The 64,664-nt window shown below is 41.5% G+C and overlaps 4 protein-coding genes across 5 annotated transcripts; 1 reads left to right on the top strand and 3 right to left on the bottom strand.

Moving 5' to 3' along the window:
- Nucleotides 1–15,742: 15,742 nt before the first annotated feature.
- Nucleotides 15,743–33,963, bottom strand: LOC310872730 (long-chain-fatty-acid--CoA ligase ACSBG2-like). The gene is made up of 15 exons (XM_083784787.1): nucleotides 33,824–33,963; nucleotides 29,824–29,891; nucleotides 28,839–28,933; nucleotides 26,977–27,218; nucleotides 25,845–25,933; nucleotides 25,421–25,541; nucleotides 24,059–24,139; nucleotides 23,424–23,573; nucleotides 22,106–22,273; nucleotides 20,937–21,118; nucleotides 19,756–19,989; nucleotides 18,150–18,367; nucleotides 17,491–17,630; nucleotides 17,153–17,396; nucleotides 15,743–16,565 (listed from the first exon to the last, which is right to left on the bottom strand). The coding sequence occupies exons 2-15, from the start codon at nucleotides 29,880–29,882 to the stop codon at nucleotides 16,480–16,482; spliced, it is 2,109 nt and encodes a 702-aa protein (XP_083640913.1). The 5' UTR covers nucleotides 29,883–29,891; nucleotides 33,824–33,963; the 3' UTR covers nucleotides 15,743–16,479.
- Nucleotides 33,964–34,828: 865 nt separating this feature from the next.
- On the bottom strand, nucleotides 34,829–39,999 carry hint2 (histidine triad nucleotide binding protein 2). The gene is made up of 5 exons (XM_083785062.1): nucleotides 39,882–39,999; nucleotides 38,357–38,494; nucleotides 38,107–38,211; nucleotides 37,593–37,665; nucleotides 34,829–36,188 (listed from the first exon to the last, which is right to left on the bottom strand). Exons 1-5 carry the CDS (start codon nucleotides 39,975–39,977, stop codon nucleotides 36,097–36,099), a joined length of 504 nt encoding a protein of 167 aa, XP_083641188.1. The 5' UTR covers nucleotides 39,978–39,999; the 3' UTR covers nucleotides 34,829–36,096.
- Nucleotides 40,000–42,725: 2,726 nt separating this feature from the next.
- On the top strand, nucleotides 42,726–53,911 carry mrps30 (mitochondrial ribosomal protein S30). 2 transcript variants are annotated; one of them, XM_083784419.1, is made up of 7 exons: nucleotides 42,726–43,229; nucleotides 43,938–44,079; nucleotides 44,697–44,842; nucleotides 45,191–45,296; nucleotides 51,680–51,856; nucleotides 52,363–52,634; nucleotides 52,978–53,911. In XM_083784419.1, exons 1-6 carry the CDS (start codon nucleotides 42,732–42,734, stop codon nucleotides 52,620–52,622), a joined length of 1,329 nt encoding a protein of 442 aa, XP_083640545.1. In that variant the 5' UTR covers nucleotides 42,726–42,731; the 3' UTR covers nucleotides 52,623–52,634; nucleotides 52,978–53,911. The 2 variants fall into 2 exon arrangements, with proteins under 2 accessions (XP_083640545.1, XP_083640544.1); XM_083784418.1 differs by having other exon boundaries at nucleotides 52,363–53,911.
- Nucleotides 53,912–54,065: 154 nt separating this feature from the next.
- emb (embigin) lies at nucleotides 54,066–58,904 on the bottom strand. The gene is made up of 8 exons (XM_083784420.1): nucleotides 58,628–58,904; nucleotides 57,557–57,628; nucleotides 57,074–57,257; nucleotides 56,753–56,835; nucleotides 56,104–56,240; nucleotides 55,406–55,682; nucleotides 55,261–55,294; nucleotides 54,066–55,146 (listed from the first exon to the last, which is right to left on the bottom strand). The coding sequence occupies exons 1-8, from the start codon at nucleotides 58,698–58,700 to the stop codon at nucleotides 55,098–55,100; spliced, it is 909 nt and encodes a 302-aa protein (XP_083640546.1). The 5' UTR covers nucleotides 58,701–58,904; the 3' UTR covers nucleotides 54,066–55,097.
- Nucleotides 58,905–64,664: the final 5,760 nt, after the last annotated feature.

The following is a 64,664-nucleotide window of genomic DNA, read 5'->3' as shown; positions in this document are numbered from 1 at the left end:
TTGTATGATTTTGATTGCATTTATGCCCACTGGAAAAGCAGAGCAAAAAGAACAAAACAAGGTGTAATCAACAAGGCTCCAATTGGTAACCTCCAAGACAATGTTATCGCTGTTGAAATAGATCTAGGAAATTTAAAGGACATTTATGATGCACTTGATACCCCTACCAGTTACCTGTGTCACAAGTTTGCCAAGTGTGTCCAGGTCACAACAAGGGTTGTCAATTATGCAAATGCTCAGATTGCAAAAATGATGGAAGAGTTAAACTGTCAGAATGAAACAGCAGTTGAATTTGCAGTCACACAAATAAATACACCTATAAATACCGCAAGGCAACAGTCTAAGGTGGAAATCAAGAGAGGACTTGGGTGTTTGGAGGAGCTTAAAAAGCTACATGCCACACACACTCTGTTGCCTAAACCAACTCTGCAGCTTGTTGAGCAGCCTGAACCCAGCGCTAAAAGCACACTGGTTCGGCTTAAGGGCACTGGTGCTGCTGACTCCTTTGAGGTGAGCAAGGAGATGGAAGTGGTGAAGAAGCATTTTGCACAGAAAGCAATTAAAGCAAAGAAACATGCATTGGTTAAGAAAGCCAAGAAGGTGATGGCAAAGAAGCCTGCAGCCACCAAGAAATCACCTAAAAAAGCCAAGAAGCCTGCTGCCAAGAAAGTAGCAGCTAAAGAAGGCCAGAAGAAGTCCACCGAGAAACCAAGCCCCATGAAACGAGAGGGTAACAAGAAGGACAAAGGGCCCACAAATGCAAGGATTCCAAAAATGAAGGAGCACAGAAATAAGTCAAGGAACTGCAGAGGAAAGAGGAAATCAAAAAGGAAGGAAAGAAAGTACAGGAGAAAAGGGGTGCTTTTACAATGTGCTACGGTGGGAGGAAAAAGTGGTAGACCACCTGACCAAGAACTGATCACCCACTGCTCCTTTTAGTTTAACAAGGTCAAATTACACATCCTCTTTTGTTTGACAGAAAAAGGTCTTGTACTACTTTTGAAAGGTTATTGTACATTTGAAAGGGTTCTTGTTTTGAAGTAACATGTGTTTAAAATTTTGGTCGATTTTGCTTTCGAACATGTAGCCTATAGAGACCAGAAGGCCTCCTCTGACGTAGCCTGTCTGATGACAAACTTTGCCTATAATTTAGATGGACATTGAAGAATAATGATCCAACGGAAACAGAAGGAGAGATGCAATGTCGATTTAATTAAAGCAAATTCAGATCACATTTTGTTCAAATAGTGATGGTACTTTACATTTACGTTCAAGTTATATGGTGCTCTACAATTGTTGCATATGAATTAAGAAACAAAGTAGGAAGTTAAAACTGGGCAAATGTACAAATATTTTAAGACTAGTAGTTAAATATGCCATGATCATTTGTTAAATTGATTGTTACATGATTGCGTTTGAACACTTTGCATTTTGGTTAATTTGGAAAGTCTAGTCCAATCCAATTCATCCATGAGCTATTAACTGTAAATTGATGGTCAACATTGACTCTCGTTTCACACTTATGAATGCTTCAAACATTTATGCAGCTTGCAAAGAAAGGAAATGGTTACACCAGTTTGAAAGAAGGTTAAAGGGAAAGTTCAAATGTTGGGAGCCACAAATTGGCATATTTTGCTATGCATTATTTATTGTACATAATTGAACATGGTTTTATTTTGTTCATGTTACAAAAGGTTTCATTTGTTTTCATAAGATTTGTTTGTAAAACAACCGGTTGAGCTAAAGGTTGAAGTATCAAAGGTCAAGGGTATTGGATCCATGATTTTACGTTTATTTTCAATGAGGAGGGTTAATGCTTAAATCTGGAGGTATTGATGATTTTTCAAATGTGAAAGATAAGTTGAAAGTTGATTGGTAATCCCAAGTCAAGGTGGGAGTATGACTGCCATAATTATGTTTTTGTCATTATTTTGTTTGATATTTTACTTATTTGATGGTTTGGGTAAAATGTGTGTTCCGGAAGTTTGTTTGTGTCATTTCCGGTAACATGACCATATAGTTTGGAATAGGCTCAGGATCGCACAGTTATTGCATCTTCCGTCCATGCTGAGCAGACGGGAGCTTGTCACATGGAGCGTACAAAGTTAAAGTCCTGGTTATGATGATGTGTTCATGGGTTCCTCTCACTACTTCATGCTCTTTGAATTACGTGCAGTCAGTGAGGTAAAGACTTGTTTTGTACATGAGCATAGGCGGCGGGTGCATAAGGCTAGGGAAGGCTTAGCCTTCCCAAAAATTATGCTGGGTATTTTTTTTATATATATAATATATGTGCGCAGCATTATAGAAGGTGTCAGAACTCAGCAGCGCCAGTGCCCGCACGGTTCACACCACTGCAGCAACACTGGCACGTTCAGTGGAGTGACTGCTGTCTCTGTGCCGTCTGTGGAGAGCCATGAGCCGCGACTCCCGGAGGGGCAGCAACACGCCAACACCGCCGGGTAATCTACACTGTCACTGACTGACTGACTCGAGACTTGAGAAAAAGACGTCCAAAAGTCGTTGTCTGTGTATAGGCTAATTCATTGGTAAAAGTATGCTAAATAACTCATTTTTAGACCATCTGGGAAATAAATAAATAAATAAATCCGCGGCGGCGGCCTCGCTCCGCTCGGCCGCGAGAATCCCCCCCCCAACGCAATTCTATAGCCTACCCAAAGGTAAAACGCACCCGCCGCCTATGTACATGAGTAATTTCTTTATATTATATTATGTGCTTTATTTCATGTTGCTCATTCTGATCATGATTTATTTGTGTTTTATGTCAGTTTTGACGTGGGCTTTGGAAGCGATGCCATGCTACAATAAAGCCGTCAGTACACACAGAACAACTGCCTCATTCGTTCTTCAAGTTCATCAAAGGGCGTGACATATAGATTCAAGGCAACGGGATTAAAAGCATACATTCGTCCACAGTATAGAGTAGGAGAGTGGCGACACGCTTTGTATAGTTCCAACATTGTTCCTTTGGCTGGAAGTTGGAACTATCCCTTGAGATAGAACGAGCACTTCCGCATTCCATTGTTGCCAAGTGAGTCAACACTAATGTCGCCACTATTACTAGATTACTCGGGAGTATGTCCGCATCGCGTCTGTCAGGCATGTTGCCACGTCTGCACATTATAACAGTCAACGTTGTTTAAACCCGCGGTTCATTTGAGGCACCCTCAATTTTATATGATGATAAACTTATTTGACGTTGTTGGATTGTTTTCATAATGATTCAAGATAGTTTGTGGCTTGTTTTCGTTGACCCAGCTGCTTGTCTCCTCCATATTGAAGGGTCTGCCGTCCACTAGGGGCAGTATATCTTTAGCTTTCCTGTTCTGTAGAGTGTAGAAGAGAGCCGTCTTGTTTGTTGTCAGTTTCATGTTCACATTCAGAGATGCATGTTGTGTTTGGAGGTTCTTCACCTAATACTTGTAAGTTTGTTTGTGTTATGCATATATATGGAACTATGATATAGTTTTGCCTCTTTCTTTTATTTACATTATGTGAGTAAATGTTTGCTTGTACATTTTCTTATGTTAATTAGCCTGCTTATTTTAGTTAATGTTTTTCTATTATTGTTTGTTTGTACTGCAGTGTATTTTTCTTCACATATGGCAACACAAGTTCTCTGATCAGAATGAAACGTCCAATGCAGCATCAGTTAGAAGTAAATGTAGTTGACCAGAGCAACTGAGAGAGCAGTGAGGTTGCTCTTGGTTGCATAGGCCCACATGGCACCTGGGTTCCAAGGAATATGTCAGTGTGAATTGTACCGTATCATGCACCTAGTGTTGGGCAGAGCCATGCTGGATATTATTATTTTCATTTTGGCTGGAGGAATCAATATCATGCCATTGATTCATGCTAACTACCTATAAACTAATTGATCCTGCTGTTCAAATAAATGATTTACCTGGCTATAAGGTGGATGCTTGCACATTCAGGGATCTCATTTTTTTTAGTAGGCCTATTATGAGGTATTTAGGATGCTAATTGATAGTGGGTGCCCCCCCGCCCCACTGGCCCCAGTGCGGGAGCGCACTCGTCCATTTGTTTGCATTGCACAGTGCGCTATTTCCGAACGCGCCCATTGTGTCAGTGGGCGCTTCAGGCCTCAAGCACCCACGACTCGATGCCTATGCTTGGAGAAATAGGCGGCATGGGTTGCAGCAGAGCCATCTAATAGAAGAGTTACGATGAGCGGGCAGAAACCGAGCACTGTTCATGCAGCCTGAAAGGCGGACAAATGGAGTTTCGAATACATTGTTTTCAACGACGGCAGTGCAAATAAGAAGCCATTTAGGGATGTGTGCAACATGACATGTTTTAAAAGTATTATTCAGGACGACTAAAGTCTCTGTAATGTGTTTGTCATACGATTACTACAAACAATCTAAAATAAGGGATTTAAGAATACTAAAGCTGGGCTGTTGCTTCTGTACCCTTCTACCCATTTGTGGAAGAAGAGCCACGCCATTGAACTGGCCCCATGAAGTGAACTGAGTTTCGTAACTCCGTCTTACTCTATGGGTCTGTTTTACAGGTAAGTACTTATGGTGCGCCAGGGAAGTGTTTAACATTAAATTAAACGCACAGTCTGTCTTTAAAGACAGGAATTGGCTCATTGCTAACATTTCTGCTATGCTTAGCCCAGGAACAGAGGCGTGGTGTTTTTCCTATGCTCAGCCAGGAAAAGAGGTATGGCGTTACCACGCTGCTAACACTGCTGCTAAATGATTGATTTGAATTCTATCAGTGTTACGGCTTAGATGATACTACACCGTGACTGAAGCTAATTTGCCTTAAAGTCAACTTTAGCTATATCCATGTCATTTTAAAGCGATTCATAGCTGTTCTCATGCTGCTTCTGTCTCCATTTCCTGAGCGACAGCCCTTTATACTGATGAGATGAACCTTGGATGCTGGGAAGGTCCTCCCCATGGGTTGCTGCATACAGTCTTCATCGCAGCTGCAGCCATTATCGGATAGGCTCACATTGGTGGTATACGTGGATCTGCTGCTACTGAAACCATGAGGCAGGTCATCAGTTAATCAATCCGCATCTTCACCTAGGCTGCTTTTGTTCTATTAATTCTATATTCACATGCAGTCGCTCAGCCACCTAAGTAGTGTTTCGGTTGAAACATCTGTATCCTTGATATGTTGACATGGACGCAGCTCCTTCTACGGTCTTGGGGGAAGAGTATGAAGGGAGATGGGTTGCAGATAAATGGCTGAATTTAATACTTGCCGGCAGATGCAAGTCTTCCGTGTTATTTGAGCTACCTTATAAGCAGCGGTAGCATGCTTTTGGTCGGATAAAAACCTGGAATGGGAAACGGATCAGTCATAATGAAGGAATCAGCATCACCCATCAATAAGGACCATCGCTCAGTGGTATAACTTGGACCTGTGTTATGGATTATTTCATTCTAAGAGCTGTTCTAATTCCAGGTTTGTCAACATAGAGATGCTTGTCCTGTTTAATTTCATGTTCTAGCTCAGAGGCCATGCTGATGGTTTCGAAGCTGCCTGGTAACCTTAAATCAAACCATGGTAAATTATTCCTGCCTTCTCTTAATGCAGCTGCAAGCTCATGAGGTTACAGTATGTTGCAGGGTCCTATTCATCTTTCCAAGTTGCTTTCTGTGTATCCTATCATAGTAGTGCTTTTAGTTAATTGTTTAAATCTCAAAGGCATTATAACTGGCGTTCAGCTTTACTCCAGATCTTCAGTGAGTTATCTACTGGCATTCTATAATATATATATATATATATTATTTTTTATACCTTCTATGTGGTGAATCCTATGCATGATATTTCCACTTCTGACTTTGCTTGGATGCCCACCATTAAATCATTCAAAACAACTAATTTCATTAAGGTATATCTGTGACAGCAACTAACACTGGTCTTTGTCCTTTCTCTTCCATGCCTCGTTTTCTGCCATGATGTCCATCCGCAATGTCATGAGCCCCTATTCATGATGGATTCCGGGAAGCCATGGCCGGTCCTGCAAAAGCTGCTTCTTCTGTGTCAAGGCTGTGGGCTGCCTCCTAATCGCTACACGTCACACTCTTTAGGATCGGCAGCAGCACCAAATGCTACAAGCTTTGGGCTGGTGGTCTTCTGCAGCTGATGAAAGCTATGCTCTGCTAAACTCGGATGCTTTTTTCAGGCTCAGACTAATGAGCTCTGAATTATGTTGGTTACGTTGCTGCTGCTACATATTTTCATTATTTTGCTCCTTATGCTGCAGGATATTATTAATACTCTTAACTGTTTTTCTGCATGATCTTTCTGTTTCTTAGGCCGGTGGTCTCTGCTGCTTACGAAAGCTATGTTAGACTAGTCTTGAAAGATATTTTACAGGCTCAAATACTAACTAGTCGTGAATAGTGTGTAATTTGCTGCTGTTTTTTCTTACTTACTACATAAGTACAATTCATTCTTAAAACTGTATTTTGCGTATAACTGTTGCAGAACTTGCCGCATTGCAGCGTTGCCGCATCATGATCATGCATGCGATCATGTTGCAAGCTAAAATTTGAAGCTCCAGGTGGTAGACTACTGGGTACTGATTTCAGATATTAATGATAATGATAGAATGTCCCTTTCGGTGATCCTGGTTGGGTTGGGTTATTTGCGCAGTGGGTCATGTTGGTTTTGCAGCGCGCAGCAAACCAGGACACCGTTTAGGACTCCTGAATTTCAGGGATCAACAGGCGCTGTACTGTTGAACACATTGACCTAGTCATCACATAATGCTAGAACAGGCGCTGTACTGTCGAACAGGCGCTGTACTGTCCAACACATTGACTAGTCATCACATAATGCTAGCATGACCTATGTCTGATCCATGTCCTATGACCCTTGTCGCTGCGCGGAATGGATATCGGTATGGTCTTCCTGTTACAGGAAACAACAGGTGCTCTGTTGTACACATGTATAGCTTAGGGTTGGTGATGATCTGCTTTTTGGGGGTTTCGGATGTTTTGCGCTGTTGGGGGATTCAGAGTCCCTATGGTTGGGACTGATGCGCTTGACCTGAGTACCTAAAAGCAGATCCAATACATCGCCAAACCATAATAAATATATTGCATTGATTATCTTATATTCAATAAATATATATTACATCCTCCTTGAGTTGTCTGACTGAAATGAGCATTTGCGCCTGTCGTAGACATGCGCAGAGCAAGTTCAGTCAGGGAACCTCAGTCAGCGCGCCGGCCGTTAATTGGGCCACCGCAGCATCAAGCTCTCATCCACATGATTCACTCAGCCAATCACACGCTCACCCAATCTCTCATACCGGCTACTTGAACCAGAGGGGTTGCAGTCCTCTGCCTTCTTGCTTGCTTACACTGCTGTTGTATCAACGTGCTGTTGTCATACAACCTGCGCTCAACTCTGCTTGCTTTAGCCTACTGCCGTTGTATCAGCGTGCTGCTGTCATACAACTTGCGCTCATTCTGCTTGCTTACTGCTGTTGTATCAGCGTGCTGCTGTCATACATCCTGCGCTCAATTCTGCTGCTGCTGCCTTTTTGTATACTGCGTGCTGCTGTATACAAAGTGCTCACCCACCTCCACCCCAGCTACCACCTGTCGTTTTGGATCTACTGTTTAGGTACGGGGGATTCAGAGTCCCTATGGTTGGGACTGATGCGCTTGACCTGAGTACCTAAAAGCAGATCCAATACATCGCCAAACCATAATAAATATATTGCATTGATTATCTTATATTCAATAAATATATATTACATCCTCCTTGAGTTGTCTGACTGAAATGAAATAATCGAATAAATAGAAAAACGGTTGCTCCCCTAATTCACAGACCCACTCTACAGTTTCATGGGCCCCAAACTGATTTGGTCACAGTCTGCTAGTATTTCATTGACTTTAAAGGTCATCCACAATACATGCCTGCAATTTTTCAGTGAATGAATTGGTGTTCTGAAGACCAACCTTTCCTTGAGGGGTTCAAACAGTCTTAGCTTATTTACAACGTAAAATCCGGAGTGTTCTTCTAACCCAGAGTGTACAAATTGTCAATTTTTACGCTCCCAGAGTTAAATGGACACTCTGGATTACGCTGTGATCTTGCATGTGTTTCTCATGCATCAGAGGAACATAACAACTGAGGAGAATATCGACTCCATTTGACTGATAAAATGGTCATGTTGAGTTTGCCAGTGTTGGCAAGTTACTCAGGAAGAGGAATACGTTACTACTGTAGTTACTTATTAGTTATTTCAAAAGTAATGATGCGCAGCCTGCATAGCTAGTTCAGGCAGACGACACAAGAGAGCCTACCTAGTCACATGCACTCTTTGCCTGCAGGTCAGAGCGGCTATTTAAACTTCTCTGCCTACGTGCTCATTCCTGGATTATTATCTCCTGCTGTGCTGACGTGCGTCGCTCCTGCCTCCCTGCCTCGCTTGCTGCTATAACCTGTTGCCCATGAAGTTTTGCAAATCCCACCGCCTCCCCAGCATCCACCTGTAGGCTCTCTTTCTAGATCCCTCTGTTCATGCTACAGGGACAGCCTGGATCCAGCCCATAGACCCTGCCCACTCTCTGAGTGGACTGCATCTCTTGATGAGGCTCCAGTCTGATAATCAGGCTAAGAGACAGACGCCAAACTATGCTTCATATATCTATGCTCAATTATGCTCAATAAATATATATTCTAAATTCATTCAAGAGTAACTAGTTACATTAAAAGTTATATTACTAGTGGTACAGTATTTCACTTTTGCTATATTGATCTGCACGTACATGTTGCGTCATAAGTTCGTGAGAGAATCGGAGTCAGAATCATCTTTATTGTCACATCAACTATAAAACAGTGGTTGGTTAAAAACCAGGCGGGCTGCGGCATTTTGGATCAATTGGATTGGAGAGGCTTAAGTAAATTATGTTGAGTATAGTATTACTTAGTAACTATAGTTCCTGTCCAGCACTGGTTATTGCTAATGTTTCTTTTGTGGTTGTGTGCTCCACAGACAAAGAGTTCCAGACCCACGAGGGCTACTTTGTTCCAGACCCCAGTGGGGCGCCTGTTGGCACCTCAATATCCAGGGGAGACGTGGCCCGCTTCATGCTGTCTCAGGTCAACAGCGACTCCTGGGTCAAGAAAGGGGTTGCAATCTCTACCCAATGAGCCAGGCTGCATGTCGCTGGCACTGCAGCATTTTAACGCACTTTCAATTTGTATGGTTTTGTCTTTGAACGTGTACATGCCTCATTGACGGTAATGGAAACCACTTACTTTAATTTCTTAAAACCAAGCGTCGCGATTGTGGGCATGTCATGAAATAGAGGGCAAAACAGCCCGATCTCACCCAAACACGGTGAAATAGCACGGATTGGCAATTCTGTACATATACGCCTCGAAAACCCCCAAATCCGTACTTATTATACTACTTTAGTGCTTTCACTAGTATTGTATACGTGTACGGAATTGCCAATCAGTGCTATTTCACCGTGTTTGGGTGAGATCGGGTTTGACATTATTTACAATTCTGTGCTATTGGGTTACAACTCGGACGGGGCTGAGGCGGCACACGGCAACTCTGTGGTGTCTCTTGTGGCTCAAGTTCTGTGGCTCAATAAGGATTTCGGTGTAATACGTACGGATGTTTGGGTTTTCTAGGCCTGTATGTATGGAAATGCCAATCCGTGCTATGTCACCGTGTTTGGGTGAGACCGGGTTGGGCAAAAATAGGCGAATGTTCGGTTAAAATAGGCAATCTCCAAGTTCACACTGCATGTGAACGCCGCATTGTGAGCTTGTAGATCGCCTATTTTCGACAAAGAGATTTGGTGCAGTAGAGGGTAAATAGGAAAAGACCAAACATAGACCCTGTGGGGACTCCGGTCAACAAAGTATACAAGGTTTAAGTGGTTAAGATCACCCTGTAGAATGACATTTGGTTGTCTTGACTGATTTTCACCACACTAGGGCGATGTTGCCATGTGTGATCACAGTTGAATGACTATGGTGTAAAACATGACAGCTGGCTGTCCTATGCAGAGGATGCAGCTTGTATACAGCTTGCATACTGTATGTGCCAAATACACACATTTTATATACTAGCATCATTTCTGTGCTATACTCGGTATGTTATAGTGCCTTATTGAATAAGTTGGTCCAAGCACAAGATCTTGCTTGGCGTGGGGAGTTGTTGGACTTAAAGGGACATTTCACCGCTGGAAGAAACTGCAGTCACTCAATGTTAATAGTATTTGTAGTAGATAACAGTATCACAATTTGAAATGGCCAGAAAAATTGAAGTCTGTGTGTTTGACTAGTGTTTGACCGGATAGCTGATAGTTGCACTACCCCTCCTTGTGGAGAGGGGGGAGGCTGCGTGGAGGTGTGACATGTAGTCCAGGAAGGAAGTGAGACCACATTTTCATGACAAATTTCGGTCATGAAGATGGCGGCAAAATATCTAAAAACACATATTACACACATAAAAACCCCAGGAAAGTGTTTCTTTTGTCCTAAACATTCACATAAGACCTGGTTGCAAAAGGGGTGAAGTGGCCCTTTAAGAGCTTCAGGCATGGCTACTTGGCAACTAGCAGGTGTCCTACCTGACAACATGGTCTAAATACATCTTTTAGACCTCCTCTTCCAAGCACAACTGAGACATACTCTACCTCCATATAGATCGGTTAAAATAATGGAATGATTCAAATAAGTTCTGGATACAGCTTTTTTTTCCTGTCAATGACGTGCCTTTGTGAAATGATTAGGCCTGTCACAGTTATTATATAATTGCATGATGAACCCCTAATTGCTGTTGATGTGCTGGTTGGTGCCTTACATGGTTTCCTGCTGCCATCGGTGTATGAATGTATGTGTGACTGGGTGAATGGGTGAATGTAATGCACAATCTATGTAAAGCGCCTTGGATAAAGGCGCTATATAAATGCACCATTTACCATTTTTGTAGTCATCAGGCCGGAACCATCAATCTGGAACTTCCTTTCCCTCAAACCAATTTTTCCCAATAAAAGCCGCAGGCTTTGATTGATTGATTGAAATATTTATTAACAGTTTGTAGAATTTACAGTACATTTTAAGCACAAACTCAATACAAAGACTGTCAACTGTGAGTGGACGACCCAATTAAGCATTACACTTGTTTACAACAGGGTCCACATTGTTCAATTCATCAAAACATTTAAAGACATACAGACATTTAGAGACATACAAATAGACATTTCTATGTAGCTAAAGTACAGAACAGGAATTCATCATATGGGAAGCAAAAAAGGGAAAAGATACAATATACAGTGAGGGAAAATGGGGGGGGGGGGGGGGGGGGATTCAGATTTTACAGAGGCCCGTTTCGAATTGCAGCCATCCGTAGGTGCCCTTTGAGAGCGGTTTTGAAGGAGTCAAGGGATTCACATGTCTTAATGACTGTTGGTAGGGCGTTCCACATTTTGGTGGCATAGGAGCGAAAATAATTTAGTCCCTTGTTTGTGCCGAATCTGGGTTGTACATGGTTTGTTGCACTCCCTCTGGTGTTGTGGGTGTGGACTTCGTTTACATTAAGGAAGTATTTAGACAGGTACATGGGTATCTTGGTGGTGTATCGAATCTTGTGGACCAGACCCATTGCAAGATGCTGTACTCTGTCGTCGACCCTAAGCCATCCCAGCCTGTCAAAGTGGGCAGGGGTGAGGTGGGTTCGGGGGGTGAGGCCAAGTAGGAGCCTGACCAGTTTGTTTTGGGAGGTCTGGAGCCTTGTTTTAAGGGCCTTTGAGGTGCTGTGGTACCAAGAGGTGGATGCATAGTCAAAGAAACCTTGTACGAGGGCTCCTGTTAAGGTCTTCAAGGTGTTTTTGCTGACCAGTGAGGAGATCCTGTAAAGGAATCTTGTTCTTTGATTGACTTTTTTGATTACGTTGGTGGCCATTTTATCCCCGGAAAGATTGGCCTCCAGGATGGAACCTAGGTAGGTAATTTCATCTTTTCGTGTGATAATATTGTCACCCACTCTAACCAAGAAGCCATCTGCCTTGCTGAGTTTACTATTTGATCCGAAGAGGATGGATTCAGTTTTTCCCAGGTGTAAGGATAGTTTGTTATCAGCGAGCCAGGTGCAGATTCTACCGAGTTCAGAGCTGAGGGTCTTTTCAACCTGCAGTTTGTTCCTGTCCGAGACCAGCAGTGCTGAGTCATCTGCGAACAGGAACAAGTTGCAGTCACAAGCTGAAGTCATGTCGTTAACATAAATTAGGAACAGTAAAGGCCCTAGTATGCTTCCTTGTGGGACGCCACAGCTCACTGGGAGGGGAGGGGACAGTGTTCCGTTCACCTCCACCATCTGTTCTCTCCCCTATGAGAGAACGAATCACGCTTTTATTGTTATTCTTCCGGTTTGAGGGAAAGAAAGTTCCAAATTGATGGTCTGATGACTACAAAACAATGACTACAACACATGACATAACGATATCATCCGCTCCTGACCGGATCACGCGGCAATTTTGTTACAGACCACTGAGACCAGGCTGCGGAAAGCCTGGTGACGCAAGGTTATAAAAGCTCAGAACGCATTACGATGTGAACATGTTGTTATTGTCGGCTATTTTTGCTATTTTATAAATTATGGGAAGGTATAATTATTAAGTAATATGGCCTGTTTTGGCAGCAGTACATTATTTAATTTGATTATTGATACTGGCCATTTTCAGTAATTTATTTTTATTGAAGTTATTTGTCATATCTGCCCTGTGCAATCTTTGTTTACTAAGCCTTAAAGGCACACAGAAATGCAAAATTTGTATTGTGTTCCAATGTTCAATGCCTAAAACACAATTAAATTGATAATTGCAATTATTTGTTATGACAATTAATCATCAACTAAAATGTAATGCTTGTCATGACAGCCCTATAGATGACAGAGCTCTGACCTTATTGTGGCATGTTGTCAGTTTGTTTGTTGTGAAATGAGACAGAATGTGCTGCTTGATTAACTCGTCTGTGACCTCTGCCCTACTATCCCACATTCAGGTGGAATATACTGTATGTTTACAGTAAAGTCGCCTCTATGATATCTGATACAGGTCCTCAGATAAAATCTCTTTCATAAGGAAGTCCTCTTCCGGACAAGCAGAAGGTTTCAAGTTCAACCCAAGAGACTTTCATATCATAAGATGAATGCAATCAATGATATTTATTGATACCATGAATACAGATGTTAAAGACCTGAATGGAGTAGTATTTATTAATACAATTATGTTTGATATGACGGAACACTTTGGCCTGACTCACACCTTCACAACAGATTGATGTATAGCTGATGCATAAGACTTGTTTACTGATGCAAGCTCGCAATGCATTTCCAATGGGAGTCACATGGTTTGACACAACATTGGTCTGCAGCCAGACACTATTGGGAGGGGGGCAGTCGAAACACAGCCGAAATCCGTACAACAAAAATGTTGTGTCAAACCATGTGACTTCCATTGGAAATGCATTGGGGCGGCCATGACACTTACCCATTGTTTACATCTAGCATGCATCAATGTTGTATGCTAGATCGAAAGGTGTGAGTACAGCCTCCCGGCCCCATCGCATGACAACCAGCTCATCTGATCTGATTGGAGCAGGACCAATGAGGTGATTCCAGTTGATGGGTGAGGAATGTAAATGAATGACAGGTTGCCACCAGGTCCCTCGGTTGAACTTTCGTGTCCTGTGTTGTGTATGTTTGCAAACATACACAACATGAAGCATAGCATAGCATGAAACATAACATGAAGTCAAGTGCAAACGGAGTCATAAGGCTGGGGAAATACATTTCACACCATTTAGGTAGGAAAGCAAGTGCACTGATGGTGTCTTCCACCAGGTCGGGCAGTAAACTTTTGTTCTTCCCATGAGTTCAAAAATTTGAATCGATTATCTGAGCGGATCAGATTCGGATTTTGGGCGAGTTCAAAACCAAAGATCAGGACTCTGATATATCAGGAAATCTGGATCAAATCTTCAAAATGGGTAGTTCAAAAAACAAAAACGTAGGATTGGGATCAGTTTGATCCAAAAGAAAAAAAAAAATATATATCTGGATTACCTTGATGCCACTGGAGGGCTGGATTTGCAATGGATTACCAAAGCAAAGCACACTTTACAATTAGTTCTTTTTCAATATAAGATGGAGGTTGTAAATTGAAATAATACATACTTTGTACAACTTTTATGGTTTAAGATTTTCATATATTTGTGTCACTTATGCAGAGGGCTCTTGCCAACCTGTGATCATACTATCATAGCCTTATCACCAAAATTCAAAACATATATCCCTAATAAATGGCTCTATTGCTATACTGTGTCCAGCTCCCTTATTTTGCTATTCAGATCCACTAGTCTAGGTGGCAATAGGTAGGATTAGATCACTGATATTGAGGATCTGGTAATCTGAATCTTGGTCAAGGTGATCCTATCCTGAACTCCCGGGACAAAATCTGTATATAATATATTGTCTGATTCTAGATCACGAAATATAGGATTTCAAAATCTGATCCGATCATATAGGGGCCAGGACCCCCTCAATGACCCCTGGGGTCGTTTGACCCTACTTTGAGAACCACTAGTGTGTGTAGGAGTCAAAAACGCATGATTGCATCATGTCCGGATTAACTACGGTAATAACTGATGATATGAGTGCATACGAGGATTCATTTGACTGCCTTTTTAGTGCCATAGAAAAACGTGTGTCGTACAACAGTGTCCATTTGGTTTCATTTGTGCACAATGAGGGCTGTGATCCCAGCCTCACATTGAGAGAAGACTCTCCCAACTCACACATTTGCATTCTTGTTTAGTGACAGAATGTACTTGTACTAAAGATTTTGCTCTTTATTTAGTTCCTGAAATGTCAAAAGCTGGGCCTGGGGGTGGAGCCAGCTTCTATGCAGAGGACCATACCAACAGACTTGATTGAGAGGGGGAATTGCTTAGTGATTCTAGTTGGCTCTAATTGCCGTCATGTATGTATTTATTGGTTTGGTCCACCACTATATAAGTCTCCATTAGGCGTCATTATATTATTTCTGTTACTTGAGTTCACTTCCTGTTTGGTTACAGATTATTTTTTATTTTCAGTTATGTTTTGTTGACTTCTTAAGGGCCCTTGGCTATAACCTGTTTTGTTGAATCCTTAGTTAATTATTTGTAATTTTTTTAAATGAAACAGACTTTGAGTTTGAAAACCTGTGTTGCCTTATGCTTTGACTGCTTGTTCCTACACACAGCCATAGTAGCAAATTATACAATACAGACCTGTCAGTAAGTATAGGGTCCATTTGGTTCCTAACTATTAATACATATTAGCGGGGGACCCCCTGTGACAATCAACGACACCTGGGGTCCCAGACAGTACCCCACTTTGACAACCACTAGTGTGAAGGAGGAAACCAGTGGAATTTGCTGGTGCCGGGTGACGCATTTAGCCTGGGGGACCGGCTTGGGTATTTCCCATCCTGTTAATTACTCCCTTGTTCACTCCTGGTGTTGTTGGTAATGACGATAATTATGGGCTAATTAATCATTTAAGGGTTGATCTGTGTCTTTATTTTTAGCTTGAGTGGAGAAACATTTGAACACTCCAAAAGGCTGTAATCAGAATGTCAAATGTATTTACACTTCACATCACTACTGTTAGCGTATAGTAAAAGCACATTTTACATATTTTTCCTGAAATTAATTATTGTTTTATTGTTTTATTGACAAAGTATAATTTTACAGAACATGCGTCGAAAAATACACATTTAAATATTTCTCAAACTGTACATACAGTATAGACTGAGGCACTTTCGTTGCCCCTGCTTGTTGAGATTACACATATTTCTTAAATACATAACAGCAATAGTTGTTCATTTCCAACTAAACTCCCTTTACTCAAAGCAATGTCTGAATGGCTCCTCAAAATAGGATCGTACTTATTACTGCAAAAATATACAAAGATACTGCTACATCAAAAATATAATAAAGAGGCTTGTAAGTTTAATTTGTCTCTCCAGTTATTTATAGTTTATATGTGTACGCTAGTGTAGATGGCAGAATTTGGCTTTGAATATGTGGTTTATTTACAGAAAGTGCATTTTAAGTCATGTATATTTCATTTACAACAACTTAAATAGTGATTTGGACTGTATATCAAGAGGTGTTGCTTCCAGTTCAAGGGAAGATTGACACAGAATTGTCTACAAAAACCTCAATCATTAACGGCACAACTAAAGCTAAACATTATCGTGATCAGGCCTCTTTACTTTAGTAAAAAAAAAAAAATCAACATTAAATAGTATTTTTACATGCTGGAATATACACGGAGGTCGGAGGTGCTTGGTGCTATGTATAGCCAAGGCCATGCAGGCTTCTTTGCAGTGTTGGCCTTTGTTCTCGTTCACCATTGCCCTACAATCCCTGTTCAGCTACTGTTTGTTATTCCTGGTTCACCGAGTACAGCTGGTCTATTTTCTCCTGGTACATTTTCACAACACAGGGCCTTTTCAGTTTCATGGTGGGCCCTGAGGAGACAAACAGGGAAGAAATATTAACAGTTAATCGAACTAATCAATTATTAAACAAAAACAATATTTGCGTGCGCAAGCGGAGTGCCCATGCGAGAGAACGTGAGAACGGCTGCATTCGTGAACATGGAGTGGGGATAAATCAGCATTGTGGGGTTATATAGACAATTTAAAAAATATATATAATTAAAGTGCTTACTTTTTCGAGGAATCATTGAATCAAAAAAGTAATAGAATAGAAGTAATAGAAAGCCCTAGTGTCAATTCTCTCTCTGTTGTTATGTGACAGCTGGCAAAAAGTCAAACCCTGGCGCTTACAAAATGCCACCAGAGCGGTTTAATGAGGTGAGGGCAACATGTGATGGTCTAGTAACAGAAACAAATGGAATGCCGCTTGGCACAAAACAAAATCATGAGACAAAGTCTTATCTCACTGTCTTTGACTACCAAAGTAGGTAATTCATTCAATGTTCAATGAAATGCTACTAAATGCTAAAAACTTCTGGCTGGCACTGTATGCTTTCACTTCCCGCTTCCTTTAACCAATTAAGTCCTATTTTATATACATATATTCAATAACTTACCCAGTTCCCCGCCAGAGACACTGAAGTCTCTATCCAAGATGACCCACTTTTGGATTTTCTGGGCGTTGGAGGGAGCTACGGCGTTGACACGCTCCATGCCTTCCTGGATGGCCTTGTAGATCGCCGGCTCCTTATTGAGTATGATCTCTGAGACCTTGGTTGCTATGACGCCGTGTTGTTGACAGTAGGCAAGTGCCGCGGGGCTCAGATCGTCCGTGGGCTCACCGTTGTCATCCACTTCGCACTATGGAAAAGAGAGAAGGGTCATTAACGGGGGCCATTCTAGTGACTTATTTAGTAGTTGTATCTATGCAGCAGATATGTAAGAGAGTGTGTACCTTGAGAGTGAGCAGCATGGAGAGGAACTTGAGCTGGTCACCGAGCAGCATGGCGTTGCTGATGATGGCCGTCTCTGCCTTCACGGCATCCTCCAAAGGAACCGGTGGGATGTTCTCGCCACCTGCTGTGATGATCAGCTCTGTCCAAACACAATGAGCCACTTTAGTTCTTGTGTCTTGCATTTCTCTTCTTTACCACCATTTATTTGACATGAAATGCTCGTCCTGGCAGCAGTTTACTATGCGGCCAGTTTCAGCTTGACATTTACTATTGTGGACATTTGGCACGCTGTGAAAATAGCCGATCTACGCATCGAGCTTGTGCATCTGCTATTAAAAAAAAAAAAAAAAAACATTTTCACCTATAATAACATGCTCATACACAAATAGTTGTCCTGCATAATATCGTAAAACACACCAACATCTGCGACGGCCGAGTGGTTGCCCACATAATGGGCTCTGATGCAGCCCAGGTCTGACGGATGGGGTTCGAAACCCCACAGCACACAACATCCGTGAAGACGTCCCCTTACCCCCAGGTCTGGATGGGGTTCGAAACCCCACAGCACACAACATCCGTGAAGACGTCCCCTTACCCCCAGGTCTGGATGGGGTTCGAAACCCCACAGCACACAACATCCGTGAAGACGTCCCCTTACCCTTGATTCTTCCCGTGATGTACAGGAAGTCGTTCCTGTCGTGCTTGCCCAGGTCTCCAGAGTGCAGCCAGCCGTCCTCGTCCAGGGCCTCTGTCGTTTTGTCGGCCATGTTTAGGTAGCCCATGAAGACGTGTCGCCCCCAGAAACAGATCTCCCCGTTCCCTGCCGTGTCAGGCTTGTCCAGCTTCGTCTTGCAGCCTTTCATCACCCTCCCGCAGCTGTGCAAAGACCAAGGTTATTTATTAGGGTTGACTAAACTTAAATGAAATAACTACTAAAAAATATTAGTTGACTGAAAGTCAACTAAGTGTTGCAGTGCTGACCATGGGAGATAAACGTGAACAGAAAGGAGGAGAGGTCGCATAACTTTTAGTCACGATGGAAATTGTTTTTATTTTAAGATGACCAAACTAAAGCAAACTCAAATCACAAAGAAAATGTCCTTAGTTAGCCCCCGTCTAGTATCTGGGGTGGATAAGAGATGTAGCTCTAGTAGATTAAACTGAAAATGATTTCTTTTTTGATGAGTTTTTATTACACCATATTTCTTCCGACTTTTTTTTGTCTTGTCCCTGACAAATACCCTGTATACAATAAAGAAGTTAAACTAAAACCAATTTAAAGCAAAGACAGAATGAGTTGACACCATATCGAAGTGCAGATCATAGTTTTCTCTACTGTGTGTTCGGAGCCACTGCTCATATCTGTTTAATCAGCATTCAGAGCCACTGCTCATATCTGTTTAATCAGCATTCAGTGCGAGCCTCAAAGTTTTTCACCTGCGTTATCAACTAGGTGCATCAGTCGGCACAGATCTATCGCTACACGTTGTATAATTTGGTACTGCAAGTATATTGACGCCAATACTCCTGCAGTTTTACGGCTCTGTATGTTTGTCCTGTAGCCAAGGCTGAGAGTATCATCAGGGACAGACATCACCCCAGCCACAGCCTGCTCGAACCATTGCCACACCTTCAACCTGGCAAGCGATACCGGAGTATCATCATGAGCCATAACAAGAGACAGTGGCAGAGTTTTTTATCTAGCAGCTGTTAAACTGCTGTCAACTGATCTGCACTTTACTGACACACTTTAATGGGTTTAAGACTTCCTTCTAAGCAACGTTATACTGACACGCACTATACTGAATGCACAATATGTGATTTAGGACCTCTTTTAATTTAAAAATACAGATTTTAATCCTCAGGATTCTTTCATGCGAATTATTTTCTTTTTGCTCCCTGAGCTGCACACGTGGAAGCCTACATAAACAAAGAGTTGCACCTCGCTGTTATAATTGCGTCCAAGGATCGAAACATTGTTCTCGACAGTGACTTTTCTCGTTGTGCATGTGGACATTCCTTTTGTCCTGCACACCTGTTCTCAACGTTTAAGGTGTGCAAGTAAAAACAAAATCTGAGTGCTTCATCCTCTCCGCTGAAAGCCATACAGAGTCTGACCTCATAATGTGGTCATTGTCAACCCAGGAGATGGGACTGCGGCCCTACTCTCTCTCCCTCATGCCGTATAACTCGAAAAGCAGCATATTCAGGCCCATTAAGTAATCCGACGTATGTCAAAACTCTTGCGTGCTTCCACCACTAACCTCAGGATGTGGAAATTGTCAGGCCAGGAGATGGTGTGCGGCCCTGAACTTTCACTCATGCCGTACAACTCGAAAAGTGGCATATTCAGGCTCATGAAGTACTCCAGGGTGTCCTTGGTGATGGGAGCAGCCCCCGTGAAGCAGGCCCTGCAGCGGTCCAAGCCCAGTGCCTGGCGCACCTTCTTGAAGACCAGATTGTTGGCCAGCATGAAGCCCCAGGGCACCTGGTGCTCCCTGTCAGTCGAAACAAACAAATACACACACCCAAGTCTAGAAGTCAGATTTTTACATAAATTACTGGGAATGGAATTTAACACACCTGTCTTCAATGAAGGGAATAATGATGCTGGGGACTGTGAAATTAGCATACAAATCAACGAGGAATTTAACTCTTGATGTCAGATTACAACATTACAACCAACATACCGACCAAATATACTGTTGTGTCATGTTAACACAGCATCAGTGTCATCTTTAGATTTTTACGTTGGCTATTCAAAAATAGCAGATGTACAAGTGAGCTTGTACAATACATCTGCTATTTTTGAACATTCTTTTGAACATTTTTGAATGTGTGAGGACTGATTTAGAAGGCATTTGTAGAATCAGCCCCAGGTCTTAGGAGCATATTGGTGGTGTGGAATGTTTAGCCCATTGACTACGAATCACGCTATAGAGCGTCGCAGTCCCCTACCAGGGCCCAGGAAATTATTCTCCGTTCATTTTCCTCATAGACATTTCAAAAAGTATTTATTTAAAGACTTTTACGCCGCGGACAAAGCCAACTCTTGTCGTGACAAATCATGACAACAAACACAATTTTTTGGGCCGAACAAATAATTAGAAAGAAGAATAAAACGGCAGGTTACAACACTTTTTTGTTGTTTTTCTTCTTTGTAATTATTTGAGTTGTCACGACTCGAGTTGGCTTTGTCCGCGGCGTAACCGTCTTTAAATAAATACCTTTTGAAATGTCTAGGGGAAAAATGCATTGTGAATAATTTCCTGGGCCTGGCGTCGTCATGAAAGGGGGTGGGACTGTGACGCTCTATAGGCCTACAGTATACTTTACTAGTGTGACAGTACATTACTGACAAACGTAACATAAACACACAAGCTGTAACATTCAAACCATTGTACAATCTTATTGACATTATTGCACTCTGCCCAAGATGCCTCACCCATTCATGGCACTGTAGTTGTACTGCAGCCCTATGGACTTGGCCCAGTCTGCTACTCTCTTCCTCATGGGAGATGACTTGGCACCGATAGCTCTCATCTTCTCCTGCATCTTCTCCCACACCCGGGGGACGCCCAGGAACGACGTGGGCCGCACCTCTTTCAGCGTGGTCCCCAAGGAGCCCTGAGGACATACATTACAATATGATTAGGTATCCATTACGTATTAAAAGAAAATTGGGCGGGAACCCCTTTTGGTGTTAGCATTATGTTATGCTTTAGCTATTGAAAAATAGCAGATCTACAAGCTCATAGCGCGCCACCGAGTGGCGCGCTACGAGCTTGTAGGTCTGCTATTTTATTTTATTTTTTTATGCATTTTTGTCTATAACGCCAAGTTGAAAGTGATCAAAATATATATTTTTTGGGGTACAGAATTTGCCTTTGTATTGAGTGCACACAATAGTAAATGTAAAGACAATTCATAACAGTATGGTGCCACTGTATCATGATACACCTGTGTGCCTCGTCACACTGGTTGTGCAATTGCTTTTTTGCACGCTTTGTTTTATGTCTATGAAGTGTTATTTTTAGATGTATTGTTTTTTATCTTTTTGCCTGACCAGGACCTGAGTAAACACATTTCGTTCCGTACTCGTTCTTGAACCTTGAACCTATATCCAACCTTGAACCTTGAACCAATCTTCCGCCGTAGTCTGAAAACCCACCTTTTCAGACTCCATCATGGCCCATAGCACTTACCCTACCCCCTTAGATAGCATTTCTGTAGACTTTGATACAGACTTATAGCATGTTATGTAGACAGCACTATAATTGCATTGTATGTAGTCATAGCACGTCATAGTACATATGTATAGCATAGTAGTACAGTATATATGTATAGTTTATATGTATAGTTTCATTATATAGATATTCCACTGTTACTTTCTTAGCTTACGCATGTTTCATGATAAATGCTTTTTATGTGATGTATTCCCATGCTTTTTTGTTCTTGCTTAATGTAAGTCGCTCTGGATTAAGAGCGTCTGCTAAATGCCTAAATTGTAAATTGTATAGAAGGTTAAACAAGATTTGATAAACAGATTTGTCGACCCCACGTTTGAGAAGCAGTGCACCGCTAGGATATGCGTGTTGTTGACCTTGGCCTTACCTTGAGGGCATCCGGCTCAGCGAAGTGAGTGGTGGCCGCAAACCTCATGGAGATCCACATGTCATTGATCTGGGCGGCGACGTGGCTGAGGGGCAGGTAGCTGACCAGCACCTCCTCGCCGTAGTTCAGGTCCAGGGAGGAACCCGCCTGGAAGCAGGTCCAGGTGATCTGCATATGAATGAAGGGGCAGGAGAGGAGTTAATGTCTGGCCCATTATTCAGTCAAAGTGGTCTGACAGAAACGGCCGTTTCCATCTGCTCTCAACAACCTAATACTTACCCGTCTAGTTATTGTAGCAGTGTTAATTTTGACAGCAAATTCTGATTTAGTCTTTTGAATAACACACCATTTAGTTTATAGTCCTATAGTCATCTGAAATTGTTTAAAAAAAAAAAAAAAAAAAAAAAAAAAACGTATTTTAGTCTTAGTCAACAAAATTAGCACTGCTACTGTAGTTAGTTACATATTGTTGTTCTCGAAAACAAACTGGCCTGAACCCCCGTGCACCGGAAAGGCATAGCACTTCCATCCCACTCCTCTTGTTCAACATTCCCCGCTGACAGGCGTCAATAATTAGCCCGTAGGAGTATCCCCAATGGCAGGTTCAAGGAGTTGCATTGGTGTGACAAAACAGGCAAAGAATTGCTTTGGTGTGGTTTGACACCAGACTCGGGCCTTAGACAATGGGGGGCAGGTACTTGCAGCACTTGCATCACCCCTGCACCACACGAGCGTTGCCATTCACTTTGTCATTGTTCTCATTTGATCAAATTTTATTTTATTTCATTTAATTCTACTTAAATTCTTCTAGTTATCAATATGACAACTTGGTCTTAATCGGCCTACGGTGTGCATCAATTAAAAAGCTGAATTGTTTGATGGGCAAAATACATTGAAAATGTATTTTGATACAAAATACAAATACTGGGTCAAAAAATGTATCTAAATACAAAATACAAAATACATCTTCCATCCCAGCGAAATACAAATTACAAAATACAGAAAAAGTATTTCAAATACGTATTTAAAATACATGTATTTCAAATACTGCCCATCTCTGATGGGCAAAATACATTGAAAATGTATTTTGATACAAAATACAAATACTGGGTCAAAAAATGTATCTAAATACAAAATACATCTCATTTCTTCCATCCCAGCGAAATACAAATTACAAAATACAAAAAAGGATTTCAAATACGTATTTCAAATACATGTATTTCAAATACTGCCCATCTCTGATTGTTAGTTCAGTCAGTAAACCTAAAATAATTTCATGAAACATACTGTATTAAATGGTGATTGTCTTGTTACTCACATTGTCATGGCTCAACATGACTCCTTTAGGGTTGCCCGTGGTCCCAGAGGTGTAGATGAGAGTACAGCACTCATTGGCCTTCAGGCTGCCGATCACAGTGTCCAGCTGCGAGTCGGGGACGTCCTCACCCAACTTCATGAACTCTGCCCACTGCATAGACACACAAGTCAGCTTAGTATATCAAATTATAGTTAAATAACAAAAACTAGATGCAAAAAAACCCTAAAACAAAATAAAAACTAATATATGTGTTGTAGTACCGACTGACTGACTTTTTGCCAGTTTTAACTGTAAATACATTTTTAAATGGTGTGAGCTTGTATAACAAACAATAACTAATATAAAACACTTTTCTGGATCTATTTTAAAGAAACAATATAATAATTCAACCAAATGCTTAGTACAGGCCAGGGCACCTCAGACCGAGCTGAGTTATGTTTGCAATGCGTTGCCAATTGTGCTGTTGTGACGAGAACACACAGTTTAAACGTTTGATGACAGTCACAGATAGTATGCATCAGTAGTATGCATCAGCCAGCGGCATTTTGATGCCGTCACAGATAGTATGCATCCGTATGCAAACCTCTCGTCAGAGTCTGGCAATGTTCCAAACTTGAGTCAAAAATAAAACCTACCGTGTACAAGTTGGGGAGCTTCTGTTGCAGCTCATCCTTGTACTGAACTATGGCCTTCAGGTGAGGTAGCTGATCTTTAACCTGAAATGACACGGATCGGAATGAGTAATTTACACAGTGAAGGTGAATGAAGTGCAATCAATCATACTTGACATCCTCTGGGTTCATTTGACCCGATTAACATACTGTACATAGCCCTACGTCCTTTTACCTTTCAATCCGTGTGTGTGTGTGTGTGTCTGTGTGTGTGTGTCTGTGTGTGTGTGTGTGTGCGTGTGTGTGTGCATGCGTTCGTGCGTGCGTGCGTTATTTAGAGGGCGTTTTTAAAATCGGCCTCAGGTCTATATGGGTCTGGATTTTTTAAAGGTTTGAGGATTTACCTCATCTATGGCTGAATGATATATAATTTCAGCATCTACATCACAATGTACACCAATCCCATAATTAACATAACATATTATTGCAAATCGTCATCTTCTTAAACTAATGGCCTATGTAATTTTTTGAAGAAATGATGCGATTGAATTGAAATGATTAATTCTGTCTCGTGTTAGTTCCCTAAAGTGATAAAGCAGCTTAACTAGTGTAATGTAATATTTGGAACTGGAAGACAGTGACACGAGCCCTCCTGTATCCTTTCCCGACAAGCAGACGCCACCCTTCTTCCAGCCATTCATTCACATAGGAGGAGCAGTGCATTATTCATATTGTGTGGATCATGGGACTTTGATGGGGGTGACTACTGGTAGTTTCGCTTCAGCCAGATGATCAGAGATCCCTGCCTATAGTGCCTACTGATACCTCTGGGGAAATCTATTGTTGTTTTGCTTTGTTATTGGTGTATTGTTATCTTAACACAGCTCTGCAGAACAGGTCCCACCAACATTTTGCGGCTTGTACTGTACTGCTTGTACTGTAGTAAGTGACAAATAAAACTGTTGCTTCTTGAGCCTTGATCCAATAATTAATAATAATAACCAGTGCTATCAAACCTACAACTGCTGCCTTTAAAGCCAACCCCGATATCATCCCGATATTAAGGACCGCCCTAAAGTCTGTTTTTACATATTATACAAATTGCTTCCACCCACATTTTGCTCATTCACTGAATGTAGATGTCCCATATTATGTACAGTATCTGTAGGTGGACGAGATCTCTGGTCATCTGGCTACACAATACTAGATGAGTCAACCAGAGTAAGGAGAAAGAGACTCTTCTCTCTCTGATATCACCATGATCATTGCTAGAATGACCAATTCTTTCCAAATGGAGCCACTGAAGTCAAAGGCTGAATGATATTTTCGCAAAACAAAAGTATTTATCATCATATCACTATAACTAGTGGGAGTGTGTCTCCTGACCTGTAGGATTTTGAGAAGCTGTTTGTGGTTCTCTACGACCAGGATGTTGGCCTCGCAGTTTTGGGCCACATACTGGCAGGCCTCGGGGGAGTTGGTGGTGTAGATGCCGGCAGCCAGGCCCCTATACAGCACCAATCAAGAGAAGATATTTAGTGTACAGCGAAACCAGGAGGGGGGCCTAGTATAGAGCCCTGGGGATCTAGGGACCGGGTTCAAGTGGTTCATTCATGCATCTGCCAGCACAGTAACGATACAGTAGAATGTGTTCTGTAATCATCTACAAAGGCAGATTTAAGGCAGATATATATTTTTTAAATGCAAGAAAGAGAGAGAGAGAGAGAGAGAGAGAGAGAGAAAAAAAAAGAGAAAATAATCGATAGTTGCAGTCCTCCTAACACTACATATGAAAATATAATCTTCTTACCCAGCCATGATGCAGCCGACGTCTGAGATGAACCATTCAGGAGAGTTGAATCCCAGAATCCCGACACCATGGTAGCGTTCCAGTCCCAACTACAAACAGACACGAGGAGTTAAGATGTGTTTTCGTTTTGTTGTAGTTGAATGCATTTTTAACTAGACGCGGCACATGCCTCGGTAACTTTTGACCTACATCATGCTTCAGGAGATATACCCCGCATCACGGGGCACGGACGTGACCATGAAACCAGAGAAGAAACATAAGCTGTCAAAATCCCCACACACCCAAGTGTTGGCTTTCAGCCGTCCCATTCTCACACCACGAAGGAAATTACTATGAGGGATCAACGCAGTTTCTGTCCAACTATGTAAACACTCAAACCGTAAAAGAAAAAGCTGCCGAAGAACAAAGAACCACGAATGACAGAAAATCGATGTCATTGTTCAATCTTTGATGTTAAATCCTTGATGATGACATCAATCTTTGATGATGTTTATATGGGGGGCAGGGACGACGACGACATTGCATAGGAAAGACTACTTAATCCCAAGACAAGGCATTTATCTCACAGCTGCAGAAACCATGCTAATGTAGAACTGTACAAAAATAAGATAAACTAAATAACGTGTGTAATAATTCCCATGAGAACACTAGCATCCTTGTTCTGGGAACATTCACCTAAGCTTGTGGATAAGCTATTTTCAGCAAAGAGATTTGGTGTACAGGGGAAGAAGTTGACCAATATACAGAACTAAATATAGAGGAACAATCAGTGGTGTAAAGTAACTAGGTACTTTTACTCAAGGACTGTACTTAAGTACAATTTTGAGGTATTTGCACTACATCTCAGAGGCAAATATTGTACTTTTTACTCCACTACAATTATTTGAACACTTTAGTTATTAGTTACTTTGTAGATCTTTATATACCGGCATTTAAAAACTTGGAATGGGACATTCTGCAAAATGCGTATACTTTTGCTTTTGGTCCGTTAAGTACATTTTGATGCCAAAACCTTTGTACTTTCACGCAAGTACATTTTCAATTCGGGACTTTCACTTGCAACTATCATTTCTACGTTGCAGTATTGATACTTTGTATTAAAAACTTTTCCCAGCACTGGGAACAATCCTACCTTTAGGAAGCTCTTGGCAGCTGCTCGACACTGCTCATAGTACTGGCTGTAAGACACCGTCTCCCACTGGCCTTCCTTCTTGAAGGCCAGCGCCGGGTGGTCACCGTAACTGGTCACCGTCTCCAGGAACATCTGGTGGCAGTTCACCGCGGTCTCCGACCCCAGACCGGAGCCCTCCATCCTCAACTTGACTCCAATGTCTTTGGTGATGCTCCATAGCTGATCGGCTGGGCTCAGACTCGCTGCAACATTCGGAAGAGGGATCGCCTTAGGTTCGGCGTGAGCACAGCAGTTGCATCTACCCGCCATCAGCAAAAAGAAGCCTGATAAAGTCCTACTAACGCAACAACCAACACAACAGCAGTCAAGTCTACAAGTGACAGAGAGAGTCAAGACTGCACGGACAGTTGAAGGCTGCAGACATGTCTATATGCTGAGCTTCCACCTTGTGGGTGTGTATTCAGCAGGGCTGTTTCACAGCATGAATTTCTGGTCCTTTAGAGCTGCCGGGGGCTGGTTTGTTTCAGGTTACGCGAGATGATACGAAAGCTATGGAATGCACCTCACTACCAACCAATCAGGTTTGGTCAGGACTCAGGACCATTGACACAATGGATAAAGATCCACATGATCTGGAGCCAGTCAGTATACGCACGACAGAGATTAGCATGACGATGACAAAAGGTCATGGTTATACCATATATAATAATAATAATAATAATACAACGTTGTTTGTATAGCACCTTCCATGACATGAAATGCAGCTCAAAGTGCTTTACAGAGCAATAAAGAAAAAACTAAATCAAAGGCATGAAAAACTTAATTAGCAGTGAATAAGGCTTACAGTGAGCACATTAATAATGTCAAGGATTTTAATACTATAAGAAAGAGTGATATTTCATTGGCAAAGGCAATTCACTCAAATTAGTTTCCACATATTCTATTTTTCTTTTTTCAAGATCTCAGCATGATACTGTGCTGTAGATAGAGCCCTCTGATAGAAGTCAGAAAAATGCATAGTATCGTCACTCTCGGGCGAAAGGAAATTTACAAAACTTGCCACTCAAGAAATGGAAAAAGGAACACAGGTTATTTTAAATAAGGACCCAGGTTGAAAGTAAGGTGTTTAAGGCCGTCTGTGTTTTTATTTATTTATATAAATATCTCAGTAAAAGCTTATTACTATATAATAACTACATTGTATCCATCTTTTGGGCATCTTTATTATACACAGTTATAGGTAAACATTTTAAAAAAATGACCAAAAAAAGTTCAAATGGTATAAAATAGCTAATCTTGTAGATCGGCAATCTTCACTACATGTGCGCCACACTGTCATAAGAAGATGTATTAAATAGATACTCATTTATGGGGATAAAAGCATACAAAATATGGAAATACAAGGTTTCTGCCCGACAGTGACAATATTATACATGCTCTCCAATTACCTCTACTGTCTGCACCCTTTCAAAGTACACAAAACCAGTTTTCACCAACCTGCTAATACTATTATCATCATCAAACAACATGGACATATTTGTATGTGTCTTTGGTTCTGTGTGGACTTTTGGAAGACTTCTTGTCTGCGTCGAATTAGGGCTGCAACCCTTGATTATTACCCTAGCGAATAAAATGAAAAATTTGATTAATCTAATAATCAAAAATCTATATTTTTTAAATGTTTTATACTTCAACAAGTCAATTACGTAACCACGTAAACAATATTCTATCTACTTTTCACAATGGTGTAGTACACAAATAGTGAAAATAGTTGATGCTCACAATACAAAGCTTTTAATTTAATTGTGAGCTATTAGTGGATTATTCGATTCAATCGATTAACTATTGCAATGCACCCCTACCGTTCGGTGTCACTTCAGCCTGTTGCGTGTCGGTCTCTGCTGAATTGCAGACTCCTCCGTTGGCGAGTGGAGCAGACACCTTTAGGGTAGTTATGCTGTAATGTACATTGAAAAGGTTTGAAATCTTAACATTTGTTTATGTCAGACCACCATTATTAAACAAATTGCCTGCAGTGAGGTCGCATGATTCTGGAAAGATACAATGTCTCTGGAAATGTCACTTAAACGCAGTTTTTTACTTTGCCATATGACATATAGCAAAAGTTGCTATTTCTTTAACACATTCTTTAAAAACAATCACCCATAATAACATGCCTAACATAAGGACACTGGGGTTTAAGAGGACTAAAAGTCTTAATGACAAAAGTTTAATGGGATACTTCAACCCCAAAATCACACACCCCATGGAGCTTTGAATTCACAGTGATTTCTTCGTTTTTTTTGCATTCCTAACCCAATAATTTGATGACCAGTATCCGGTAGGACTCAAAAGACACTTTTGACTGAACTATCCCTTTAAAGATGCTGTAAATATATTTGGGTTAAAACAGAAAGTATTTGTAAAAAGGAACAAAACAAAAAAACCCTCTTTAATTCTGACATCAATCATTTATCCCGGTCTCTCCAGCAAAAAGAAAAAATACATTTTCAGGTGTGACACCAATTTCATTGAGTCAGGGGAGATACGAGACCCCATTTATCAGCTTCAATTTGAAAGCTTTCCAGTTCCAATTTTGTCTGCTCAATGTTTGTTTCATCACTTTGTTTGTTACATTATACTGTATGACTTCTCTCTCCTGATTGGAAAATGGAACTTCTGTTTACTAAAGAAAAAACCTGAAGAGGCCCCTGAAATTACTGAACAAACACAATATACGTATGCGATTACATTATTTTCACAAACATGTCACCTACAGCACATTTGAAAGGGTCAAAACTCTTGGCTCTTCATGCACATGATGTGAAATGCTATCTGGTCGCATACCTCTCAGTGATATCTTCCAGGATGCCGTCGCTGATAACAGAGTGCTCTTCGTCAGACATCTTCTAGTGCTTGAATAAGTGGAAAAGCAAGCTTAGATCAGGTGCCGTTTTAGATATGCATGCAAGATTCCTTTTCACAGCCGTTTCATCACACAAATCACTTGCTCCTAATGAAACCGCAACATTTATATGACACAGACATTCACAGAGAGGTCATTGCTTGCAACATCTCACTGTTGATGGCATTTGTCGTGTCAATATAATCACTACTACTGTGCTGCGTCCAGCCCTATGGCTCCATCATGTGTTGAAACTTTGGACGTTATGCCAGAGAATGTTGGGCCATTTGAAAGGGCAATAATAACCTTTGTCCCACTGACACACGGAGAGATTCTAATCAGTCACCCAAACAATGTCGTCTAGAGAGGTTAGTTTAAGGACATGAACCTTATAGCGGTTTATCAAACCATTTCATGTCAAGGACCCACAAAATTGATATGATTGAATTGAACTTGTACATCTTCTATTGTATAAAATATGGATAGAGGGGTTAAAATGATTCCAACCAGTTCCTTTCCACTCCATCAGGTGGAAAGGAATAGAGACCAGTAGAGTATAGAGACCAGAATTACTGCATGTTTGTTTTTTGTGAGGTTACCTAACCATTTCTTAATGAATAAAATAAAATGTTGTCCAATCTGTAAGGTAGAGTATGTTAATACAATATAACTTATACAATTGAGATGGTTGTATTTTGGCTCCCTGCTTTTCTATTGACATTTAGATTGTGTCAAAGGTCACTTCTCACCTAGACACAGGATCGGACACGAATTTTGACCTAATGGTCAAGATTCAATTTAGAATAGTAAAATAGTTCCCACTCCTTGGTGGCTTTTTTTGGTCACATTATTGCCGCATCTCCCGTCAGTCGGTCGGTCACGCCTCCATATATGGTCACGCCTCGTGACATCAGCCTCCATATGGTCACACCTCGTGACATCACGCCTCGATATATTGGTCATTCCTTGTGACAAGTCACGCCACCATATATGGGCATCTCCATATATGAAGATCATGACACTGACCTCATCAATCCCTGGATAGCCATACAGAGAGAAGACTGCATCATCACCTAGATCTGCATATGGAGCCGGCCAGCAACTCTACATCTGACCTCAAACCCCTAGATCTCCATATACTGTATGGAACTGACCTGTTCTGACATTCCATATGTTGATCCCACCCCACCCGTCCTTCCTCTTCAATGTCTCCCTTTTGACTGATACCTGTCCATTTAAACTCTGAGTCTAGACCCTAGACTCTAGACTCTAGGCCCCAAAGTTATTAGTGCAGCCGCACCTGGCAGCCGATGAAATTGAGTTCTCAACAGGCCCGGAAATTAAGGCCCGGCCCTACCTGGGCCCTCATCAAACCATGTACACTCAAGTCACTGCCCCCACTGCCACCCTTAGATCTCCATATATGGAGCTGAGCTGTACTCTCAAGACACACTCCAAATATGGCCAGACCTCCTCAAACCCTATACACTCAAGACACTTCCCCCGCTGGCACCCTTAGATCTCCATATATGGAGCTGACCTGTTCTGACATTCTATATGTTGATCTGACCTCATCAAACATGCTCCATATATGGCCAGTAGGCTACAGAATTAATTCCATTATGTTGATCTGACCCCCCATGCCAAAGCACCAGCGCTTTCCCAGCAGTCTGCCATCACCCAGGTGGATGCTGGCTTGCACACACACACACACACACACACACACACACACACACACACACACACACACACACACACACACACACACACACACACACACACACACACACACACACACACACACACACACTTCGTCCTCTGCATTTTACCCATCCTACAACAACTAGGAGCATTGAGCAGCCATTGGATTCTATGGCGCTCGGGGAGCAATGAGGGGTTAAGAGTCTTGCTCAGGGACACACATTGACATTGCTGACCTGGCCTGGAATCGTACCTGGGACAACCAGGGGCTCTGGCATTGTGGCTCCCCAGGCGGGCTCACTAGCTAGCCACTCAGCTATGGCCACCCCTTTTATCCCATCCCATCCCATTATCCCCTGAGCAAGCAAGCCGGCTCAATGGTAAACATTGCAGCACTTTGCTCACTAGCTAGCCACTCAGCTATGGCCACCCCTTTTATCCCATCCCATCCCATTATCCCCTGAGCAAGCAAGCCGGCTCAATGGTAAACATTGCAGCACTTTGCAGAAACCAGGTTCAAATCCATGGTAGAAGAGGAAAGATACATAGTGCTGTTTTAAATGTTTTTATGACGCAGTAAACTCGCGCCATCTAGTGGGCAAATGTAGCAACTGTGGAAACACTACAACCTGCACAGACAAAATAGGCTAATCAGTTCAATTCAGCATAAGATGAGGGATAACATGAAATGTCAGTTACAACAAATTAATGATATATGTTTTAACTGACATCATGCTTAATTTGATAACAGCTGTAGACAAAGAAAGTGAATCTGACCTCTGTAATAAATATACACTTACAGTAAGATAAGTGTGGTCAAGATTTATGTGGGGCAAAGTTCATTCAACTACAAAACTACAGTGCAGCAATATGAAGAGGCTATAAAATAGTCTTCGCTCAGCATTATGCAAACTGCTTTTAAAGAGCTCTTCACCGACCTTCACAATGACAAATTCCTCTTTTGTAGGCTACATGCCTGATTCAGGCTAGGTTGCATATTATTTGGGAATAAGACTTGTCCTTCAACCACTGTTGAAGTTGTCTATTTGGAGCATGTCATTCATAATACATTTTTCACTATTTTCTTTTTTATTCTGCAAGTATAACATAAGGCTTATAAGTGGTTATGGTAACGACGCTGCTAAAATGTAGTTAAATATTCTAATATGACAACATTGGGTTCTTAACAAAGTAATGAAAGCCCTTACGTCCTATTTGAAATAGTATAGTATAGTTTTCCAGCAATTTGTACAATACTCCAGTCTGTGCCAGAAGATAACATCCAACAGTGCGAAACTACACGCTTCCGCAGTCACCAGTTACAGTGTTTGTTTAGCTTTTAATTAGACCCCCTGGCAGCAGCAGGGGGGCTCTGAAGAATGAATGTGACTCTGTTGACCAAACAATAAAACACGAGGGAGCTGCTCACTTAAGTTCATACCTGTGTCTGCATATGTAGGTCATTTGTGTTTGTCCTAAATACATTTAAGATACCAGAGACTGAGACATGTGAAACCCAAACCCCCCCTCACTCGAATTAACTGCAACTATACAGCCTATAAAGTTAAACATAACAAGCAAAGTAAAGCCTTGTCAATTAGACGCAAAAAGACATTTCAGGACATTATATTCTGAGTAACTACTTCACCGGAGCACAATGCCCCTCACTGTGTCCATGCATTTTCATCCTGAAAAGTACCAGGATTATGAGGTTTCCACATAATGTTACAAGGTCAGCCGTTGTCTGAAACCCTCTCGCCACTGCAGACTTAATATTAGTACACCCACGACTACACGTGCACTGCTGGCATAACTACAGTACCAGCAACACTACATCAAATGATGAAAACATAAGCATCACATGAACATGGAATGAAGCAAAACAAGTATTGGCATTAATACAGTATAATATAAAATATTCAAAATCTGTCAAAGCTTTAAGAATAAAAAAATCTGATCTACAATGGCATTGCAATGTATCATGGAGTTGTACTTAGAATATTTTGTCAAAGCAGCGGAGTAAAAAGTAAAATAGTGCCCCTGATATGTAGTGAGGTAAGAGTATAAAGTATATATAAAAAAATGTAATACCCACGTAAAAATGTACCTCAAAATTGTACTTTAGTACAGGACTTGAGTAAATGTACTTTCCACCTTAGGTTGGAAAGTACAAAGTAACAAAGTGAGGTTGTTAAGTGGAACAACCTCAAAATGTCATAGAATTACAATAGTATTGCCTACCTTGTGCAGAGGTAAAGAGACGGTGCTGAATGACATCAACTTGACAGGTGCAGGTGGACAGTACTGTGGATCAACCTCTGCCTGCCTGGCACGGGACAAGCAACTGTCGCCTCGGAGGAACAGATCAGCCTATAGGGGGCTTTGTGTGAGTGTGAGGTGACTGCAGTCCCACTCTCTCTCACTCACTCACAGTTCACACCCACCCACCTGGGGGTCAGCCCAGAGTCATGGAAACTTATGTAATGCTATGCTCCCCTACTGAAGCCAAACGCACCGGTTAAAGATCCACCAACACAACTTGACCAAAGGTAACCTTCTCAAGACGCCAGAGACCAAAGAACCAGCACACATCGTTTCTTTTTACTTTGTTACTTTTATCAAGCTGGTCATATCAGTTGAATAGATCATAAAGCCAGATAAACTCTTGTGTTTATCAGGTCAAATGAGACTTTAACCCTCAATATGTGTTTTAATGCGGTTAGACAATTGTGCAAGTTACAGCACTTACATAAACAATATTTAGATAATAGGGTCGGATGTTAGGGGTATGCTTTTTCTTTTGTTTACTTTCCGCTCCGGATATAAAATGTTTTTAAATGCCATTCAAGGTCTTATTTAATCCTTTGGCTTGACTGGCACCAGCTGGTGTTTGTCTGTCTGACGGCTGTGGAAAGGCGAGTGAAATTGTTTTGTGGTAAATACAGGTGAAAGTTCAACCCAGGTCTCAAGTGACAGTAACCTAGATCATTTGCGGCAAGGTCACTTATTTAGTCGTAGCACATGGTCACCCCATATGCCTGGCGAGAGTCATTTGGCTACGCTAGTGTGTGGGACGCGTGCCAGCTGTAAGGCCCATGGGTAAACACTGTAGTTAAGTTACACAGGTGTCAATGGAAGCAACACTACAGAGAACACAGTAAAAACCTCAAAATGGAACCAAATGAACTGTAGGGTCTATTTTGTTCAATTTAATTTGTAATATATTCTCAGTAAAATTAATAGTATTTTTTAATGGGTAGGACAATTCACTAAAAATACTTTTGATGACATGCAGTCAGCGGTGTGACCAGGGGCTGGTTTGGGGCGACCTTTGCCACCCCGGAATCTGACTGGCCACTCTGGGTGAGAGGTGAGAATGCACCAACTCTAAGTAAAAACTGACAAGCCTGGTTTTTTTATGATAAAAATGATGGTCAGATGTAGTCATATAGTCAATAGTTGTACCTTCTTTGACAGCCTACTCTGGACTAGGGTCATGCATCTACGTGTAACAAAACAAGATTATAATCATGTTTACACATGGGATGAGTTAACATTAATTTGAATGCATTTCAAAAGAAGAAATTGGAAAATTATATTAGCAAATTAACAGATATCAGAATGCTCTGAAATCAGAGTCAAATATGCAGAAATATTAACCCATTCAGGACGGCTCTTTAGGCTGCCATGGAGCACTGAAGTCTGACATCAGTGCCACTAGAGCGTGCTATTCCACTGGTTCATGGGGTTATTTCTTGTGTTGAAAACGAATCCCCACAGGGAAGTCTAGATCACCTCATATAAGCTCTATTCCAAAAATAAACAAATCATCCGGGCTTTTCTGTCAGGGGGGTGGCTCTGCATCGTTTATGAACGTTAATATTCATTAATATTTGATACAGCCTGTTTCTGGAGAAAATTGAATTAATGCTGAGATAAAAGTCTTGAAACTACACTTCCGGGTCTGAGATCAATATCGCCACTAAAGTATGTCATGCTCCGTCAAGACAACAAGCAATGGGCACACACCATACACCATGGTGTATGGTGTGTGCGATGTCAGGTCTTCAGTGGTCTATTGGTATGTTTCATCATAAATTAACTTTAAACACAGGAATGTGAGAATGAATTAATGCATGTTGTGATGGAAAATGGTTGGAGCCCATAATTTAAGTTTTCATAATATTTTTTTATTTGTTTTGTTGACACTACACAAGACAGGTGTGATTATTACACCTGGACTTTTGGTAATATTTCTGCATTCATGGGAAAGATTTCATCAACTGGATTTTCATCGCACAGTGAATCGGGTGAACAAATTTAAGTTGTGAATATAATACATGTGACAGTGTGACAACTTTACCACACCAACAAGAAAGGAATCAATCTTTACATGAATAATTCATATACACAAATAACAATATATGTAATGTTGCAGAGTACACTACAGTATGCATACACAGAGAACAGAGCAGATTCAGTGTCTCTACATACACTCACAGACATGGAGGTAATTATCCTGGAGGCCATGTCATCTGCCTGCCTCCCATGACATGGATGTGAAGGTGGTACACAGACTGGGCACCATGCTTCCCATCATTGATCACTGCAGAGCACAACAAAAACACCCATCCTTGAGAGTGCAATAAATTGAAAATTAAATGGACCATTTCGTTCAATTCATATAGTATTTTCAAGGCCTTATGGGTGACGATTCGAATAAACAATACAAAAATGCCAAATATTTCCCATCAAAATAATGTATCAGTGTTTCCTGCAGGAAAAAGCTTTGGCATGGTGCTGGGCACGGGGGGACCTTCTGGCGCGCGTCGAAATTTTTTGATTAATTAGATTAATTAAATAGATTAATAAATTAAGATTAATTTGTATTATTGCTTTTGTATTGCTATTGGAGACACTGGGCAGGCACTGGGGAGGCACTCAGGGGCAGCACACTGGGGAGGCACTCAGGGGGACACTGAGGAGGCACTGAGGGGACACTGGGGAGGCACTGGGGGGACACTGGGGAGGCACTGGGGAGACACTGGGGAGACACTGGGGAGGCACTCAGGGGGACACTGGGAGGCACTGGGGAGACACTGGGGAGGCACTTTGGAGACACTGGGGAGGCACTCGGGGAAACACTGGGGAGGCACTGGGCAGACACTGGGGAGGCACTGGGGAGAAACTGCAGCCACTGGGGAGACATTGAGGAGGCACTCAGGGGGACACTGGGGAGGCACTCAGGGGAACACTGGGGGGACACTGGGGAGGCACTCAGGGGGACACTGGGGAGCCACTGGGCAGACACTGGGGAGGCACTGGGCAGACACTGCAGGGCAGACACTGGGGTGGCACTTGGGGAGGCACTGGGGAGGTACTGGACATTTCATATCACACACACACCATGATTCACTAGCCCCCTTTTTTTTTTGACAGCTTGGCATGGCGCGATTTATTTCAAGCATGGCGCAGCGCCATGCCAACAACATTGGCCAGGAAACCCTGATTTATGAATGATGCCTCATTCATACAGGTTGATCATACACATTATTCACGATGTGGACTCTAAAAAGAAAATCAACCTTGTTCCCAATAAAGATGTGGATGCTTTATTTTTATTTTTTATATTATTATTTTTTGCGGCTTACGCCTTTTATTGATTTTTTAAGGGACAGATAGTAGGCTGACAGGAAACGGGAGAGAGATGGGGGGATGACATGCGGTAAAGGCCGTGTCGGTTCGGGAGTCGAACCCGCGGCACACCGCGACTGGATCACCAGTCCGGTGCCCAGACCGTTACGCTACGGCCTGGGCCGTGGATGCTTTATTGCCACAGAAATTCACGTTGTGTGTGAATGTAATCATAACAGTGAATTCAAAAATATATATAATACAATGTGAATTTATATTCACATTAATGTCTGTAAACTGTAAAAACCTGATTATTGTTTTTATTTTAACAGTTCCCTCTCCAGTCACACACACACAACTAGAAATAACAACTTACCCATTCTGTAGCCGTCTTCTAAAGATTCTTTCTTGGCTACATTTTTGGCGACAACAAGGAGGTGTCCTAAGAGCTAATGGTTGAGAAAAAGAATAATAATAATAATATGTTATATAGGTCTGCATTGCATAGTAAATATTCAAATTAAAATGAGGACAGTGATCAATAGGGTAAATAAATAAAAATTACAAAGTAGGGTAAATAAATAATAATAATAATCACTGAAGAAAAAGTTGTATTTAACCCATTTAGCCTGACGTCGAAAGAAGCAAAGATTTTAGTTAAAATGTTCATTCTGTAATAATATATATTCAAAGATTTGAAGCACATTTTCACGATTTTTCAAAAATAGCAGACCTACAAGTTCATAGCGCTGCACTCGGTGCCAAGCTATGAGCTTGTAGATCTGCTATTTTTCTAAAGTATAACATAATGCTTTAAAACACCAAAAGGGGTTCCCGCAATGGGTTAAAATATAAACACATAAATAAATAATAATGATGATAATAATAACCTCTGCATCATCATCTTTAGCCTCACTAATTCTTGGAATAGGAACCCTTGGGATGACAAGGAAATGGACAGGGGCTTGGGCGTTGACATCTCTGAAAGCCAAACACTGATAAACACAAGCAGAAGCAATTAACTTTCGTAAAACATGCAAGTATTGATGACTATTGATACTCCACATGGGAACACATTGAAAAAAAGGGGGGAAAAGTGCATATTAATATGTTTTTGATGCTTACTGCTATTCTGCTTACCTTGTCATCCTCATAAATGATGTTTGCGGGAATACTTTTGTCAATTATTTTGGAAAATATGGTCGGAGCTGGGGACCCATACTTCTTACTTGCCTCTTCTGCCAGGCACACCTCCTCACTTTTGGTGCATAACTGTCTCTGTGGAACATTTTTCTTTTTTTAAACAATATATTTATTGCACTTTTCTTTTTTTTGTACAAACAGACAATACAACAGAACAATACATAATACATCAGACAATACAAAATTACTTAAAAAAAACAAAAACAAACATACAGTACATACATATATAAATACAATATAATAAAATAAGGGCACTTAGACTGGTAACAACCACAGAGTCCTTATGGCCACAAGACCAAACAGCTGCAGATAATACAATTACTCTGTGGAACATTTGAGTTGATTAAAAATACAAATGGAAAGCTACATCAATCCAGTGGTGCCTACTTTTTTTTTTTTTTAACTGCTTTAAAGTTTTACTCCACTACATTACAGATTAAAATATTGTACTTTTTACTCGACCATATTTATTACAAGTTATTACTTTGCAGATTCAGACTAATTAATATCAAACATAGATTGAACAAAGATATTATGGTACAATATCATATCATACTTTATTGTTCAGGCCTCAGCCATAGAAATAAACTGTATTTCGATTCAATATTAAAGTGATGAACACATGAATCAATCCTTTTAATTCAGTAACGTTATTCTGAATAGCCATTCTGCATAGTAATGAGTCCTTTATTTTTGGTACATCAGCATATTTTGATGCTTTATACCAGTTAGTTTAATAACAGATCAGTCTGTATTGATTTATTGAATAACAAATATGTACTTTGATTATCTTAGATGATGATGATGAACTGTTTGTTAAAAAAAAGCTTTCAAAGGTGATTGTAAAATAATGTTAAGTTTATTATGTGAAATGTAGGCCTACTTCATGATTTCAATTCAAATGTACAGATTTATCATGTCCACGCAGACCACGCTCGACCATTGCATTGGTGATGAAATCAACTAGGCTAATTCCCAGCACCTGAGCTGAGTTGATTTGGAGCTCTATGAGAGTAGCCTGGAAACCACAAACCAGACGAATCTGCCACAGGTCGGAACGTTCTGGCCAACAAGCAACAGCAACTTGTTTTTTCTGACGAAGTTCCCATATCGGACCGAAACTATAGTTTACTATGAGCACACTAGCACAGACCACTTTATTATAAGCATCTACAAATAAATTATATCTTCTTAAGTCGACGTCTCGGTCTAAAGGAGTCTTGGTGGGCCCTATTGTAAACAAGTGTAAATGATTTATGGTGTCGTCCACTCACCGTTAACCGTTTTTGTATTGAGTTGTACTTGAAATGTACTGTAATTCTGCAAACCGTTAATACATCAACCAATCCTTTTTTTATGCAGAGAGCGAGTCTTAATTTCTGCAGATCTTACCACTTTTCACAACATTGTTCAAACTTGCACTTTGTGGTGGTCTGGTGGACAACAACACAGACTTGTATACCTGTATGACTGATCCACGCGACAAGGGGTTACAGTGTTCAGCGCCAGTCCATGAAAACAGCAGGTGTATTACTATTGTTATTAAAAAGGAACACATCAGTACAGTTTAGGTTACGGTTAAACCGGTACCTCTGCTCCACGTGCACGACGGACAAACACACAGCTGGTCCTGAAGAACTGCGTCCGTGGAATTACACGAGGAATCATTATGATACTGCAAACATACTACTGAAACATAGATATATATAAAGTCTTGACTGCAAACTCTACTGTAAAGCAAAACCAGAAGTCACAGTTGTCTTGAAGAAAATGGGGTGTTTACTTCGTTTAATTTCCTCTCCCGTGCGTGTGTGGGGGGTGTATCTGGTTTTATCATGGTCCAAAGATGAAAACTCCGCACTCCGGGCTGTTTCAAGAAACAAAACGTGCGCTTCCCCCTAAATCTGGTGACGTCCAACCGGAAGGACCGAGAGCACCAGTCCAAAAAATGTTCAGATGCTATAAAAGTTATCAACGCGGCCCTAAGAATACGTTAAAAAAAGTATTAGGCCTATAATAATAATTATTATTATAATTATAATAATGATCACGATTAGTATTAAAGGACCACTTCACCACTTTTCAACCTATCTTTTGATTGATTGATTGATTTAAATATTTATTAACAGTTTGCAGAATTACAGTACATTTCAAGCACAACTCAATACAAAGACTGTTAAATGTGAGTGGACGACCCAATAAAGCATTCCACCTTGTTCAATTCATCAAAACATTTAGAGACGTACAAATAGACACTTCTATATAGCCAAAGAACAGAACGGAACAGGAATTCAAGGAGGTAAAAAAGAAACATATAGCCTACAGACTGAGGGAGGGGGGGGGAGGGATTCCGATTTTACGGGGGCCAGTTTCAAATTGCAGCCGTCCGTAGGTGCCGTTTGAGAGCGGTTTTGAAGGAGTCAAGGCCGGGATTCGCATGTCTTAATGACTTTTGGTAGGGTGTTCCACATTTTGGTGGCATAGGAGCGAAAATAATTTAGTCCCTAGCTTGTTTGTGCCGAATCTGGGTTGTACATGGTTTGTTGCACTCCCTCTGGTGTTGTGGGTGTGGACTTGGTTAACATTAAGGAAGTATTTAGCCAGGGTATCTTGGTGGTGTATCGAATCTTGTGGACCAGACCCATTGCTGTACTCTGTCGTCGACCCTAAGCCATTCCAGCCTGTCAAAGTGGGCAGGGGTGAGGTGGGTTCGGGGGGTGAGGCCAATTAGGAGCCTGACCAGTTTGTTTTGGGAGGTCTGGAGTCTTGTTTTAAGGGCCTTTGAGGTGCTGTGGTACCAAGAGGTGCATGCATAGTGGAAGAAGCCTTTTATGAGGGCTCCTGTTAAGGTCTTCAAGGTGTTTTTGTTGACCAGTGAGGAAATCCTGTAAAGGAATCTTGTTATAATTGGTCATCACTAGTAGTGATCATGATAAAATAGCACAATTACTTTCTACGTCTGTCTCATGGGAGGGCTGTGGGCAATTCAGAAAGTTAGAAACCTGTCCACCACTGGTGACGGCCATTGCCGTCATCACAAATGTGATGATGTCAGCTCAATTGGGCAAGTGGGCATGGCCGTTTTAGCCCAATGAGTGTTTTTTTTATTTTACAAAACTAATGCTTGCAATGGATTCAGTATCATGAAAACCCCCTAGTTTAACACGTCAGATGCTACAAAAGGCATGATAACATTTTGAATATTTTGCCTTCTATAGGTTGTTAATGGTATGGTCACATATTATGCCAATTATGAAAATTGCTCAACATATGCAAGTTAGCATCTGGCAGTTTCTGGTGCTGGGGATCCCATACTCAATATTTCTAACATAAAACGTTGGTGTACTGAACATGCCTGAGTTCACATTCTGGCAAGTGGACTAATAGCCAAGTTTTTTGTTTTTGTTCAAAGTTTCTTTATTCATTATTTTCCGAATCGCATCTTAATAAAACTACCATACAAAAAAGGGTGTATGTTACCCCTCCCACCCTCCAAAGTTCCTTCTCCGAAAGATCCACAACCCTGGTATTTTCATTTGGAAAAAAAACCCAAAAACAAATAAATCACACTTGTGTGAAGTGAGGGGAGCTCTTAAGACTCATTCATAGTCTGGGTTTTCGGTGGTGAGGTGACCACCGGAGCTGAAATAACGTTGAGCGGTGGTGAGTAAAAACAGAGAGAAGGGCGAAAACCCAGACTATGAATGAGCCTTAAATCTTATCATCATACGTCAAAGAAGTTAAGTATAAACTAAGTTTGAGTGAGTCATGGTTGTTACGGTTATTGCTGTTAGTTGGTCCACATCAAGGACACCATATAAACTTTAATTGATTAATTGAATACTTTACAGATTGCAAGGAAAGTACAGAAACTAGTTATGACTGACCACCCAGAACCTCATATATGGAGCCGACTATCACATCCAGGTCTGACATGATGGAGACATGGACTCTGTCTCTATATTTGGACATCATGGCTGACCATGGGAATCCATATGGATATCATCATCACATGTCAGGATGACACGAGCTATCTAACTATCTTAAATACCCAGGTTTAAGTTCTACTCGGATACCACTGTCCTGGTCGCAGTCAACCACTACCCTTTTCCTTTCTTCTATTAGTATTTCACAATTGTTTTGATGTGAAATAATCATAGTTTATATGGAAATAATACAGGGAATCATACAAGACACACTCCGATACAGTAGGTGGCAGTATGCACCTCAAAGCAATGGTTACAACAAACTGCCATAAAACTAAAAGAAGAAGCACGTCAGCTGACACATAATAAAGAAAAAAATAACCAACATGGCGACCCGCACCGCCAGCTTGCCCTTGCAGGCGCTTAACAAAAACAGCCCGTTGTTCAGGAGGCTCGTCCACACCGCCGAGGCGACCCCGCCGGTGGTCCGGCAGGCGGTGTATCCGCCCATAGTCGCATCTCTCACGGCCAAAAGCAAGTCGGCGCGCCGGCGGCAGACGGAGGAGCATGTGGAGAAGGTACGTGCCGTCAGCGTGCAGGACAGACTCGCGCTGCTCACCCGCATCCAGCGGATGAAGTACGTGGTTTACCCGCAGACGTTCGCCCGCAACGCGGACACATGGTACCAGCACTTAACCAAGACGGCGTGTCTCCCCGGCCTGCCGCAGCTGTTCCACTATGGTCAGGAGGAGGGGACCACCTTCACGGAGGAGCACTCTCCTCCGCTTGAACATCAAAGAGCGTCATCATCCCCGCCCGGCGGAGAAGAGGAGGCACTGCTGCTGGATGATGTCAGGTCCTATGTCACACATGCACTCTTACAGGTAGGGATGCACAGTAGGCTATTGACATTTGATTTTACAGATATAATACTGTGATCATTTGCGTGGTAAAATTGACTGATATGAATGGAATTGAATACACCCGGGCCGCACACTGTATTTGCTCGGTACATGTCATGAGTATTTAATTTTTAATAATGCAACGTTTCGGTCCCTCCGGACCTTCTGAATCTTCAGGCATAATTTACTGATACCAATATTGCAATACATGTTTGCTGCAGGGTCGCCAGGGGTTGACACTAAGGTCCCAGATGCACTTGCATATTGGGCAAGTACAGGTCATGTTCTACTTGCCCAAAGGTCATGCCCACTTGTGTAAATCGCCCATTCTAAAATGATAGGTAAAAATGTAATTACTGTTCAAATTAACACAGGGTTCTCAATTCTCATACCTCAATTATTATGCCAAATACCTATGAATATGGGTTCACACTTGTTGTTTAATATTTTTAATTGTAGCAACAAACAGTGATTTTATCAGTGTGATTGATATCAGATTTATTAGGTCTACCGATGCACATAACAACATTACACACGCAACATTTTTCAACGTGTTGACTCTTTTTTGAAAGCTTCTCCAGAAAGCACAGGAATATAACCAATACATTTTGTCATCGTTTCAATACAGATATTGCATGATTTTTAAGACCGATAAAGATGATTGCTTTATTTGATTATGCCTACTTACAGGAGCACTGGCACATGAAGAAAGGCAGATCTTTCCTGCATAGACATCAGGAGCTCTCTGCGGCCCCCTTCCTGCGGAATCTGGTGTCTGGACTCACCAATATGCTGATGAAACGCAACCCAGTGTTCCTGCATTCATGTTTAGGTATACAATACAGTCAAACCCTTAGGGTTCGTGGGGGTGTAAGATAAAGGGGCATGGAGTTGAATGGCTCTATACCCCTGACGGGTCAGTAGTACCAGGGTTCTCCCTGGTGTCTCCAGCTCTTTGGTGAACAGAAAATACATTTTCAGGTCGGGAGAATGTTTTTTTTTTATCCAGACAGAACTCCCATTCAGGATAGGGAATTGGAAGTGATGAAATTAAATGAAACACAAAATGAGCAGACAAAGTTTGAACCAACTGGACACTAAAAATCACACTTGTGTGAAGTGTATTTATACGGTATTTATCAGCCATATGATGTCTTACATTGTCATTTACTGCCCTAAGCAAACATTAAAGTCCATAGACTTGGCTGGCAAACAAATTACATCAGAACTTCCCTCTACAAACATTAAAGTCCATAGACTTGGCTTGCAAACCCTCTTTATAGAGCTTGAACGTTTTTAACCAATCAAAACAATACCTTTGAAAATAAAAACATCACTTTAAATGCGGCTTTACAATATTTTAGTTAAATTAACAAATTGATTTACTATGAATATTATTGTGTAATTATCGTTTTATTATCGTCCTAATGCTGCTTTATTTTCTTTTAGATGTTAGCCCTCAAGTGAATTTCTATTGGCTGAGAGGGCAAAGGACAATCCCTCAAGGCCATCGGAGAGGCAGAATAGAGACAACCCGGTTCCAGATTGATGATAAACCACAGTGTCAAATTAGGATAACCCAACAACTGCCACAGGTAACTTAGCAATAATGGTCAATAAGTCGATCAATAACCAGCGACGGCTCCAGAAAATTGTCACTGGGGGTGCTGGCTATTTAGAGGGGGGGGGGGGGGGGAGGGGCGTCCCTGTTGAAAATAATTGTAATGAATGGTCGGAATATTGGGTAGGACCAGTCATATTTATGGGTGTCGGATTAGGGGACAATTTAAATTAGAAAAATCTATAAAGTTCAGTTTAAAATGCATAATGGGTTGCTATTGATTTTACGTTTTGTTTACACCATGGAGGAGCAAAAACAGTGAAGCATTCAGATCGCTGTGTGTACTGTGTAACAATCTGATCTCATGCACTGTATGTTTTAGTTCACCCCCCTGGAGGATTCCTACACAGCTGAAGTTCCAGTGATCAGCCTGCCTCCTGACAGGTTGCCGTTGTTCAGGCGCCAATACGACAATAACATCTTCACAGGTAATGCAGCATCCTGCAGAAAATCACACCGCAGTCTGATTTATTCATCATCACATTGTTCATGTCAAATTCATATCAGCAGAGCAGTGAGTAGTATAGATTAGATTAGATTAGATGTCTTTATTATCCACAAGGGAAAATTGTTTTGCTCAGGTCAATGCATACATTCAGGACAATGAATAATTATACAAATACAATAAAACACCCAGCAAAGTACTAGTAAAATAATTATTATTTTTAAAAGCTATTTAAAAGAAAGCATGAAACACTCATAATGTGTGTGTGTGTGTGTGTGTGTGTGTGTGTGTGTGTGTGTGTGTGTGTGTGTGTGTGTGTGTGTCTGTGTGTGTGTGTGCACACGCATGTCCATTATCAGCGCTCAGTCCAGTTCATCTGCCTGTGTATGTGTGTGTGTGTGTGTGTGTGTGTGTGCGCGCGCGCGTGCCGGGGGCACTGGCAAGCAGGTCCAGTTGAGGTGAATCGGGTATTGGGGGTTTGTGTTTGGTACGGAGCCTAATGGCAGAGGGGATGAAACTGGCACTGCCCTCTAGAATCTCCATGCAGTGTATCTCCTACCCGAGGGCAGGGCCTTGAAGCTAGGGATGGCCAAATGGAAAGATTGTCTTAACCGGTTACCGCCAGGACTTGCCGGCTAATTAACCGTTATCCGTTAAGAAAAGAAAAGCGCTATTTTGCGCATAAAAAATAGACAAATACACCGTTTACACGTGGCCTGCTGTCAATCAGTGCACTAGTGCGCACTGCGTAGGCTACAGTCTTCTATACGCACACATGTATCGCGGACCGGTCGGGAAGGATTAGGAAGAGAGAGAGAGAAAGAAAGACGTGTTAGAGAGAGCGTCTCTCTAACACGCACGCGCGAGAGAGAGAGAGAGAGAGAGAGAGAGAGAGAGAGAGAGAGAGAGAGAGAGAGAGAGAGAGAGAGAGAGAGAGAACGTCTGAGAGAGAGAGGGAGGGAGAGAGGGGGGGGGGGGGTCCCGTCCGTCCGTCCCGTTAGCAACAAGCTAACAGCATACGTTCGTTCGTTCTATGATCCATAAAACGACAGATCCACAACGCAGATCGGAACCAACGTTCGTTGCATGAAGGGCAGATCTGCGGGCGCGCAGCGGCGCAATGCTGTGTGTGTGTTCGTCTTTTTTTCTTTTTCCCTCCTGCTTCCACAGTCCACTACATGCAGTTGTTTTTGTGTTTTTGTTTTGGGGGAAGTAAGTCACAGCACATGCGTGGTCACTGGTTGCACTGACAGTAAAGGTGGAAAGAGGGGCTTGGTGCTTTGGCCGCGGTGCCTGCTCTCGGCGCTTCAAAATAAAATATATATTTTTTTATCGGTAAACCATTAGCCGTTAGTGTTGTCGGTAACCAATTAATTAACGGCTAACGGCTAACGGTTATCGGTTGGCCATCCCTACTTGAAGCAGGTGCTGAGGTTATGAGTTGGGTCTCTGTGACCTTGAAGCAGGTGCTGAGGTTATGAGTTGGGTCTCTGTGACCTTGAAGCAGGTGCTGAGGTTATGAGTTGTGTCTCTGTGACCTTGAAGCAGGTGCTGAGGTTATGAGTTGTGTCTCTGTGACCTTGAAGCAGGTGCTGAGGTTATGAGTTGTGTCTCTGAGGGCAGGACCTTGAAGCAGGTGCTGAGGTTATGACTTATGAGTTGTGTCTCTCACGATCTTTCCTGCTTTCTTCACTGTCCTCTGGTCGTAGATATGCTGAAGGGCAGAGCACTGCATCCCACAGAGTTTAGACCCCATGTGGGTTACCCTCCGCAGCTTAGCCTTGTTGGACTCTGAGAGCCCTCCATACCAAGGGTTACCCTCCGCAGCTTAGCCTTGTTGGACTCTGAGACCCCTTTTCCACCGGTTGGTTCCCAGTGGGAACCGGTTCAGTTCTTTTTGGTTTTTAGTCCATGAGCCAGAGCTCCAAAATTGGTGGGCAAACTATACCCTATATTAAATTGTTTATAGGATCAATACAAGTAAATTAATACATGATAACCCTTCCATAGTAGTAGCTTTTTCATGTTTTTGATTATTTTGCATATTTTCCTACATAATGCCTCATTTGCATATTTACAATTTACAATTTAGGCATTTAGCAGACGCTCTTAATCCAGAGCGACTTACATTAAGCAAGAACAAAAAAGCAGACGTTCACCCGCAACGCGGACACATGGTACCAGCACTTAACCAAGACGGCGTGTCTCCCCGGCCTGCCGCAGCTGTTCCACTATGGTCAGGAGGAGGGGACCTCCACCTTCACGGAGGAGCACTCTCCTCCGCTTGAACATCAAATTTTCAATTTAGGCATTTAGCAGACGCTCTTAATCCAGAGCGACTTACATTAAGCAAGAACAAAAAAGCATGGGAATACATAACATAAGAACATTTATCAAGAAACATGCGTAAGCTAAGAAAGTAACAGTGGAATATCTATATGATGAAACTATACATATAAACTATACATCTATACTACTATGCTATACTTATGTACTATGATGTGCTATGACTACATACAATGCAATTATAGTGCTGTCTACATAACATGCTATAAGTCTGTATCAAATGCTATCTACGTCTACAGAAATGCTATCTAAGGGGGTGGGGTAAGTGCTACGGGCCATGATGGATTCTGAAAAGGTGGGTTTTCAGACTACGGCGGAAGATTGGGAGTGATGCTGCAGTTCTGACTGCAATGGGAAGTGCATTCCACAGTTTTGGAGCCAGAAGGGAGAAGAGTTTGGGACGTGTGGAGCGTTGTCCCGGCGTTTTTAGTGAGGGTACTTCCAGCTTCCCTGCGTTGGCTGATCTGAGTGCGCGGGAGGGTTTGTAGGGTTCGATCATACTTGCAAGATATTTAAAAATGTAAAATTTGTAATACAATAAATCATTGTCTTCGTGTAAGTACTCAATTGGGAGAGTTTAATGGTGATAACAATCTAATAGGTATGGTTTTGCCCACTCAATTCATAATTCACGTTTCAATTTTGGAGCTCTGGCTCATGGACTAAAAACCAAAAAGAACTGAACCGGTTCCCACTGGGAACCAACCGGTGGAAAAGGGGCCTGTGAGCCCTCCATACCAATCGTACCAGTCGTGGTCAGTTTTCTCTTTCTCTCCTCTCTGCATTCCCTAAAACAGTGGTTCCCACACTGGGGTACCCAGAGGTTTAGCCTAATTTGCAACATTCTCATCTCACTCAACAGTAAACAAACCAACATGTAGTATAATCAGGGTATCTGGCTATCTGCACATTTCTAAAGTGTCAATTTAACCCATTTTGAGAGGGAACCACCGAGTGGCACGCTATGAACTTGTAGGTCTGCTATTTTTGAAAAAACGTTAATGTGCAAGTCTTTCAGAAAATTGTCATGATTTAGAAGGTTAAGGACCTTTAACACCTTTGTAATACCAAATTGTTAAATATTACGTAATCAAAGAGACAAACATCGTGAAAATAGCTGATCAACTTGTAGTTTGTCTATTTTCACTATTTATCTGTGGAACCGAGTCAAACTAAATGTAATGTGTACAATTCCAAGTGCTTGTCAGGGTGAGGGGTCCCCAGTTCATATATTACTATCTTGGGGGTTGAGGCCTGCGCTAGCCGCAATTTGCAACTCTAGATTTTTTTTTATTGGGATGAATCTAGAGTTGCAATACCCTCCCCATTCATCCAATTTGCGTTTGCGATCTGCTTGTATTAAACAAGCAGATCAGATAAACTCACCAACATTGCAGCTGTAGGTCAAGCTTTAATTATCCTCTTTCAATCTGCCGAGCTTTTGTTTCATAAAAACCCACCGTAGACACCAGACTACGTACTTTCTGTCAAGACATTCTGTGCAGGTGATTCTTTTTTGTGTTGGAGTTTGGAAGCACTCGTTTTTATTAACGGGTCGTGCTGCTGCCTCCTGCATTATGTGCACATTTTAAATGGGTGGTACGCAGGGCCGTTCAGTGACTTCGACGAGTGCTTCCAAACTCTCTTTTAGACGGCGACGATCTCCATATAACACGTCAAAGTCCCGTTGCGTTCTCATTTTTTCTTACCCTTTACACGAGAACGCACACGTTATGATATGATGTGCTATTATGCTATACTGTCGCTAGGTGGCGATAACGGGCTGCCAAATAGACAGGTCACCCACGTACAAGAAGAAGAAGCCCTTCACGCAAGCGGCGCAACACTGCTCTGGGCGCGCCACGGGATGGTATATATTTTATAATACATTAGGCTACATAAACGCTGCTGCCGCGGCTGCCGTCTATCACAAGGCTTTTTATTTACATCATGGTTTTACATTCAACATCGCTGATGAGGCTGAGCAGCACTTTGTAGGCGAGGAGGGAGGCTTGTTCAGGAACTCCATTATATCATAATTATATAATAATAATAATAATAATAATAAACTTTATTTGTATAGCACTTTTCATACATAAATGCAGCTCAAAGTGCTTCACAGGGCAGGACACAAAAATAAAATACAATAAAACACAAGTAGTTAAAAAGATAAAACAATAGCAGAGAACAAAACTGAATATAAGAGCATAAAATAAATAAAAACACATAAAAATAAATAAAAAATAAAAATAAAACTCAACTAAAAGCAAGGGTGAAGAGGTGAGTCTTGAGTTGAGATTTAAAAATGTCTACAGAAGGTGCGTGTCTGAGCTCGAATGGAAGTTTATTCCAGGCTGTTGGGCCATAGAAGCACAAAGCTGCCTCACCATACATTTTTGTGCGCATTCTTTTAGGCACTTCAAGTAGGCCAGCATTGGAGGACCTGAGGGGGCGGCTAGGGACATATCTAGGTAGGCAGTCACGGAGGTACGGAGGTGCGAGACCATTGAGAGCTTTATAGACAAGTAACAGAATTTTAAAGTCAATCCTAAAAACAACCGGAAGCCAGTGCAGTGATGCCAGAACTGGAGTAATATGTTCTCTCATCTTAGTTCTAGTTAAGACTCTAGCTGCAGCATTTTGGACAAGTTGTAATCTGTCAGTCGTATTCTTAGGGAGTCCTGAAAAAAGTGCATTGCAATAGTCAAGCCGAGAAAAAACAAAGGCATGGATTAACGTTTTTGCATTGTCCAAGGACAAATAGGCTCTGATTCGTGCAATATTTCTAAGGTGAAAAGAGGCAATCTTGGTAACATGATTAATGTGTGAATTAAAATTCAATTCAGAATCAATAATAACCCCCAGGTTCTTTACTGTACTGTTACTTTCTACAGTCAGGTTGCCAAGTCTGCTAATTATTGATTATTTTTGCTCGCTAGAACCGATTATAAGAACTGGCTCTGAATATGGCTCTGCATTAATGTAATAAACATGCGCTGTGAGACAACGTGAGCCATGATGTCATAAGTTTTGCGGATTCACCGTTTTGCCTGTTTATATGGAGACCATAGGAAACGGCGTTCTCAAAGATTTCCACTCTGGGAGGTGGTTTCACTTTGTTGCGTTTTCACCTCCTGAGAACACGGTTCTCGTCTAAATGACAGCAGCAAACGATACTTTATTTTACCGTTTTCTATGAACACCATCCTCGTGTAAATAGCACCTTAGAAAAAGAATCACCTGCACAGAATTGATTGACAGAAAGTAGCTCATAACATGTCTACGGTGGATTTTTATGAAACAAAAGCTCGGCAGATTGAAAGAGGATAATTCAAGCTTGGCTCAGAGCTGCAATGTTGGTGTGTTTAACGTTGTTTAATACAAGCAGATCGCAAACGCAAATTGGATGAATGGGGAGTCAATGGAGGGTATTGCAACTCTAGATTCATCCCATTATAAAACAAATCTAGAGATGCAAATTGTGGCTAAGGCCTGCGCTTGCCCTAAAATAAAGGAGACTCCTTTCACAACTGGGCCATGTAATAGTCAGTCAGTGCAGACAGCCAGACCAGTCTAAGGTCGTGTTCACACCTCTACTTCGGTAGACTCGATGCAAATGGACCGAGAACTTGCATCATTCTTGCATATTTAATTTGCTGCGTTTGTCTTCACACTGGCTGTGTAAACCGCACTAAGGTGTGTGTGTGTGTGTGTGTGTCCATAGACATATAAACGTGGACGCCCTTTCCGCCTGCAGCGTATGTGCTCAAGGGAGGGCAAAACTTTCCTGAGATTCCTTGCGAAGCCCTGCGGAAGCATGAGCGTGCGTCACAGAGCTGTGTCACAGAACATGTTAACACGTGACGTAACGTACTGTACCTTCCACACTTCCGGCGTACTTCCTCTCCCAGTGTAAATTCTTCTGCCCCTCCTTCAACACACATCGCACCAACGATGCAGCATCTATTTCTTTTTATATCTGTGTGTGTGTCTCAACATTTCCCCCTCTCTCTGTCCCAGGTGCCAAGCTACCAGACCCAGCATGTTATGGCCACACACAGTTCCACCTCGTCCCTGATCGCTACCACCGGGACAGAATGGCCAAACGTAACGAAGCAGACCAGGTGGAGACCTTCCTCAGGGCCAATGGCATGGCCAGTCTCTTTGCATGGACAGCGGCTCAGGCCATGTATCAAGGTAGGTTGTCACGGCAGAGATCACAGCAGATGCACAGCTAATTGTGCAAATTCGTTTTTTTTCTTTAAGTCAGTGGTTCTCAAACATTGTCATTTCAAGGATACCCAAATGATATTTACTTGGCCGTGAACCCCCGTCTGAAATAACATTGTGCCAGGGACCTCCACAATCATTTTTTAAATGTTCACAAATAGACATAAAATAGGGTTAATGTTTTTCACCCTGTGCCAATTGCCTAAGCTGTAATTCTGTGCACTACTCTCCCTTTGCCAACCTGCGGAGAGTCCCGAACTGAGCTCATGCTTCCTTCAATGCATGAGGACTGAGCAGGCCGCTTACAGCGCCACCGTGTATTATTATGACAATTATATATTTCATTCAAAACAACTTTTTTGAGGTATCGCTCAAATCCGCCATACCGCCGGTAAACAGTGATTTATTTCTGCGATGAAGAAAAAATCCATATCTCCCCAGCCCTAGACTTAATCCAACTCTTATATCTGCAGGGTTCTGGAACTGGGCGGACGTGAGCAGGCCGTTCACGTCCCAGGCCGTCATCACAGACGGCCAGTACTTATCCTTCTTCTGCTACCAGCTCAACACTCTGGCCCTGTCCGTAGAGACAGACTCAGACAACCCCAGGAAGAACCTGTTCTGGGGCACGGAGAGCATGCGTCTGTACGAGCGGGTTGAAGACGGAGCAGTGGTGGGCCTGGACGACAGCGTCCTCAAACTCCTAGTCCAGTTCCTCATGAACAAACCATAACCCATCTACCATGTAAGTTCTTCCTCCTAAGGCACTGGTTTCTGTTTAATTTCAAGGATTCCCTGTTTGATATGCACCAGAATCCCGATAATGTTAACCCCTGAGACTGTACAAATCATGGAACCAAATGGACCTGTAAAGGTGGAATCATGCTGTTTGTCATCATTTTACAGGAGTGGGTGTTAAAGCAGTAAATCTCTAGTTATTTATATACAAGTGACAAGTTTGATGCTGCTAGCAGAGCTTAGACTAAAGAAAGCAGCGACGTAAAAATCAAGACGTTTTTGATGATCATACATTACCCATTATTTGTCCAATCTGTTCATGGTTGGGGTCATTCTTTTTTTTTTACCAGCTGCTGTGTGAGCCAGCTGGTCAACCTATCGTCCTGATTGGCTGCCTCGTCTCTAGGCAACCAGACACTTTTTGCCTCTAGCCGACCTCCCAGGCATGGGATATAAGGCAGCAGCTGGTAATTACTTGCGCAAGCAGAGCGTGCAAGTAATAGTTTTCGTCCAGGGTGATGTTTGATGCGTATGCACCGTGCCAGCGTATGAAGTAATGACTTGTGAACCAATTACACCCTGGCATCGAGTCCTTTAATCCACATCTTTATTACGTCATCATTGAGAGCTAGTTATACCAGTTATACCCTGACATCATATGCTGCTACGATACATACGCAAAGTAACCACAGTATACCGCTAATCAACTTACAAATTACATATAGGCATTTCCTTTAATCTACCCGACACTGATCGACATATACGTCACCAGAACTTGCACGCTCTGCTTGCGCACTAGTAGGCTACTTGTGTGCATGTACTTGTGTGAACAAGCAAGTAGGCACTCGCCAGAGTGCAGTTCTAGTTAATTTATGTTATCAATTCTTGTTTTATCCATAAGGGTCTGTTTGGTTCTATTTGTACAATTACATTTTCAATTCAAAGGGCTTTATTGGCATGAGAAAACATACGTTAACATTGCCAAAGCAAAAGTGGTAAACAGAAAATACATACAGAAATACATAACCTTTGAACCAAAAATACTGTATCACTTCCTACTGTGACTTATGATAACAAATGAGAAATAATGCAGTTTAAATAAACTCACTTTACATCAAAGTGTTTGACTTGTCTAGTGCAGAGAGTAAATGCATAAATGTAATGACTATGAACATGGAACCATCTGATCTTACTGTATGCCAATCAATTGTACTTGAATCACTGCTATTGTGTATTCATATTTATGCAGAGTTAAATAAAATTAATATGCTTTTCAAACGTTCATCATATTGATAAATGCTACATCATTCATAATCTATATTTTGGTATGGTTTATTAGATTTAGAGTAGACTACTCATCCACTAGGAGGCACACTTGTCACATAAAATGGCCTTTTACAAAGTTCTTTGACACACATGGTTATATATATATATAGGTTTTAATTTTTGGGTTTGCACACATGCCTTAATATATTTATCTTCAACTTTGTGAAGGCAAAACATAGTATGTGCTGAATGTAAAGGTGAATACAGTAGGTAGACCTGTAAGACGTTTTGTCAACCACTTGAACCCTGGCGTTGCATATTCTGGGCATGTCGTAATGGGTGAAAATAGATCTGCAAGCTATCTGACATACAACGAAGAATTAATATAGGGTTTAAGGACACTACTTCAAGCACGTACTTCATCAACGTGGGTAATCATTAGACATGAATAAAAGAAACGTTACTTTTCTTTTAGGGAATAGTGTGATGGGTTTTACCCCCTTTCATAGAATAAGGCACTGCACACAAATCATAATGTGTATTGTCAAGCAAATGCTTTGAATGAAGAATGAGATTGAGTTAAGATCCAGCATCTTGGTACTGTGGCAGGAAGCGTGACATGGTTTCGTGACTAAACCACACTTTTATCAGCAAATGTCTTTCCACAGATGTTTGTCAATTGGCTGAAGGCAAACTAAGCTGTTTGTGTTCATACTATTTGTTTCGATTTTGTTATTATCCTCGATCTTCATACGAAATAAACACGATTTTCTTAGTCACCATGGAAAGACATATAGTGGAGTCTGTTCATATAATGTAGTGAAAATACATACATGCCAAGATGAGTCAATAATAACAGATTAATATTTGGTGCTGCTAGTGCAAATTGTTGCCCTCCTTTTTGGTGAACATGTTTTGATCAGTTAAATCCTAAGTGTACATTTACATCAGAACTAGGCAGGTCATTGTAGGCAAAATATAGATGGGCTACAGTATGTAGCCCATCTATATATAGGTCTATATATAAGTGGCTTACTATTGTGTAGTAATGTTATGTACAGGTATTGCTACATTATTGTAGCTATATTAGATCAATACCAGTGTATCCTCATTCCTCACGATTACAACATTGATCGGCCAATTTCACAGAGCAGGAAATATGCAGAGAATCATCTGGAGAATGGAAGCTGTCATCTTCGCTGCTTCAAACCTTCCGTTGTCTTATTGATGTCTCACTGTTCTCTCCTTGTGTACTGCAGAAAGATTTTAAAAAGACAAAACATATCGTGAACAGATGCAAACTGTAGACAGACAGTGGGTTATTTAATCGAGCCTCTGAAAGAATCTAAATAGATCCAACTACTTACAGCTGGTTAGTTTGCTCAGTGTTTGTCCCATCGTCTGAGAATAAAATGTTGAACACAATTAGACAATTAGAAATATGGACTAATCATCTCTGACTTGAAAATGTACAAAAGAGTCTTTATACTATTTTTTAGCTACAGTATGTACCTGTGTCCCCGGGCGTTATCTTGCTACTCTTCTCATAGAGCAGAATGAGGACGACGAGGATGATGACCTCGATTACGATGGCTATGAAGGGCTTGAGAGGCTCCATGAAGCTGATGACCCTTATCTCTGTGTGGCTCAGGCTGGTGCCCACTTCATAGACGGCACCGCAGTAGTACATGCCAGAGTCACTCTGCACCACGCCCAGCACCACCAGCTTGGTCTTCTTTTGGTCGTTTGTGATTTTGTAGCGATGCTCCAGGCTGCTGTTGATGAGTGCCTGGTGTGAACACACAATTAACCACTCAGTATTTTCTGTTTTCTCTTTATCTTGTGTGGAAAGCTTTCGCTGAAAATAGCCGATTGACAAGCTTAACCACTTTGATGCAGATTTGTACTCATATTTTCATGTTCAAAAATAAAATATTAAAATAGGACATTCACATATTATAAAATAAAATAGGCCTAAGATGTATACAATTTTCATATTACAAAAAATATGAAACAAATGTGATTATAATATATTTTGAGAATTTGTGCATATATATATAGTAATTACAGTACATGCCTGAAATAGGGACACCAGTTTGGCTGATGAATGAACATTTAGGCACAATCATATATAATTCATACATAAGCTATTTTAAGTCATTGGGAGGTAGCCTAGGCTATTACACAAGACTACAGTGTATCGCACACACCTTGTCCGTTCCGTTTGGTTTATACCAGTGCCAGGTCACAGGCGTTGGTTTGGTGTCTTCCATTTTACATGCAAGAACCACTGAATCGCCCACATAGCTGACAACGGGCTTGTCGTGTACCTCGCCCATCTGCGGAACTGGTAGAAGTAGAACGGAGGAAATGAGTAGAATGAGTGAGAGGATGCACGGTGTATCTTACAGTAAGGGTTTCTCAGAATTGTGTCATGGAGAGGGAGGCTGTGCTCTTGACATATCAATATTACTTTGCCTGATTTGACCCATTTAAGCCTGGTAAAAACAAATGGTGAGAATAGCAGATATAGTACATACAAGCTTGTAGATTGTCTATTTTCTTTGAAGATTTTGGAAGAATGAAAAACAAAATGTATATTCGGCTCGACTATATCAAGGTATTTTGTCAAAGATGATGTGATTTTTGTCCATATTGCCCAGGCCCATGCAGTGTCACGCCTTCAACCATTTTCTTTTCTTTACTACAGATATATTTGACTATGGGATGTCTAGAATAGACCTACTCTACTGTGATAGTTCCTCAGATATTGGGATATTAGCTATAAGCTATAAGCTCAGAGCAAGATCTTTCATAGAAAATGTTATATTTGAATAAAGGCTACGTGAAACACTGTACCTGCGAAAATAAAGTCTATTTTTGCCACCCCATCAAAGACACAGGAGTAATTTCCGAGGGTTTCATCACCAACAATGCTGAACCTGTGAATTAAAATGGCATCACTCAATAATGAAATTCCATGTACAGAATGAACAAATATATGAGTATATATGAACTCATCAGACAAGACTTTAAATAAATGTTACACTGTGATCAAACACAAATATCAAATATATATATATATAACGGTCTACATCTCCCAAAACGTAAAGTGTGGGCATCAAAAGCAGAGGCATGCATAGATGCACGAGTCAATGATCCGTACAGTAGGCTACTTACTCTCTTTTGAGGTTGTATTGGTTATTTTCCAATGGTACCGCGACGTGGCTGTTCTCAATTTCACCCTCATTTCTTTTCCAAAACCCAGTGATGTTTGGTAATTTGCTTTCAGTTCCGGTCCAGGTACACTGTAGCTCATATGTGACGGGTTTCAGCACCTCAACATACTCAACGTGACTTTTCCCTGTGGTGAGAAGTGTTTGGGTCAGGGAGGTAGGGAAGGATTTCAAAACACAGAGACAGCTGTTCCTTCACAACAACATAGTTTAATTTTCAGAACATTACAAATTTTGGCGGCCCCCATGCATTAGGAGGATAATATCAGTCACCAGGGATGTGTCTAACGTGGATATTAACATGGAGTTTGAAATTGGTAAATATCTATTGAATCAACTGCACATGAAAACAAGACACACACACACACACACACACAGCTTAACAGTTAACAGATCGCTGTGGTCGTCAAACACCACGTCTGTTTACCTTTTAAGACCACACTCCTCCGGACTGGTTCTCCGGGGACCACTGGGGAGCCAGGTGTTTCAGGGGCCTCTTCTAGAACGAGACAGAGCACAACAATCTGTACATTTCAAATCCTCTCCCAATGGAGTTTAATGCCCAAGATTAAAACAAAAACCCAGGTTCTACCCTTCTTCCATGCAAGAAGATATGGGCCCGTGAACTTTGTATTTGACAATACTACGTCTACTTGTCAACAGAAGATGTCCTACCTGACACCAGGGTCAAAATTCCTCAATGGAAGATCAGAGAAACCACCTCACTGCAGGTTGCAATAACGCTACCATACAGATTGGTTAATGAGTAATGCATTCATGTTGGTAGGTGGGACTGATTTTGATTACATTATGCCAAGACTAAGTACATCAATTTATCAGTTAATGTATGCTTTGTATTAATATTCTAAATGTGCAAAGTAACTAAAGCTGGAGTTTAATATAGCATAGAAAATGGAAATGATCATGTAAAGTAAAAGTTTCTCATACTACCTTGTCTTCATATGATTTGTCCTCACTAATGCTCATTGTACCATTTCATAATTTCATTGTACCATGCTCATTGTACCATTTCATAATTTCATTGTACCATGCTCATTGTACCATTTCATAATTTCATTGTACCATGCTGATTGTACAATTTCATAATTTCATTGTACCATGCTCATTGTACCATTTCTGCCTACTCTGTACACAAAAAGGGATGGACAGTTTAGAAACCTGACTACCAATTACATCATCAGTGACATCTCTAGTCTCTAGAGACAAACACTAAAATCCTCATTGTTAATTTAACCATTTGTAACTCTGAGTGTTGGTTACATTTGTACTCTCTCCGAGTTAAAATAACACCCACTCCACAGCAGAGCTAGTACAGAATGCTACTCTGCCCAAGCCCATACAGATTAAAAAAAGGATATCATGACCTCTCCCAATGTTTGCAAGGTCACACGATTCTGCATCACAAATTCACAAGCCACAGAAACTGGTGGACACAATGCGAACACACACACGCACACACGCGCACGCACACACTTACTTGTATTGATGCCTGTGGAGGACAGAAGGAGGAGGATGACTTGAAAAGGGAGCCGGGTCCATGAAGCCAACATGCTTTTCTCAATCCGCTCTCCGCGTCTATTCTCTCTCTCTCAAACAGAAAGTAGGTACAGGAACCTTGGTGGTGCTGCTGTTGCTTGTTCATCCGAGGTCTCTATACGTAACAGATCCCCTTCTCTCTGCACCCCCCCACTGGCCCAGCAGCAGTATTCAGTGACGCAGTCATTCTGCTCTGCTCCTGCTCTGTGGGCTGGCTGCCTCCTCCTCCTCCTCCTCCTCCTCCTCCTCCCATCCATTATTCAAACAGACACACCGTACGTGTGGCTCGTGTCCTGTCAAAAGCCTGTGTCACTGTAACCACTTAAACCCTCTCTATTCTTAGTAAATCCGAGTTGCAACTGAACTGAACTTGAACTCCAAAAATGGCAGATCTGCAAGCTCATGGTGGATTCGCTTTGCTAACCGTAGAGTTGTGAGGAACAAAATATGTGGGTTTTTTTTTTATATTTAGGAATGTATTAATATTAATAAAATCTGGGAATACATTTCTTACCACGAATTCTCTTTACAAACACCAATGTGTTTGTAAAGGTGTCTACTAACATATCACACATTGGTTTCTATTCAGCCACCCTATGGGATTTTTTGCTGAAAGGTGGGGTACCATTAAGAACCAATATAAGGCCAAATGTTCTAAATTTAATTATACTTTATGTAGCATATGACGTGCCATGATTCTGAACCCATTCCAAGCATTAGTTTTACACAAAAACACTCCTTGGGCTAAATTTGGCCATATGCACTTGCCCAAATCATTTTTATGGCTATGGCCACAACGGCTATGGCCGTTTTTAGTGTGTGTTTTTCGTGCAAAACTAATGCTTGTAATGGATTCACAATCATGAAAACAGGGGGTTTTCATGACCCGTCACATTCTAGTTAAAGCATAATGAAATTGGTTGATAATGGTATATATACCCCAACTTTCAGCAGCTGTCAAAAAGTCCCCTAGGGTGGCTGAATAGAAACCAATGTGGAATATGTCAGTAGTAGACACATGTACAAACACATTGGTGAAGAAATGTCCTGGTAAGAAATGTATTCCCAGATTTGACATTCTGACAATTTCCCTGACTATAAACCACTTAAACCCCAGAACCAGTATTGTGTATTTTCAGTGAAAGCTGTCCCCACAATAACATAAAATACCCTAAGTGGTTACAGTTCATAATATGTGGTGTAATAATATTCCTGCACATGTACAGTGTGTGTGTGTGTGTGTGTGTGTGTGTGTGTGTGTGTGTGTGTGTGTGTGTGTGTGTGTGTGTGTGTGTGTGTGTGTGTACTGTACATTTGCTGGGGTGTTCCGTTGGTTTAAATATGTGTGTCGTGATGAAGAGTAGAGATAAGGTTGGGCGTAGCCCAAGTCAGGCTGAGGGTAGTCATAGTCAGTCAGATGTACACAGACGTTACCGTGTGCTCAAATATAGATTAGGCTAACTGACACACTCTGAATATATTAACCCATTAAAAGGAGTAGTTCACCCAAAATGACTTATTTTCTATCAATTACACACACACATGAAAAGAGATTTATTTTGTTTTTGAAAGCATTCCTGAGCCAATAATGTAATGACCTGTGGAGTCTCAGGTAGGAGGCTCAATTGAGCTCCTACTGACGTGGTTAATTATTAGTATTGGTTATGCTGTGAATAATATTTATAGTATGGAAATGTTGGTCTTTTGTTGATGGCTTGTATTATAATTTGTTTCTTTCTGTGTTTCATGTAAGGTAGTGAATAGAGGTGAATATGTTGGAGAGTGAGAGAGGCTGATGGCTGGCAGTGATAAGTGAATGATTGAATGCAGACATGGCTGTGAGATTGACAGGTCCCCACTCGGACCTGCCCCTCCTTGGGTGTCCTTGCCCACACCCTAATACCAGTTGGCTGGGCCATCATCCTGTTGCCTATAAATGCTCAGTTGAATTTATGCTCTGGTTGGGACGACAGCAGTTTGCAGCAGAGACTCGGTTCCTCTTCCTCTTCCTCAGTCCTTCAGTTTATCAACTTTATGAGTAAAACCTCAGTGTTATTGTTGTTCCTATATTCTATTTTGTACTATTTTGTACTTCGCTAAAGTAACACCCTGCCACTGCCATCCTGTAGTGGTGTTAGGCCCTTGGTTAGGGGTTGAGTTAGGGGTAAATCTTTTGTTTTGCACAATCCGTTGGGACCACTCCGGAACTACTATGAGAGGTACAATTCTGGTATGTGGAGGGACTAGGCTCTGTGGGTTGCCTCCTGTCCGGGCCCCTCCTACGTCTCTCCAGGTCCACTCCAGGGGGGCAGTCAGACAGATATTTTGTGAAGCCACAAGGAAATCGGGATTTCCTGAAAGTTCATATAATGGCCTGTTGTGGCGCTGTCATTGGGCCCAAAAGAACCCATAGCCCCATAGAAGTCCATGTATTTGGGCCCAACTTCACCTAGACTGTATTACATTAATAAACATGGTCATGAATACTTTCTGCTTCCAGTCACTAGTTTAAAGTCTCATTTCTAATGTCATAATATTCTTTTTGGAAAATTATGGTCCCATTTATAAAAGAAATTACCATAAAGTCGCGCATGTTCTGAGGGGCGTGGCTACCGTTACAGTCTATGAACGGGATCCCCCACCCACTCGAGTCAAAATAAAAACCAACGGAGAAGAAAGGGGGAAGTCCCGCCTCGTTGTCTGGGCCAGCCAATGGCCAGCTGGGCCCAAACGGATCTAGAAAGATGGCGATGTACACAAGGAAGGACTGACAGGCTTCATTTTACGTTCATGTTAGACCCGGGGAACGCTTTGTCCATATTATTTACAGTCTATGGTCTACTCCTGCTCTCACCAGGAGTACCGCCAGGACCTGTGTGTTGCACCAGACTCCCAGCACCAGACACTTCATTCAATTGAATCAATTGTCTCTGTTGACAAAAAAAGAGCGATAATAAAACTACTTGAAAACTGGCTCCTCCATTATTATGTTATTTCCCTTTACCCTAGACAGGGGGCCGTAACACTGTATTTTATCATGCTATTGTAAAAGCACTTTGCAACCCCTTTCAAAAAGCGCTTCATAAATAACAAATTATTAAACAAATGATCCTCCTAATCATGGACCAAGGCAGAGGGGAAGTGCTCAGAGAAAGGATATAGGCCAGGGTGAAGGACTTTCTATTGGAAGCCTAAAACAATTTGCTCAGTTAAATGGATTATTTTCTTCAACGTTTGACCACATGAACCCTAGCCTAGCATCTCTATTCTCACAAGTTACATGTTACATGTTGTGAGCTTATAGTTCAAATACTTTTGGCGAAGACATTCAGACAGTGTATATGCTAAAACAGGAGGTGGTCTAGTAATAACTAGTGTCATCAAGTTAATAGACAAGACAGAATTAACTAGACTCATATGTGCTCATTAAAAAATACTTTTCGATCAAACCTTTTTAAAAGTACAGAATGAAACTGGATTTTGTAACTGCCTGCTTTAATCATTTCAGTTTTGCATACCATAGTAACAGTACGTCTTTGATTACAGCTCCCCCTTGTGGCCATAATAGCAATTTAATTCTAAAGTAAGTGAGTAGAGAATCTAAAATCTATCAACAATATACATCTTTAAAAAATCTCTCTCTCTCTCTCTCTCTCTCTCTCTCTCTCTCTCTCTCTCTCTCTCTCATTAGAACAGTTGGTTTTCCATCATCTATTGAATACAGTATTTCAACTAGCACGAGCTGAGTGGCTATGTGCACATGCATGCAGGGATGAATAGTTAAATCTGTCATGACGCATATAGGCGTGCGTGATGCGTCATGACCCAAGGAATCAAGGGGAAAAAATATTTTGATTTTACGACCTAGGGGAGACGGGGGTAATGTGAGACACTTTTTACATTTGCTCCCCTGTAGGCGAGCTAAAATGATATATCAGTCAAATTTACATATTTCCCATTCATTTGGGATGTTTCCTAAAAATGGAAATGATTAGAATGAATCCAAGACAAAGGGCAGTGAAAATATGATTGTTTTAAAAAAAGTGGTCAGGTGTCTCACTTTACCCCAGACAGTCTCAGAGGAAAAAATACTTGAATGTGATTTTTTGCATTACAATGGGGAAATTGAATTCACTAATAAATTCATACAGACAGCCACAGACACACACGTCCTTGTGTTTATTAATATAAGTGTTTATAACCAACCAAATGGTAAAATAATGCACGTGCGTGCATGTGCACACTAGTCCAGTACCTGCCTGTAGACCCTATCGCAATTTGGTGTTGGGGGAATTTCTCACTTGAACTGAGTCAATGGGTCCCTAGACATGAAAAATCAACGAGGTGCTCGTCCGCCATAGTGCCACGAATGGCGCAATGGCCACATCAAAAATGGCCGCCATCGGCTATGATGAAAATCCAACCTTTTTGTTTTTTAGTGTTTAAGCACATGTAATACATTCATTTTGACTAATTGTGGTGTGTGGAATTCATTTCTGATATTGTTTTGATGATTTGGGGTGATTTTGACCTTGAAAGGTCATAGTCAAGGTCATGTTGCTATTCCACAGACCTTGGCCATTTTTAGGAGTAAGAACAGGAACAATAAGTCTATTTCAACTAAATCTGACTCTTAAAATTAATTTCTGATATTGTTTTGACCATTAGGGATCATCCTGTCATTGAATTATTGATGTTAATGTCATTTTTCAATAATTCGATTATGATTCTTTAGTCGCTTTTATTATATATTTTCATGATTTGTTTTCTTTACATAAACAAAATACATGGGCATGAGAAAAACAACAACAGCACCATATGTGCTGTGTGAATAAGCCCATTGTACAAAAGACTCTGTCCATGGCCCAAATGAGCCAATTCATTGCTATGGCAACCCCATAGTGGAGGTAAGTCAATATATCATAAGAATCGTTCACTTGATGGTACAAGCACCAAATTTGGTACACAAGTGCTTCAGAACGTACTCTCTCAGAAAAGTACGAAAAAACTAAATGGCCACCATTTTTCAAGATGGCCGCCAAATGAAAAGGGCCTTTTGTGGCAGTTCTGGACAACCGTGGGTCCGACCAACTCGAGACCGGGCACTGCACTCCCTGTGGGTGTGTGGAACGTGTGAGTCGGTGGGGCAAACGGTTCTCGGGTTACGTGGATTACAGATGTACAGACACACACAGACTTGAATATATGTCAATGGGCAATGCCCATTGGGTTTTTTTTAGATGATGGGTAAGAAGAGAGAGATGTGATGTCAGGTGGTGTATAAGAAGTGGTCAGGGCTAAGATAAAGTATATGAGATGTACAGTAAGTGCAAAGAGAGATGGTGAGGGAGGGAGAAAAATGTTATCCTTAAAGGCAGAATTAAGGATGCTATGGTTCTCATTAGGAGTGAAAAGGAAGGACTTGATCAGAAATTACTAAATTAGAGGATCAGCCCAGGTTAGAAGGTTTGGGGATAAAGCAAGAGAGGTGAGGTTGAGATGGTTTAGACATGTGAAAAGGAGGGATGAGGGTACATTGGGAGAAGGATGCTGAGGATGTAGCTGCCAGGTAAGAGGATGGCCAAAGACGAGGTTTAAGGATGCTGTGAGAGATGACATGAAGGTGGCAGGTCACAGAGGAAGATGCAGAAAACAAAACCAAAAGGGGTCCTCCCCTTTTCCCTGTGTGTGCACACACACACACACACACACACACACACACACACACACACACACACACACACACACACACACACACACACACACACACACACACACACACACACACGGTACTGTACAGTACACTACAGTACAGTATGGTAAAGTACAGTATGGTACAGTAACGTGCGGTACGGCATGGTACAGTATGATACCATAAAGTATGGTACAGTACAGTATGATGCCGTACAGTACAGTAAGGTACAGTATGATACCATACAGTAAGGTACAGTATGGTACAGTATGGTACCATGCAGTAC

Source organism: Protomyctophum parallelum, assembly GCF_964188405.1.
Source record: "Protomyctophum parallelum genome assembly, chromosome: 15".
In the NCBI taxonomy this organism is placed as follows: domain Eukaryota; kingdom Metazoa; phylum Chordata; class Actinopteri; order Myctophiformes; family Myctophidae; genus Protomyctophum; species Protomyctophum parallelum.
The sequence above is the reverse complement of the archived record's forward strand: the minus strand, read 5'-3'. Positions and strand labels throughout refer to the sequence as shown.

Coding starts and splice junctions, on each gene's coding strand:
- LOC310872730 (XM_083784787.1), bottom strand. CDS start 29,882: ATGTCTGACGAAGAGCACTCTGTTATCAGCGACGGCATCCTGGAAGAT. Junction 17,397..17,490: donor CCATGCTGCTCACTCTCAAG/GTACACACTCTC, acceptor TCTTTTCCATAG/TGCGAAGTGGATGACAACGG. Junction 16,566..17,152: donor TGTCTCTGGCGGGGAACTGG/GTAAGTTATTGA, acceptor TTGTCTCCTCAG/GGCCCACCATGAAACTGAAA.
- hint2 (XM_083785062.1), bottom strand. CDS start 39,977: ATGTGTTCCTTTTTAATAACAATAGTAATACACCTGCTGTTTTCATGG. Junction 37,666..38,106: donor CTAAAGATGATGATGCAGAG/GTTATTATTATC, acceptor CTCAACCATTAG/CTCTTAGGACACCTCCTTGT. Junction 36,189..37,592: donor AGAAGACGGCTACAGAATGG/GTAAGTTGTTAT, acceptor TGTGCTCTGCAG/TGATCAATGATGGGAAGCAT.
- mrps30 (XM_083784419.1), top strand. CDS start 42,732: ATGGCGACCCGCACCGCCAGCTTGCCCTTGCAGGCGCTTAACAAAAAC. Junction 43,230..43,937: donor TCACACATGCACTCTTACAG/GTAGGGATGCAC, acceptor GCCTACTTACAG/GAGCACTGGCACATGAAGAA. Junction 44,843..45,190: donor TAACCCAACAACTGCCACAG/GTAACTTAGCAA, acceptor TGTATGTTTTAG/TTCACCCCCCTGGAGGATTC.
- emb (XM_083784420.1), bottom strand. CDS start 58,700: ATGTTGGCTTCATGGACCCGGCTCCCTTTTCAAGTCATCCTCCTCCTT. Junction 56,836..57,073: donor CAATACAACCTCAAAAGAGA/GTAAGTAGCCTA, acceptor TTTAATTCACAG/GTTCAGCATTGTTGGTGATG. Junction 56,241..56,752: donor AATAGACTTTATTTTCGCAG/GTACAGTGTTTC, acceptor TACTTCTACCAG/TTCCGCAGATGGGCGAGGTA.